Here is a 72,089-nt window from a genome sequence, read left to right as displayed (position 1 = left end):
TGTGATCTGCAACGTCGTTATGGAGTCACACGATGACGTCACAAAGTGCGGTCGTCAGTGACGTAGGCCAAGTGGGTTTTTGTACCGCTTCATTCGCCTGCCGTGTTTCACTCAAGACACCGCTCAACTAGAAACTTAAGGCTTTTGCGTTAATAACCTGACACTCCAGCTGTTCTCACAACGAACACCACCACCTGGTTGTTGTGGTGGTTGTTCAATTCTTCGATCAATTCCACACGATTGTGGCTTCAGAGATCCTGGCGCAAATGCCACTGCTCTTAAATGTGCTTGCGCGAAGACTGCTTTGCGGAGCACCCACCGATTGGAACGCTCTTTCCATACGCAATTACTCGATATTACTTCTTGATGCTTTCAGTAATTCAATGAGTTTTTTAGGCTCTCGTTTTTATTTATGAACACGGATATACTCTAGTCATAGCTATAAAACAAGCAGTGCAAACTAGGACGTACACAGACGAATGCAACGGGAGCTAAGACAGAACCCTTTTCCTATGTTCGCGCCTTTCATTTGATGCATCTGTGTTTCACCACGTAGCCCAAAAAAACTCCTAAGATGGCACTGCTAAACTTACAGCTTGCGTAATATATCGTGCTAGTGTACTCGTGTACCGCGTGTACCCGGCCCATAATTAGTACCCCTTTTGTTACGGGTGCTTACAATAACCAATTGAAAAGATCATTCTTTCTTTATAATCGCGCAGTTATCTATGCACATTACTGCTATGTTTTTGTACTTAGGTTTCTACCTTCTTTCATTTCTAAGTGGACACCATTACAAACGTCTTCATAATTATTGTGATTTTTTTACTTTCTTTGTTTTCTGTAGACTTTTGTTATGCAACTGAAGAGCATGCACGATTTTTGAACGGCATGAAACTTTACATTTGTTCTTTCTTTTTCTGTCATTGCAGGTGAGTACTTGTACCGGCTGCCGGGACGTCACCGTTCGGGCTCTTGACGCCAAAGCGCATGCGTGACTGCTGGGGATTCGCGTTACCTTGCGCTAAAGGTGAACTGATGTGAAGTCGTGTTTTAGATCTATCGAATCTTACGTAGTATATGCCTCAGCGCCCTGGGCGTTGAAGATGCGTCGAAAAATGACTGGTGAATAAGTTAAATAACTACACAAAAACAAACACCGCGTGAGTGCGTGCCCTCTTTTTTTACAACCTTGACTGCGGTTTATTTTAAGTGAAGTTATCTCTCTCTCTTGCTACAACTTTCAGCTCTAAAACAAGCCGTAAACCTAATTCATCAACGCTTCCCTACTCCAATACTCTCTCGTGCCATTAAACCCCATAAAAAAATAAAAACCCGTATAAAAAGGACGTTAATAGTTCAAGTTAAAGAGTTGTGAGGATACATATGATATCAGACTCAGAGCAAAAGTTTATTAAAGATAAGGGACAATTCACCGTCAGGATAATTATTGAAAAATAATTGAATGAGTTAATTGAAATAGCAAACTATCTTGTTTTTTTTTTGTTGTTGGTATGTGCCATCAAGATGGCACAGAGGAAGAATGCTCTGTAGTATGTATGTGCAATCAAGATATGGCACATACCCACTACAGAACAGTCTTATTTCACTCCATAGTCTGCCCAAGTGAACCAAAATTTCACCACACACCAAATAGAAAAGGCAGTTTAATGGAACATTAAGGATGCCTAACGCTTTTACAAACTTATTGATACGCTCGTTTCAAACTTTGGCACAGTGAGCGGTCCCTTGGACATCGCTTCACTTTCGTTTTCTGTTGTCTTCACTTATTCTTTTATATGCGCATGCCGCATGCGTAGAGCGACGGTGAAGAACTTTAGCGCTGAACTCTTTGTTACTTTTGCTTATGCGCTGGGCCCGACAAAAAGAGCACGTGAGGCAAGGAGGCTTTTGCTTGCTTGAGAGACGCTGTTGTTGCCGTGTGGGCGCGATTCTTTTTGTTCCGCTCCACTGGCGCGTGGACGGAATCGAAGCGACAGACTGGAAACGGCGAGACTCAGGCTTTCCATCATCCGAGACTTCAGTCAGAGACATTGTGTAAAGAAGGGCCTGTCTTTCAGGTGCCCTCTTAATTGGGCTACAGTAAAGGTTTGTCTCTTTTGCCACGCAATAGGCAGCTAAACAGACTCGGCTGCTGCCGTGGGTGCTGTGTTGAAGCCGTACGCTACGAGAAGGTGAATAAAGTCACACGGCCCCTTCTGCATTCGCCTAAGACGGCACGAATGCGAAAGCCTTCTTCTTTTCTTCTTGCTTATCCTCCTACTCAGTCGATTGTATTGATTCATCCCCCTACCCCGACAGCTTTCTGCGCCTAACGTGCCTTTGCACTGCCTCCAGGATCGGTGGCATCGCAGCTTTCTGCACCTCTCGTGGTATTACCGCGCTGCCTCCGAGATCGGCCCATGCTTGACCAAGCGACTGTATCATGTGTTTGTGTCATCGTGTGATGTCACAAATCTTGGCGATCTGTAACGTCGTGGAATGATAATGATTTGTTGCATCACTTCGTGTTGACGCAGCCGCCGCGGACGTTCAGTTTTTGTTTGATGAGGCGCCTAAGACTTTCGCCTTAATGAGATGGAAAACCATATGTAAGGAAAGCTGCACGATTCACCTCATTTGTCATGTTCACATCGTCATTAAGTTCATTTAATATTATATCGATTTGTTCTTTTGTCACTTACAAGACCATACGTGGGACATTACGTGGGTGGGGATGGCAGGATGCAAAGGACAAAACACAGTTTATCTTGGTCCTCGATCATCGCTTGAATTTCGTGTCAGGCATGTGGCGTCAACGCCGCAAGATGCACCAGCCATAAGTGCACGTGACAAAGTCACTATAGTGTCGTTTAATATTCAACACAGAAACTGTGGTGAATATAGGAGGCCAGAACTGGAGATAAGTGCGGGAATATGGGGGTAATAGGTATACGCATTAGAACCGCGATAGATTCGCCTCAGTCAAGTGGTCGCTGTAGCGATAGCGTTGGTGGTGCCAAGCTCTTAGCAGCTGTGTGCATTGTGACCTTTTAGCGCCTTTGGGAACAAGAGACGCGCACTGTTTTACTGTGAAGCTGTATGTACCTAGGTGAAAGCAAAATTCCTGTGTCCTATCTATATACGCGCAAACTCCTAGCGCTTGTGTGCCACAGAAATCGGGCAAGCCCCAGTATACTCGCCAATGGTCCACTAAGAATGAAGAAGCGAACACACGGGCGACAAACACCAATTAAGCCTATTCATGGCCGATCCCCAGGGGTGGGTTGCACCAAGTGTCTGAGGAACAACAAAGACAACAGCACCAATTAAGATTTCTGGACAGACGTAGCCAGTGACTGAGAATTGTTTTAATAAACTCTCGTAATTACCACAGTGATAAGCACCGGAACTGCACATTTGAACTTCGCTTGTTAGCCATATGTACGGTGTGTTTTGAATTAGTGAATGAATAAACTTTATTAAAAGTCCGGCAGTTTCCTTCGCGCGAGGCGGGGGAAGAGGGGATTAACCCCTGTCCCGTCCCACCCTCCGTCGATGGTGATGGCGTCAGGTGACGGCTTCAAGTCCTTAGACCCGGGCGGCATCTTCAGCTTGCCGACGAGTAATTTTTATCTTTCACATTCTTGAGCTAAGGGAGAAGGTGAGGAGGAGGGCGGGACAGCGACGACGACCCGTGTCACGCACCCCAAGTTGTACGCCGACACGACACGCTGGTCGGTGCCTTGTTGACAACGCGATGTCGTCGGAGACAAAGCGCACTCTGTGTCCTCCTCCCTCGCGTGTCTCTCTAATGACGGCGACGCGCTACCCGTCTCGATTCCCAAGCTGTCCTGTGTTTATTCGTTTTTACCTACTTGCTCTGTTTAAAACAATCTTTCATTTGTCTCGTCTTCCCCGGGAGCGGATGCCTTCGTCCTTGCATCGAGGCCTCGTGTTTCGCAAACAATGTCGTCGTCTTTGCCCATGGGCGTCCTTCGTCCCTCTGGCACCAGTATGCCATTTAGAAGAGAGAGGAAAGAGGAAGGGAGAGAGGGGTAAACGAATGAGCAATACAAGGATTGACGCGTTTCTTGTGAGACCGTGTTCTCCTGCTGCGTGCCAACCGAGCGTTTCACTGACGGGCCTTTGTGAACGGCTCGATTGTTTACCGCGTTCGTCTTCATTTTTCAGCCGTATTTCTAGCTCCATGTATCGCCTCGTTAATCTCATATCGGGATTCGAAGGTTCCTTCAAAATTTCTGCCTATCAAATTATTCTACAATTTGTCCCGACCCCCCCCCCTCCTCCCCCTCCCTCTCTCTCTCTCGCCTACGGTGACATGCGTCACGCACATCCTCGATCAACAAGCTGTTTCGACTTTTCAGTGGGCTCGACGAGAAGCAATCTCTTTTGAAAAAAAAAGGGGGGAGGGGGGCAAGTAGAGAACGAAGCACGTCGTGCCGTGGCAGGAGCCGTCGTCTCCTGTATCGTCGCATTCCTCCCTCCTCGCCTCCTTTCAGATTGGTAGAGTGAGGCGCGACGTGGCATTCCGTTCACTCCGGCCCCCATTAGGCGTAAGAGAGGCAGCACCCCTTTTGTGCTCTCCAATGCCGTCGTGACGCCGTCTCGTTCATCCACTCTCAACCCACCCTCTCTTCTAACCCGAATCGCGCTTCGTCACTTTTTGCTTGCTTAGTCGCTCAGTGTGCGCAATTCGTTCACCCCAGCCGCCCTATGTGCGTGCTTATCATATACTGCAGGCGCATCCTGCTCTTTGCACTGAGAAGTAGGAGGAGAGCAAAAGACACTACTTCTGCGGCCCTAGCTTGGAGCACGGCTCAGCGCCTGTACAGGAAAGGAGAGAGGGCAATAAAGATGAGAAGTTAGGAGGAGAAGAGAGTGGCGTCCTCGGATTGTCTCGCCAGAACAAGAGCGTCGCGCCCTCAGCCATCCTCTGTAGGCTTATATGCTACAACCTGGGAACATTCTGTATTAGGCACGTAACCAGAATTTTTTTTTTTCGGGGGGGGGGGGGGGGGCAAGGCCTAATTGTTCGAAAGAAAGTCTTTCAATGGCAAAAAGAAAAAAAAAACATGGCTGATCCCTCCGACATAGGAATCGGTATAACACGAAAGTGAAAGTGTCTTCACAGAAGTAGTGCTTATTGTGTAGTGATATATGAGAGCTCGTACAATGTCTATTCGTGTTTGGCAGCTATAGCACCGTTTGACGTGGATGCACCCATGTTGACAGCATGTCTCTATCGCGACGACTAACGCCAATGATCGTGATCAAACCGTTGTGGTAGCTGACGGTGTGAACATATATTTGGACACAGCGAATCGTGAATCCCGCGTAAGGATGATATCAACAAGCTCATAATCAACACTGGTACCCGGTATGCACTTCTTCAAAGCGTCGTCAATTAAGGAGAGAAACGGCATGGCGTGCACTTTCTAGTAATGGGTAGCCGACGCCTGTGCTCATGCATACATAACACACATTGCGCTTCAGCAACACGGGAGGTAGAGGTTCGTTGCCTGAGCCGCAAACGCGTGCGTCCCGCTGGCCTCTGTCTCGCAGGCGCTGCTCTCGCTCCACCAAGGCACGACATTCGCCCGTCGAAATCGCGTCCTTTCTGCGACGCATATTGCAGCAGTTTTGTTAGTCGGCGCTCTCGCAATTGAAGTGGTCGGCGGCGGAGAAATCCCGTTGGTGCACGTAGAAGCCGCACTACTCCGATGAGGCGACGCACTCTAACACGAAGCCAAAGGCAAAGAACGTAACGGCGTCAAGGGTAAAGTGAGCTAGAATTTATCAAGGGTGCCTCGGCGACGCCAGCGCGGCCAGTCTAGCTCTCTGGTATCGAGACGCTTTAACCACGAACTCCGATATCGCATGCAATCTCGGAGTAGGCGCTAGTAAGTGTCGATCGTGAAGCATTACTTCTTTTCACATCTCACAGACGGCGGCACCGTCCCGCTCCGCCCGCCGCGAAAGAGAATGTGTGAAAGATATAAGGCGCGTTCGCGCCGTGTCTACCAACTCCCGAGTTAGCTTAGTCGGTAGCGCGTCGGGCGCTTGCCGTCGTGGCCGCAACGTCGTGGGTTCGATTCCCAGCGATGGTATCTCTTTCTTGGTTTTTTCTTTCTCACCCGTTGGCGTCCATTTTATCCACGTCATATCCGTGACGGATGTACTTGGTGGACCCCGGCATAAAACACTTTCGTGTTAAACAGCATATCCACGGAGTGAATGATGATGAGTGGGCGAAGCTGCGGAGGTTCATCGGTAAACCGTGAATCTTCCGTGAATTCTGCCCAGTACATCATCACCGACGTGAGATCGGGCGCGTTTATACTAAAGGTTCGATGAGTTATGACGACTTGCAGCTCACTTTAATTTTACATGTACGCTGTGAATTTTCATTGTTTAGAAAACCATTGCTTTAGAAAACACCTTGCGTCTTTCGTTAAGCAGCTGGCGTCTTTTTCGTTTTGCTTTAGAAACATCTGGCGTTCTTTCGTTTTGTTTTTACAAAACATCTGGCGTCTTTCGTTGGTTTATTTCATCAATCAACGGCGTTTGAACAAAATTTTTATTGTTAATCACGCACAGGAGAAATCTCACCAGGCACTACCTTGGAGGTAAACAATGGCTGCTAATGGGAATGAGAGACAGAAGAAGTCGGCTTTTAGCTAACACTTACACTTCTACAGAGACAGAAGAATTCGGCTTTTAGTTAACGCGCACGCTGCGAATTTTTTATTTTTCAACAACGCACAGGAGAAATCTCCCACCGGCACCACCTTGGAGGTCAAAGGGTAAGACTTGTTACTCACTACTACGAGCACGACGAGGGACGAACGGGTGCCGCCTTAAGGAGCTTCGCCCCTAAAAGTTACGAATTTCGGGGGGGGGGGGGGGGCACCCACCCTCCCTTTGCCTACGTGCCTGTTCTGTATACATCATATACCGAGCTGCGCGTCGCGCTCGTATTGAGAGAAATGTGACTATAGATCCGCGCTTTCCGTACACTGCTGGGCGCGACGCCTTTGCTTCTCGAACAGTTCTGACGCCCAGATTCCCTTGCTTGGCTTTGCATGTCGCTTTTGTGGCCTATAGCGCCTCTTGTATATATGCGTTTGTCGGTCCGTTCGTATGACGCATGTGAACGTTGTAGCTGCGGCCTCCACCGTCGGCAGGTTGCTTTTACATCCGCTTCCATTTCCCTCTAGCTCATAATTATTACGTTTCAACTTGAAAAGAATTCTGGAGTCACGTCGGCGTTCGTGTGCCCTGGCGTATTCTTTGTGTTAACTTTCTGTTTCGCGCGCTGCCAAAGCGGATCTCAGAGGCTACGTACAAAGCAGCGCGTGATTGAGGTCTGCTCCGGCAGGTGCCGCAACCATCGTAGCTTCTCACGAGAAAAGCGTCTGCTGTTTCGTTGAACTCAGTCAATTAATTTTCATCAATTATCCCGACATTTAATTGGCCCTTAAATGAAGTTATGCTTCGATATCGTATGGATCCAATATAACTCTTATTTTGAACCAGAACGATCGATTTCTATTTTGAAAAACACTTAAATGTACTTATGTCTCTCTTACGTCGACCAAATCCGTCCTCTTAGTATTCTGTACAAGTTAGCTCCAAATAAAACAACAGTAAGTCAAGAGAAAGTGACGTAGACATTGCGTCGTCTACCTTAGCATGCAGTACGAGCATAGTCGTAGTTTCTCGCGACATCGACCGTCTCCAGTTCTCTGCCGGCGCTCCATTTCCGACCAGAAAAAACAACGACTTCTCTCTTCATTTTCCCTCTCACTCTTCCAATACGAAGTCATTATAAACACGCCCGCGCTTCCCATTTAACATTAGCCGGAAAGCCGCTTTCTTATTTCCAAGTTGCGTACACCCCAGGATTTTATTTCCGAGCGTTGGAAACCCCATAGAGCCCTACGCTGTCTCCATTTTTTTATCTTGCTGCCTTTTTCACCCGTGCTCCCAAATCCTTCCCTCACCGGTGCCTTGTTTCCGACGCGCTCGCGAAACAGCTTAACGAGGAGGATTCTTCCGGCGCCGTCTTAAGCTTGTGTATGAGAAAAGCCGGTGGCGGCTGCCTTGTGCTAGCACTTCGCTATCGCCAAGCACGTTCCTTTTAATGATTGATCGCCATCCTCTATTTCGCCCGAATCTTTGTGCAGAGTCATCCCTACAGCAGGGACTCTGGACTCGTCGACTCGGCACGAAATCGAGCTCTTTGGAAGAGCTTATCCCAGCGGTGCCTTTTTTTGTCGTGTTCCTTTGGCTCTTATTTCTTATCGGTCTTCGCGATATTACTCATGCATTGACTTGCCATTTCCGGTCCTCAGCTTCCCTCGGTGTCTCCGAGACTCTTTCTTTCAGCTTTGTTCTAACCAGTATTATTCCAAGTGCGCGTGACCGTCTTTGCGAAGACTGCTGAAAAATCAGCCGAGTCGATGGTATTATAGGAGGCCCCTGTTGTGAATGTTTATCGCTGAGGGACGATCCATTATCGCTACCCGAGAAGTCTTATTGTATTGAAGTTGTTTTCGGGCTCCACAGTATTGGGGCTCCGCAGTTTTAAAGATTTTCCTTCGGGGCCTCACTTACCGACCTATAACGGCCCGCAATGAACTCCCGCTTTAAACTAACCTGGGTCGAAACTTGCCTGGGCAAGCGGGCTCCGAAGCAGCGGGAAAGCGCGTGAAAGGCGGCATCTCGCGGCTTCAGCGTCTTAGAACAGCTGCATGCGTACCGTTGGTCGCGCTACAAATGGTGCCGTCCCGAATGGTGTTTTCCGCGTCCGTTTCACGCGCGTTGTTGTTACCAGAGTTTTCCTCCACACGTGCTTCTATGCTGATCAGCTCCAATGCACTGAATTTCTCTCAGCTTAGAGCACGCAGGCAGGGAAATAAAAAGAAGTCAGAAGAAGAAGGAGGCGAAGAAGAAAACTCAGCGACCTTATATGCAAGGAGAGCCGCGGGTTTGCTGAAAGTGGGAAGTCGGGAAGAAGCAAAGCAGGCAGGAGATTCGAATCCGAGAGAACGGCGTGTGTGTGTGCCTCGACTTGCTTGGCCGGCGTGCAGTCCGATGACGTCTGCTGCAAATCGATTGCGAGTGCGCGACAAGGGCGTTTCCTCATCTCCCTCGTGTTACCTACACGTTCCCGTTCGTCCCACGTCGAGGGAAGCAGCGGGGGAAGGAGGGAAACAGAAGGGGAGATGACCGTTTGCTCGGACCGGTGCGCCAGCTCGACTTGCTCGCTGGCTCAGGCGCTTACTTGCGTCGTCGCCGATGCCTGCCCTTCCCTACGCACCCTTCTTTGCCTCTCAACTCTCGCGTCTCTCGTTCCTTCCGCATGACGCTGCTGCTTCCCTTCTTCCCTAGCTATGCGCGGGTTCTCATCTCGATGCTGGCGGCGGAGACTCCGACGCGTATTTGCGTAGCGGTTTACACTCTCGAGAAGCGCCGTCTGCACTTCCCCAATTCCTTGACCCTTTCCTCTCCTCCTGCTCGCTTTCTTCAGTGCTGCTTATAACCGGCCCCTTTCCCTCGAGGCACCTGTAAAGTTAATAGAAAGTACCGCGCTTCTTCGCCTTGGGCTTTATTATTGTTTCCTCCGATCCAATCTCCTTCTGCTCCGGAATACGAGGGCGGTAGCATAGTGCGCCGCACAGTCGGGCTAAGATGGCGGCGACTGTCTCGCCGGAAAGCAGACAGCATAGACGGAGACAGCAGCACCAAATTACAACTTGTGTAATATTGTTAAACTGTTTCAGTGGTGGTGTATGCACTCTTTTTTAAATAATAATAATTCTTTATTAACATCTTGCAAAAGCATCAACACAAAATTGTCTTGCCAGAGCCGCATTAGGCTTGAAGGACAGAGCACGCAGGCACAGGAGTTTTTGCAGCTTCCACCACGGCTCCGACGGGTATTTGCGTAGCGGTGGACGCGATCGGCTTCCGTGTTTTTTTTTTTGCCAGTTCAACGCGACAGTCACACGAAAAAAGCGAACCGTCATCCTGCTAAGGTAAAGTGATAAGCTGGGCCAACACTGCAGTTCTTGATTCTGCGCGGAATGAAAGACAACAAGAAGAACGTTCTTTAATTTTCTGAACGTTAGAACTCGCAGAGAGACAGAAAGGAACAAGGAAACGCAGGGAAGCTAACTAGGCGCACATCCGGTTTGCTACCCTGCTCTGAGGAAACGGATGAAGGGGCGAAAAGAGAGGAGATTGGCAGAATCATGCGCACGCTTTTGGGATCGAAAGTCAGAGAAAAAGTTGTGTGTTCATGTATGTATGTATGTATGTATGTATGTATGTATGTATGTATGTATGTATGTATGTATGTATGTATGTATGTATGTATGTATGTATGTATGTATGTATGTATGTATGTGTGTGTGTGTGTATGTATGTATGTATGTATGTATGTATGTATGTATGTATGTATGTATGTATGTATGTATGTATGTATGTATGTATGTATGTATGTACACCCACCACGGTCGTCTTGTGGTTACGGCGCTTTGCCCACCCGAAGGTCGCGGCGACCGCATTTTCGATGGAGGCGAAAATTCTTGAGCCGCGTGTACTTAGATTTAGGCGCACGTTAAGAAACCCCACATGGTCGAAATTTTCGGAGCTCTCCATTACGGCGTCCCTCGTAATTATATCGTGGCTTTTGGACGTAAAACTCGATCAATTATTATTATGTATGCATGTATGTATGTACATGTATATATATGCATGTATGTATCAAATGCACTAGCGCTCATTGAGGAAGGGGCACGACTACCCACACTATGCATTTTCAGAACGTACGAATGAAATAAGCTTAATCGGTATTAACTTGCTTGGTGACGGGAATGCGCGCTATGAGCAAGCTATTTTTTTTTTTCGTTTGCGCTATTGCTGCCGGAAACAAAAAAATATAAAAGGTTTTTTATACAGCCTCGTAGAAGATTAGAGCGAGGTAGTGGGAATGACAGGCCAACCTCATTTCATTTTTTTAAAAGCTTTTTATGTTGTCGCTTTCTCTGTACTTCGTCGCACAGTACAACTGCGGCGCCTGCGCCGGTAATCGTACGCAGTATCGCACACGCAATACCAAAAGGAATACGAAGGAAAAGAATACCCACCGAAAGAAATTTCAGGCTTTGGCTTCAAAGGCCCTCAGCTCTGTATATACAGATTCCTGGTCGTCGACGACTGAGACGTTGGCGAAGGCAGCCAGAAAGAAGAAAAAAAAAGATAAGAGGAAGGGTTCCTCGTTTCGAATTCATCTCGGTCCATTGCGTCCATCTACCCGGCTCGTGTCTTGCGCTGGGTTGAGACTGGAAAGTATAGGAACGGAATCACTGAGAAGACCGAGCACGGGGTCGAGTTGAATGGCGGAAGGTTATCTTTTATTTCCGGGTCTCCTCGGAAAACTTTATCGCTCACTGCTTCCAATTTCTTTCCCTCTGTGAGATTATATCACATGACAGTAGTCTGCATTCGCTCATTTTTTCTCTCTCTTTTTCACTTATTATTCGCTTGAGCGCGTCCGCCACGGTGGAATAGTGGTTATTGCACTCGGCTGCTTGCGCATGTGTCAATAAAACTCCTTTTGACGTGATTCATGCAGCCAGTTAGGTTTGGTTAAGTAGTTGTTCCAATCAAACGCTACTACTCCGACAAAAAGTAACCAGACATCTATGCGGAGGAGCAGGCTGGATCGTACTATGTCGAGCTCTCTGTCGTCCCCTAACCAACTGTCTTTCTTTGTGCTGTCCCGAATGAGAATGACGAATACTTTGATAAAAAAGTGAAGAGGATCTTCGGTTAGGTTCAGACTAGTCGGTTCATTAGTCCGTAACGCAGTTGGCGTAATCCGCTGGCCGCGCTCTTTCGATTAGGACTCGGTACTTCTTGAGATCCAGATTAAAAAGTCGCGTGGTCTCTTATGCATTGGCCTAAGACGACTCGAAGGTGAAAACCACCTTCTTTTTCTTCTCAGTCGACTGTATGATATCCCCACCCCTGAAAACTTCGTGCACCCAACGTGGTTTTGCAGTGCCTCCAAGATCGGCACACTTTGGACCGTGCGTCATCATGTAATGCCAGATTCTGTGATGTCATGACGACGTCAAACACTTTGGCGACCTGTGACGCCTCATTACGCCATAGGGTGATATTGCTACATGTAGGCTGCCGGAATTCATATGGTCGACGCGCGTGTGCGCCCGACGAAGAGGACGAAGGTCGCTAGCTGCTCGAGCTCGGAGCCGGTCTGGTCAGCGCTGCAGCCGCTCTTGCAAATATATCGTGTGAATAACGACTTGTAAAAGCGACTCGTCACTCACGTAACATATTTGGTGGAGGTGGAACGTTCCCCGTCCTCACCACGCAGCTCCGCAGTGGCCGCGTCATTCAGCGTCTCGCCATGGCTTCCAATGACAACCCGTCCCCATCTCCATCTGCGGCTCCTACGACAACCTTTGTCACGGTCCCCACCCCCCGCGACCCCGGGACATTCTCCGCGCAACCTGGCCTCGACGTTGACTACTGGCTTCGCCTGTATGAACGGGTCAGTCAAACTCATCGGTGGGACCCTACCATGATGCTCGCTAATGTTCTCTTCTACTTGGACGGAACCCCCCGCATCTGGTACGAAACACATGAGACCGAGCTCACCAGCTGGGACGCATTCAAGGAGAAGCTACGTGACATCTTTGGGAACCCTACCGGTCGCCACGCAGCTGCACGACAAGAGCTCGCTACCCGTGTCCAGTCGCCTACTGAGTCGTATGTCTCCTACATACAAGAAGTGCTTGCTCTTTGCCGGAAAGTGGACGAGGCAATGCCCGAAGCTGACAAAGTGGGTCACGTTTTGAAAGGCATCGCGGACGACGCTTTTCATTTGCTGGTCTACACTAACGTCTCGACTATCGACCGCATCATTCAAGAATGCCGCCGTTTCGAAACGGCCAAAAGCCGTCGTGTGCACCCTCAATTTTCTCGGTTGCCAAACACGGCTGCCACGTCCACCTGCTCCGATTCCGCCGCTACACCGCCCTTTGAGCGGTGTGTAACGCGTATAGTTCGACGGGAACTTGAAGCGGCAAGTCCAGCGTCGTTCCAGCCCTCTCCTTTCGACCATGCCACTATACAACCAACCCCCGCGGTCTCCGTTATTCAGGCGGTCGTACGACAAGAATTCGCCAACCTCGGGTTCCCTGTCGCCTGCCCGGTCTCTCGCCCCTCGTCCCGACCAATGCCCATGAATGCATCTCGAAGTGACCCATTCGTTCCTCCACGATCTCGCAACCCAGCGGAATGGCGAACTCCCGACGACAGACCAATCTGCTTCCGGTGCCACCGCGTTGGTCATGTCTCCCGCTACTGCCGCGCCACTTGGACGCCGCCCTATAGGACCCCACTTTTCTCGCCTTCCCGCCCATATGAAGATCTTCGCCGGTATCCTCCCAGCCGTACGGACCCTACTTGTGACACACCTAACAGCCGCCCTCCTGCTCGTTCACCGTCCCCTCAACGCCGTCGTTCCCCGTCGCCCCAACCACGCCGCCACCCCTCGCCGCCCAACTTTGCATCGTACCCGACGGAAAACTAGATCGTGCAGCTCCTGGAGGTAGTGCTGCATCATCTCCTTCTGAACCAAATCCTCCGTTGACGCTTCCTACGAACAAGAACCTCATCGATGTGCATGTGGACGGTATTTCTTTGACGGCTCTAGTCGATACTGGAGCTCACGTGTCCATAATCAGTGCTCGCCTTTGTCGCCGACTGAAGAAAGTCCTCACGCCTGCTACTACAAAAGCTGTACGCGTCGCCGATGGCGGAACTGTTCCTGTCACTGGAATGTGTACAGCTCGCATAAGCATCGCTGACCGTTACGTTCCTGTCCTATTCACGGTGCTCCATAATTGTCCTCATGACCTCATCCTAGGGATGGACTTCCTATCGACCCATTCTGCCCTGATAGACTGTTCCGCTGGTACTCTTTGCTTGGACCTTCCTCTTCAGCCAGATATTCACCCCGACCTTCCACACAGCCTCTGCACCACGGATTTCATCCGCCTACCGCCTAAAGCCCTAACATTCGCCGAATTCACAACGACTTCATCCGTGTTGGATGGGCACTACGTCGTCACGCCGATTACTGATGTACTCCTGGCACGTGACATCACTGTGCCTCACTGCGTCATTACTGTAGCCGCTAACCGGGTACATCTCCCCGTCATAAATTTCGGCTTCACGAAGCAAGTCCTCCCTCAAGGCATCTTAATCGCCACGTTGCGGTCCTTAGCCGATGACTACGTCACCTCTTTTGCAGCAGACGTATGCTCCAATCTTCCTTGTCGCCCACCCGATGCCACAAGCCTCGACATGGCATTACGCCCCATGATTGCCCCAGACCTCCCCCCAGCGCAATCAGCTGCCCTCATCCGCCTTTTGGCTTCTTACCGCGAGATCTTCGACCTTGACAATCGACCACTCGGCCAAACTTCTCTTGTGCAGCACCGTATCAACACAGGTGATGCTGTTCCCATTCACCGTCGACCGTATCGGGTGTCCGTATCGGAGCGCCAGATTATTCAAGAAGAAGTAAACAAGATGTTAGCTAAAGGCATTATTGAGCCCTCATCAAGCCCTTGGGCGTCACCCGTCGTCCTGGTTAAAAAGAAAGACAACACGTGGCGTTTCTGCATCGATTACCGGCATCTAAATCGAATTACGAAAAAGGACGTGTATCCTTTGCCCCGCATTGATGACGCTCTCGATTGTCTCCATGGCGCACGCTACTTTTCATCCATAGACCTTCGCTCCGGTTATTGGCAGATTGCCGTGGACGAGAAAGACCAAGAAAAGACCGCCTTCGTCACTCCCGATGGCCTGTACCAATTCAAGGTTATGCCCTTCGGTCTATGCAACGCCCCAGCCACATTCGAGCGCATGATGGACTCTCTGCTACAAGGGTTCAAATGGTCAACATGCCTTTGTTACCTAGACGACGTCCTCGTATTTTCACCTACATTTGAGACCCACCTTGAGCGTCTGTCGGCTATTCTCGACGTCTTCCGCAATGCTGGCCTCCAGTTGAACTCGTCGAAGTGTCACTTCGGCCGCCAACAGATTACAGTGTTGGGCCACCTCGTTGATGCTTCTGGTGTGCGGCCGGACCCTGAGAAAATTCGTGCCGTCACCAGTTTCCCAGTACCCCAATCCGCCAAAGATGTTCGGAGTTTTGTGGGACTCTGTTCATATTTCCGGCGGTTTGTGAAGACTTTGCAGCAATCGCTCGACCACTTACTGATCTTCTGAAGAAAGACGTCCCATTTTCGTGGGGGTCCACTCAAGCTGCCGCCTTCTCTCACCTCATCACAATTTTGACGACGCCACCTGTATTGGCCCACTTTGACCCATCCGCCCCGACTGAGGTCCGAACTGATGCCAGTGGTCACGGGATCGGAGCCGTCCTCGCCCAACGTCAGCAGGGACACGACCGCGTTATCGCCTACGCTAGTCGCCTCCTTACACCTGCGGAGCGCAACTATTCGATCACCGAACGAGAATGCCTTGCTCTTGTGTGGGCGGTCTCCAAGTTCCGTCATCACATGACGACTTTCGCCTCACTCGTGTTGATGCAGACGGTCACTTTTCGCGTTTGATGAGGCATCTAAGGCTTTCGCCTTAAGGAGTGGCCTTCTCCCACCTTGTCTGGTTTAATATGGTAATGCTGCTATTTTGCTGGCGAGGCCGTGAAATATCGTGTAAGTCTACGTTATGTGACCGCAAACAAACTATCTCTAAACGTCCAACAGAGGCGAGCTGGGTGGCCTTGTGCGGGGCCACTGCATGATGATAAATGCATACGAAGAGTGCTTTGATCGCCGTGTATAAATTAAAGCCTATGTAGCAAAATACCCCGTAAATTTGGATGGCGTACCTAGATCGGTCTTAGCAGAAAAGTCTGTTGAGTAGTCGGCTAGCCATGAACACCAAAAGCTCCAGTCCGTTGTCTGCTTCTCTCTTTTGTGTTCGTCGTTTTTTTTTTTTTCGCTCTATACTCGTACTCGTTTACTGGATCGTTCTGTCAGATTGTCATCATGCTTTTTCCTTTCTTTTATTTTTTTTTTGTTTATTTATCACGTCGTCTCGAATATTCGCCTCACATTTTGTTTATGCTGCAGCCCTTCACTGTTGCATGAATATCGCGCCTTCCTTTACTGCAATTGAAAAAAGACAATTTTTCAGCAGCGTTGGTGGTGAGTGCGCGTTCTTCTTTTGCTTTATAACTTCCTGCATTCTTGCCTTCGTCCTTGCCCCCCCCCCCCTTCCTCTTTCTGAACTTCATCGCTCTTTTCTTTTGCATTTTCTTGTTTATCGCACGTGTGTTCTTCTCTGGCGGAACAGCTGCACTCAAGCGCATGTAATCCTCTACGGCCGATATATAATCCGGTGCCCGGTCTGTTTCTCGTCGACCTTTCCGGCTGTTTCGCACAGTCGCCTCCCGTTCCGGTATACGCTACTTCCTATTTATCGCCGGCTTCGTGAAGTTTTCTCTTTCTCTCTCTCTTTTTTTTCAGTCTCGCCAGCCTGAGATCCCGCCTCATAGACCCACATTTGCTGGCGCTCGTATTGATTCATTTCTGAGCCGTCTTTTCCTAAATTTCTTATTCTTTTGATCCTACTTTCCCGTAGCTATAGTTTTGACGCAGATATATCCTTATATTCTTCCTCTCTTTAACGGTCAGACGTGTTCTCGTAAAAGAGCAAACGGCAAGGAACGGCTTTCTGGCGCAGTAAACAAGGGCCGATGGTCATGCGCCGGACTGTTTAGACTGCTCTTCCCTAGCGAAAATTAGACAGAGTTCAACAGCTGCTTTTTACCTTCCCTCGCGCATTTCTTTTTTTCAAATTATAAGGTGTTTTTCAAACTATAACAAGTAGGTTTCTTGCAAGAACCGTGCTTACCTATGCTTGTAGGAGAGGCATGTCTACGAGGCCTGCAACGTTGTATGATAATGTTGGCCACTGCAGCACAACACACTGTTCGAGCCATAAAAAGTGACGCACGTCTTTCCTAATCCAAATATTTAATACACTAGAAGCCACCCAGACCTTCGTCTTGTTTGTCCAAAGCACTTCGCTGCGTTCTAGGTGGCGCACTGGCGGTGTCTTATAATGGGTGGCCCATAAAACCACAATGCCCCAGTACACGCATGTTTCCCTCGTGGGTGGAGCGCTTTGCACACTCCGTGAAGATAACTTCTTTTTTTTTTTCCTTCGCACTTTTGGCCGCCACACGCGGAGGCATTATGCCTTCATAGAAGTGCTTCTGTGAACGCGAGCACGTACTTCAAAATGCGAGCAGCCGAACAAAAACTCACAGGGTCCCTAATCCACTCATCTCAGATGACTGGAAGGCGAAAGCTATTTTCTTTTCTCAGTCGATGTACTGTTCCTGCCCCGTCGCCCTCCGAAAGCTTTCTGCACTTAACGTGTTTTAGCATTGCCTCCAGGATCTGAGGCACCTCACCTGGTTTCGCATCGCCTCCGTGATCGGCCCGCCATTGGCCAAGCTACGATGTCATGTGGTGACGTCATACATTACGGCGGTCTGTGACGTCATGATGTCGTATGGTGACGTCATCACGTGTGGATCTTTTTGCGTCACTCGTCTTGACGCCACCGACGCGGGACGCGTTGGCCAATTTAAGCGTTTGATGAGGCATCTAAGGCTTTCGCCTTGAAAAAAAAAATTACCAAGGGGCTAGGAAACTAGCACGACCTATTGGACCTCATAAAGTTATTTCATCCATCCAAGGGGATTGCTGCAGCGCCGCCTTCGTTGTCTTCGTGCCAAGACCCTGTCTTCTTCATTATTATTATTGATGGCACGAGCCCCGAGTTGCACTCTTTGCAATCTTCCAGACCACAGTACCGGTTCGAGTTGTGCGAAATCCATGGTAAAAATAAAAATACACTTTCTCCCGCTAAAGGGGACCATAAGTCGATGCGAAGCAGCGTTTCGGCATGTCGAGCCCGCGTTTCAGAGGGGGATCGAGTGGAGAGGGCTTGCGCATGCGCAGTAACGGTGGTCACGCCGCACACCACCGGATTGAACTCCGCCATAAGATGCTTCGCATCTAAAACATGTATAAAGAGGATGCAATGGGTTAAGCTAAGGGTTGTATATGATACAGTGGACGTGAAGGCATCTCACAAGGTAAAATTGGAGTGATAGAATCAGTAGAAATTGGTATAAACAGAAATTACATATCGGAAACAAATCGGATGGGGCTCGCTACGCTAAATTACCCAAGTTTACGAGGGAACCGGGGCGTGTGCAGTTCCGAGACTCCTAAGCCTTGCGATTGGATTGCTTTATTATTATTATTATTATTATTATTATTATTATTATTATTATTATTATTATTATTATTATTATTATTATTATTATTATTATTTGTTGCTGCTGTTTCGGGCTGCTTGCCTCATGAACGAAATACCACCTTGTCCAACAAAGCACTTCTATACCGACGGACATCATACCGCGTGCACACAGTTACGCACGCACAAACACATCTCCCACGCAAGATTCCGTGCAGCAGGTCACATTACAGTCGGCGGCGCTGCAAACCTTTGGCAGCCTCCCGTTCTCACGTAGCTCGCTTCATTCCGGGATCCTTCCTACGCTAACGGTAGCAACGTCATTTTGCCGGAAAAAGAAACCGACTCCCGCTGCCTTCTTCTGGCGTCGCTGGCTGCACTATCCTTATAACACAGTCTGCATAGATGCTGTGCCGGAGGAGGGCCTCTGTGTGCTGCGCTGTGTTGCGTGTTTGTGTATGTGGCACAGGCCGGTGCGTCTTATAAGGTAATGCGCGCCTGGCGTCGCACTCGCACTCTCGTTGCCGCAAGTTCGCGCGCGCTCGCATTCTCCAGATTTCGCGCGCGTGGTAATATCGCCGCCGCCTACTTTTCGGTGCGCTTCCTATTTCTTGTGCCTCCACTGCCTTATTCTAATGCTCTAGCAGAAAAAAAGAAACTGCGTATCTTTTCCTTGGTTCCCACACAAGAGGAAGTGATCGCCTTCCTTCCTTCCTTCCTGTCGTTCCTTGCTCCCCCACCTTTTTCTCGGTCGGCATACAGCTCGTGCTTCCCGTGTGCCGCTTCCATATACTGGGAAGATTCGACGGCCTTTCTTCCGCTGTGCTAAGAGAAGAAAATGTGGCAATGAATGGGCGAGGGGAAGGAAGAGGAGGAGGAGGAAAGCCACCAAGAGGATGCGCGAAGCAAATGCCTGAAGAGCGAACAGTGAGAATACACGTACATTGCAGGCTGTGTGGACAAGAACGGGAGGCCCAGAAATACGAGAAAGAAGCGAAGATACGGCCGTCCACATGTATGGCTGTTTAAGTTTGTGTAGGAGGCGCTGCCAGCGCATCCGCATGGGTGAATGTAGGCTGCCTGACTGTGTGCTGAAGTTGTTTTACTGACTTCGTCAGAAATCCCAGGAAAGAAAAAGGCTGAAGGTTGAAAGAGTGAAGCAAGCAGGACAGTGTACTAATATAATAATTGTGTGTTTTATGAAAAAATAATACGTAAATTGCTCGGACAAAACACAACGGGTACACGAACATGGAGCGACTAGAGGACACGTGTTTCGCCCTTAAAGCATTGGCCACGCGGGGTTCTTTAACGTACCCCTAAATCTAAGTGCACGGATTTGGAGCCCGGCGTGTATCGCGTATCGAAAATTCAGCCGGGCCCCGAAAGTAGTAAATCGCTGCAAAACCGCACTTTTATGAGCGTCGCTTCTCGAGGAGAAGATGAAAAACAGGATACTCGACAAACCTAAAAAAAAAAAGAGAAATAACAGTACCGGGGCGATGTTCTTGATGCTCTGAGGGCTGTTCTTCCGCCCGCTTGCCCGAAGATTGAACGCGTCTTCGATGATATGGCCCGTCTACACAGCTGCCGAGGCCTCTCCATAATAAAACACTTGAGAAGCGTTCAGAGGCGCCCCCTGTATGTGGTCGCCCGTATGTCTTTATGCGATGTATGCTGTTCACATTATGTGCGGCGGTTCTTTCGCGGCCTCAACGTTCTGCAGTACATTGCCCTTTTGCATGTACTACAGTATATCGTAAAGTACCGATGCATATTATGTAGAGGCCATCTATATTCTCACGCGAGCTGCCTGAGCGCTATGGCCTCCATTACCGTGTGTGTGCTCTTCTTTCGTGGTTCTTTTCTTGTTTGTTCTTTTATCATGGTGTTTATCTTCTTTACTTGGTATGCCGCATCAGCCTCGTTCGTGTGGTCATATGTGTACATTTCACCTCCGGGCGTGTCAAATCTATTGTTGGGTACAGATAGGCTGTACTTCGTCTCAGTGGATGTGTGGTTGCCTTTTGTTGAGATGGAGGTCCCGGGTTCGATTTCTGGCTATGTAATTCCTATGGGGGTTAAATTAAAAAAAAAATGCTCGCGCGCAACTCCCGCTACGGCGTCTCTCAAGACCACGGTGCAGTATTGAAGCGTTAAGCTGCAAATTCGAATTTGAATTTTGCTTTCGTGAAAAGCGGCATTATGCACAATTCGTAGTGGCTGAGTACAAGGTGGTCATGCGTAAATGTAAGAAAATCACCGCCTAGGCGCTCTGTAGAGATGTTTAAGCAGCGAAGCTGAAAAGTGTGGCGCCGGTGTTTATGACTGGGTTAATCCCGACGGTTCATTAAAGTGTTTCTCAATTATTGGTTACGCCTGTCCAGAAATCTTAATTGGTGTTTGCCGCCTGTGTGTGTTCCCTTCTTCATTTTTAATGTAACAGTGCTGCGTAGTGGGATTTGCCCAATTTGTTTTGTACGTACCCTGGCCCTTTAGTAGGGACCCTTTAACAAATTTGTTGGGTTCCAAAAGTGTGTTTTTGTAATCTTATACATGTCTTATGTTAAATAAACTTTCAGACTTACATACGCACCAGAAGTTCTTGCGTACGTAGGACGGACGAATATTGGTTTTGCTAAGGCGCATCCAGTTTCGCTGCAAAAGGTGAACGCGAAGTAGTGCAGCGACCTTCCTTCATCGTTCACTGGTGGTATTCCTCTATAGTGCAAGCACTGTCGTCGACCGTGGACTGCTGACCTAAAATAACAATGCTTTGTTTACCGATGCAGGACTGGGCACCTGTCACGGCACCGTGCTTTTGTTTCTGCTATTTCTCATTGTGCATTGCTTCTTCTAGCCTCGTATTAGGTAGGGAGGAAAGCGTGACGCGCTCGAAGCATACGCCTCCTAGACGCGTCGGTCAATTGCCGCCGACGCTGCCCCGCCTGGACTGTCCAGTCGTGGAAGCCCATATAGACGGCCGACAAGCACGCTTCGCTAGGCCGTTAATGACGCGTATACGCCTATAGGCTCGTTCGTTACTGGGACTGGGTGCGTTATTTGGAGAAACGTACGTGCATCCATGGGCACGCTACAGTCGGGACAGCTAAGTTAGCTTGAAGGACCCCACGCGCCGCACGATGCGTAATGGGTTCCCTGCTATGGGTTATTTGTCCCATTCGTGTCACTTAGTAATTTATTTTATTTTCCTGCTTGCAGCCACTACAGCAGCGAAAAAAAATATAGAACACGTTCTTCGTCGTTGTACTCGCTACAGCGCGCGCAGACTGCCGCTAGCGGCTGTGTTGACCCGCCGTGACGACAGGCACCTGTCGAAACAGGCAGTCTTGGAATGCCGACGTGAACTCTAGTCGCACCGGAAATCTATTGAAGCCTTATTGAACTGCTTGCGTGACAGTGGCCTATTGGACAGGCGAGAGTACTACCGCTCCTCGCCTTTCAATTTTTGTTTGTTTGTTTGTTTTAGCGCTCCAGCTGCTCTTCTCTCAGCTCCATCTTCAACATTATTTCACGTTTTCCACCTTTCTGGTAGACTTTCCTTCCTTTCCCTCATTTTTATCTCTCTAGCTCTCGACATATTTTATTTCCTAAAAAGTGGAAGGGACAACTCACACTTCATCTGTGGTTCGTGCTGATCTCTTCGATGGAAACGTAGTTTTTTTATATATCTTTTGTTAATGAAGTGGACATCGGCACTGCACTCTTTTCAGCTACAGGCGTATGTGCAGTGTTCGTGATGTCAGCTTAGGATGTTGTTGCGGCGTATACTTACTGCACTTTATATTTGCATATCACCGAAGAGGTGTATCTATTTTCTAAATAATGAGTCTATTAAGTACGTGTGACGTGAATATCTATAGCGGAACACATTGTTGTTCACGTTAAAAAGTCAAAATCAGATTTCACTTCTTTCGAGATGATTAGCGATGTTAGAATAACGTTGATGCCTATTCCACAGTAGAGGTACTATATATTACACTACGTTGAAAGCAAGACTGACGCGGGAACCACATCCAAGGAAAGGTTGAAACCCTAAACCTTAACCCAAAACTTCCTGTCTTAATTCTCAGGCGGGGTCGCAGAAAATCCGCCCAGATACATTCAGTAATTAGCTGGCCTTGTAGCGGTTGTTGTTTGCGGAAACGGTGCGGTGGTGTGCCGCGGCCGCACTTAGTTATCGCGAAGACACTTAACCGCGTTTACTCCGCACTGCGGTTACGGCAGGTCTAGTAATAGTATAAATGCAGTTGTCTTCTTTGTTTGTTTGTTTTTTCTTTCTCGGTATCCCGGGCTCATGCAGGACCCTAACCGCCTGCTTGCTACACCGTAAGAACGCTGTTAGCCTTCGCCACTTCGAGCGCTGCGCCGGAAGTCTCGGTGTGTGTCGGAAACAGATCTCACTATGCTTCATCTTGGAGCAAAAGCATGTAACCTCGTTAGCGTTGGCAGCACCTTTTGTGGCTATGCCTTCTTCGTTGTCGTGGTCTCGCTCGATGATGGCATGCATGCGCCACTTGTTCGTGTTGATCGTGTGTTTGTGTGTGCGTGTAAAATGTTTTTGCCCACACGGTATGTTTCTTCGCCTGCAGTGTTTGCACCCAGAACCCTTTTCCCCCTTTTCGAATATTTGGGACGTTTGCTTTGACAGAGTGTCTGGCGTTGAATGAGTGATTGAGTGAATGAATTTTATGAAAAAAAAAAAAATAACGGGGGGGGGGTCCCTTTCGCCCCCCCCCCCCGTTATTTTTCCGATCTTCCGATCTTTCCGATCTTAAATACCGATCTTCCCGCGCCCCCATCGGGGCGCGGGAAGATCGGTATTTACGAGATGTGAGGCGCACGCAGCATGCAAACACCGAAGTGGCCGTGCAGTGCAATTGAACCGAGATATTGGAAATATTTCTCTCGCCGTCAAAGATGAAATGCTGTCAATGGTGAAAATGAGAGAGAGAGAGAGAGAGAGAGAGAGAGAGAGAGAGAGAGAGAGAGAGAGAGAGAGAGAGGTAACGCTTGAGAAATGAAGAAGACGAATTATATTGAACCGAGTAAACTGTCAGCTGTAATATCGTCCTCTCGCGCCTCGCCCGTTCTGCGTCACTTAAGATTTCGCGCGTGACTCGACAACAGGTTGAGCGTATTTCGGAGCTTCTGCGGCACTCTTCTAAATTCTCAAGCTGCCGCCGAATATAAAAAGAAGAAATAATAATAAAGATAGCAGCTTGCACGAAATGGAAAGCCACTCAATCTCCTCCGTGTTTGCTTGTTTGTTGTATTCTGTGCGTCTTTCTGTACTGCTGTCTTTTTTTGTTTGTTTGAGCGCGTCGAATGCTTTTCAGAATGAAGAGCTGGAATATTTTTTTCTAAGGCGCACTTCGATTTGTTGCTTTCTCTTTTTTTTTTATCTCGTTCTGTTTGTTTTTTTTTTCGAGGATTTCGATCGTGATGCTGTCACCCTGGCGTCTCTCACATTCTTCGGCAAATGGAGATCGCAAACCGGAGACCGATTACTTTCCTCGAGTGGTCTACAAATTGCAGACACTTAGGCGAAAAAAGAAAAAAAATTAAAGTGGTTTAATGCAAGCGGAGAAAAACATTGAAGATGCCGCACCGATATAATATGCGAATGATAACGAAAGTCTATAAAAGCGAGAGACTCGATAATATAGCCGGTAAAGGATAAAGGAAGTACGGTTAACACAACCACAGGAAAGAATGAAAGAACTGTGACATAAACTGAGTAAATAGGAAGGGACAAAAACTCCCTCTCCAGCGAAGGATGCGGGATGCTTCGATAGCTTGAACTATCTTGATGCACGCCATGTTTATTCCTTTTTTTTTGTTTCTTTCTTTCGCGTCGTTTTATCCGGCCTTGCTCGATTGTTGCGGGTTGTTCCTGCGTCAGCATTGTGCGTCGTCTGTTTCGAATCTCGTCGTCTGCTCCCCATGGCGTCCTTCTGCAGCCTTATTCCGTATCCGCTGTTGTTATTGAACCGAGCAAGCACATACCGTTACGGCGGCCATGGCAGCGTCATCGCCATCGGCCTACGTACTCGGAAGTCCTCCGCACAAGGAGATGGGTTCCCGATTTGATTGGCCTCACTGCTTCTCCTTGGCTTCCCCAATAACAGAGCACGGTTCGGGCACCAAGCCAGCCCGAACAAATCCAGCCGGGAAGAAGACAGAGAGCAGCGAGGAATGGTTTAGGCGAGGCCTAGGCCGGCGAAGGAAGAGAAGGGAGGCTTTCGGAAGCGCGCTCGGCGATGTCCATCGTCCATTAGAGAATGATACCCTCCTCCTGCTAGCCTCGAAGATCCCCCGGAACCGTTACAGATAGAAATCCTTGACTTTTAGCATCTTATCTTTTGCCTGCGCCTTCTGCTCGTCTGCTTTTCCTCTTCGTCTGCTTCTTCGTTTTCATGTCTCTCCGTCTTTTTTTTTTTGTTTTGTCTGCCTGGCCGTTTACTCGGTACCCGACCACTGACACGATATAGCTGCCCACCGCCGTCGACTCTACCGTCATCCGAAGACGTTATTTGAACGCTGATAGACGGTGCTGGCGCAGTGCCGGTCATTACCGCCATTTTTCATTCCTTCTCTCGACGTCGTCGTCATCGTCATCTGCTACTGATTCTGCGCAAAGCCACGGTCTTCGTGTCCTCACCGCCGCATTTCACTCGGATGACTGCGTCGCTGAAGGTGCATCAGTAAAGAAAAAGGCAATCTCTCCCCTCTGTTGCTCGTACCGTCGTTTTCTGGCCCAATTTTGCCTGGCCTTGACGTCACGAGCCTTGATTTGTCGCCGACTCATTTCCGGTGATCTGTCTGGGAGATATGATCTGATCTTGTCTCTCGAACCTTTTCTCTTCCTGTACGTTTCTGGTTAATTATATATAGCACGACCTCCTGGCACAGCGTCTTAGTCATTTATTTATTCGGTGTAGCTTTAAGGGCTTAGGGAATTACAGAAGGGGCAGTAGTGCACACACATCAGTACGAACAGTCAAGTGCAAAAAGACGCATGTAAAGTGCTAGAAACGAAACATAACAGAATAAGCTAGCGAGGCTGAACATTTAAATTCCGAATGTGTAGAACGAATTTGTGTGCATGTAATATAGGGTGTTAAAGAAATCCCTATAAGCACATATACAAATCTGAGACACATATTGAAAGTCACTCAAACCCCAAGATGAAGTTTTAATTTTTGAGTAAATTCGTCATTGTTGGTTATACACGCAATATCTTGTGGTAGTTGATTCCAGTGATTAACAGCGAGTACTAAAGATTAACAGCAAGGACTTTAGTGAAGCTCACGCAGCTTCGTTTTCGCCAGCCGTAACACACTTGTGGACCTTGCAACAACGTTGCTTGGAAGAAGGAGGAACGCTTTTGCAAAACAACGCGTACCAATGGCGCGTTGTCTATAGGAATCTCAGGAGCCGTGCTTGAGAAGGTTATAGCAGGCTGGGCCAGTTGGTGTGGCACCATTACAATTAACAGCACAAATGGAGACGCAAACACCCGGAAGGTAAGACACGACCGCGGTGGACGAAAGTAGCGTTTCATCCAACATGGCGGTGTGTAATGACACGAACAAGTGACGTGCTTTAAGCGTAACTACAGCTACTTTCGCCGTCATGTCAACGCTGCCATTGCATCTCTACCTTTATAACGCCCTAACTAAACTGTGCCCGCACGTATACGTCCAATTTAGAAAGCTTGCTTCGTACTGTTTGTCTCCAATAGTGCAGTGCAAGCGAATTATTGTTGTGCTCTCCTCTACGACGCCAAGCTGCGTAATTCGCCGCTAAATCTGCGCACGCGCTACAAGACCAGGTCTAAAGAACGCGCTCGTTATCTCCGCCGAATGCTTCCAGTCGGGTTAATTTCCGGCGGAAGTCGTTTATCTAATGGCTGACGCTGTTTGTCGTGGTGTTACATTACCAGGCTATCGCGGCCAGCGTCGACGCTCATTGTCGGCGCCACTCATTCTAGCGACCGTAATGCCTGGTGCATTCATTAGTCCCCATGTACCGCAGCGAAAGCACTGTGACCAGAACAGCGGCAGTGAATGCCGCGCCGGAAGCAGCGCGCGCTTAAGAAGGCGCCATCAGCTGTCGGATTCGGCTATTAGGCGCGACTTTGTCTTCTATAGAATGTGTGCCACATTTCCGGTCCAGACGGCTAGTTTGTAGCTTAAAGTAGGTTTCACAGATATATTGATTACCAGGTCCACAAGAACCAGCGCGTAGATGAAGAGAAACATTTGTTTGTGTACTCTCTATTTTTTGTCGTCCCACTGGCGCGCAAGAAGTCCAGACTTCATGGAACGTTAGCAACTCGCTCAGACCATTACCTTAAATTAAATAGGTTTAGTTCAACGATCCCAGAGGATATACGCTTTTTCCAGGCTCGGTGCGCCAGAATTTATTAATGAGCCGGAAAGACATCATGACCTTTGTGTTTCGATCAATGATCCATATATGCCTTACATATTCTGTCAAATATGTAGCACGAGGCACCAGAGTTAACCAATGGTGTCATTATCGATGGCGCCATTATTATTTCTGTCCTTTATATCATACGTTTGTAAGTGAAGTCTAACCAAACAGCGAACATCAGATACAGTTCGTCTCACAATCTATCTGCCTGATTGTGAGTCTTAAACTCAATTTCGCAACGTAACAATGAGTCGATTACGAGCCATGCGAAGGTAATGACTGCATTTGTTCTCTGATAACGCCGATTCAGCCGGCGTTACAAATAAAGGTTGCAAACCAAATAGCGAAAGGTAAAAAAAAAAAAGAAACAGTCAGCGCACCCTTTGAGCCAGAGCTTACGGCTTGTTACGCTGCGAGTAATCCTGCGAAATCTGAGGCGCTTTGTTCGCGGGCATCCCCTTTCTGACACCATCCGCTGGACCTGACCGGACTGGTTGCACGTCATTGCCAAGGGAGTGTTAGACAATGGGTGCAATTGGACAGCTGAAGTAAGCCGGTAGACATCCGGCGTTTCCACGTCGGACGTTGGTGGAGTTTCTGCGAAGCGTAAACCAATGGTTCGTTATACAGTGTATTTTTTTTTTGTTGTTGTTGGCGCGCCTTCTTTGTGTACATGTTGGAAGCTAAACACTTTAGTCGCAGAAGCCGTTTTGGCGTGGTCGATGAAAGGCCTATAACAATGCTGTGTTAAACTGCCACACCCGTCAATTTGTGGCCTCCTTCTAAAGCTTCGATATAGCTTATCCGGGGGATACGTGTTGGGCTTAGCTTAAGCCTGCCACTGTGTTCCCGAGGATTTTCTCCGGAATTAAGTGCGGCCGAGTATGCTCGCCTAGAACCTGCCTTCTCGATCGATATGTTCTGGAAGACCAGCGTAAACAGGAACGACTGCTGGGAATGTCGCGGACGTGTCATTGAGGATCAAGTGCTTTTGCTGTATCAGAATGTATGCGACCAGGGAAATCACGTGGTTTCGGCAACTGTTGCATTGGTAGTTATTCGGAATGCTTAATTTTAAGAATGAAAAAAAAAGGCAAAACAAAAGATGATATCTTAGAGAACCTTGTGTATCGGGGACGATATTTTCAGTATGGGCTATTTATTCCTTTCCCTATTCACACACACCAATAGAAAAGAAATCGGAAAGCCGCAGAAAAAAGAATTATGAAGTGTCATGTTTGGTATTCTGCAAACGATCAACGAAAACAAAGTATGCAAGAAGGTTTGAAACAAACTGCGTGTCTCTGTGCATATATATGAAAGCAGACAACCTTCGATGTATTGCATATACGTATCGCTAAATAATATGAAAAACGTCTTTAATTAGAACATCGCCAGACAGAAAGCAGAATATAACTATACTACCAGTAATCTGCCATGAATGTATACGTCATAATGATGTGCTTACGGCGCCTCAGCGTAGGGAGCTTACAGAATTGGTATTTGGTGTTCTTGCGCGACCTAACGAATTTGAATATGCAGCGCTTTAACTATCTTTTCCACGGAAGTTCTGTACCTTGCAAGAACGTCTTGGTTCTATGAACGGCAGGCTTGAAGTATCTTTGAAAATGAAGAAAGTTATTCCGTTATTCAAATTGGGCCTACGACTCCGAAGGCAGATTATTCTTGCGGCTTATATTCGCAAAATAAGATCGACGGTGGCGTTCATGATGTTTTGGGTCTCAAATAACACCAGATAACGAAAAACGTCACGTCTCGTACGTTTTCATCCTGAACGCAGTGTAGACTGCGGGATAAAAAAAAAGGAAAACTGTTAACGACACAGAAAGGGGAAATATTACATTAATCTGCATTAGTTAGCTAAGCTGGCATAATATCGAAACGATCGTTCTTACGTTGGGCGAGGGGTTTCCATGTCAGATAAGTCAAATCAGAGAAAGTCAAATCAGGGAAAGAAGAAATAAAGAGAGAGAGAGAAAGAACTCTCAAAGCGTAAGGCGACACTGATTTCTTTGAAACTGCATGTCTGAACGGGTTCAATTAAATGTTTGTCACTGAAGGATAAAAATTATTAATACGTACGATAAAGTACAAATTGCTTTTGAATATAACCAAAATGTGCATTCAGAGTGTTGTTTTGATAAAGTAGAAGAGACTGCGTGAAATTAAAATGAAACCAAGTTTTTTTAAACAAATTACATGAAACCCGACTTACCATTATCCCGTCTCGTGTGAAATGAATATAAAACCATTGCTGCCGTTCTTTCATTCGCGCTCAATCAATCAATCAATCAATCAATCAATCAATCAATCAATCAATCAATCAATCAATCAATCAATCAATCAATCAATCAATCAATCAATCAATCAATCAATCAATCAATCAATCAATCAATCGTATAAGGTTGGTCTTGACTATTTCGGCAGCCTTGAATTGTGCAATGTAGTCTCTTAGACGGTACAATCGGCACAGAAAAACTAGTGCTTCCTCTGCAATACCGCTCAACGTTCCGGGCAGTTGGACGAGACGACGAGCGAATCAGGCAGCGCCTATATCATGAGAGTACGGCTCGGCAAGAAAAATTGAATAAGTCTGATTGCGGACGGCAGTAAAACGTGTCGCCTTGGTGGCATGGACCAGCATTGCTGCCACGGTCTTACGTGCTTGGAAATGACAATGACAAACATTCGCAGAGAGGAGGAGGGGAGAGGGGAAGTAAAGAAGTCTAGCAGGATGAGAGAGCGAGAGAGTGCACAACAGACGAGTACTTGTACTGTTGGGCCCAGGGTCCCATGCGTCATTAGGGTCGCATTGAAGAAATGTGGACCATCTGTTGTGTCCACTGGACGAAGAACCGGTGTCCGCAGACTGTGGGTCCGCTCTGGGGTTCGTCACGAAGCCGAACGAAGCCGCGACAAGAAGCTCCGGGCATCGTAGCTTTTTCGTTTGTACCAGTTGTGACAAGGGGCACAAGAACACACCGAAAGGAACAAAGAGTGTTCTTCAGCCGAGCAATGTGGCGTAAAAAACTGCGTGTGGTTGTCGCTGGAAAAGAAATGAAAAAACAGCGTATAAAAACAAGCTAAAGAAACAAAGATAAAAGCCGGCGGGTTAAGACACTTATACCAACTGTTATTTCTTGCGTGGCAAAGCGCCTGCGGCTGTACGAGCGTCATTCGTGGTGGTCGGGAAGTTTTTGTCTCCACGAGGGTGTCCGAACTTGTTTTGGAACCAAAACGTTAACAAGAACTTGTGTTATTGCCGACTTGCGAGGAGGCAACTCGTGAATCGGTGGTGCACGAACCGAAGTGACAAAGGACGCTTGATGATGACGCATTTGTTTTTTTTAGTGGATTCATTTGACAGTTGACTAATGGGATTTGGGTGGAGGTAGGTCGGTGTGTACGTGGTGTGTGCGTGACGAACCTTCACGAGTGACATGCCAGTTTCAGATGCATTTCTTTTTAATAAACACACTCATCTTTGGCCTTTACTACGCACCATGTCTACGACTGTGATATCATGTCTATGTCATGGTACACCGATCCATAATGGGCACTCCGAACTACGAATGACGTGCATGGAGGCACAGCGCTTTCTTCCGCGCATCCGAGGCATTTGTTCTAGAGCTAAGAGAGGGCCTAAAGGCTCTGTAGGAGGTTTTATACAAACAATGTTGCGCTGTGACTTGGCTGCCTAGAGTTCCGTATGGGCCGTGGTTGCCGCCAATTCCGGTACATGGAGCAGCCTCCGTCCCTTGTCCACGTTGTTCAAAGAGGACGACCTATTCAGAGACGGATGCGTAGAGGCGCCATTAGAGTCAGTGGCAACGTCCGGAACAGGCCGTGCTTCCGAAATGGTCCTCGTTGCGTGCGCCGAATGTGCCCGTATACCGTGGTACCCTTCTTCATTCACTTATTTTTTGTTTCGTCTTTTCACATGAGGGTCGTATTTTTTTCTACGACGCCCTCGGCAGATTTCATGGCGGCGCGAATGTGCTTGTTGCTGGCACTGATGTGCCCCGTTTCGCCTTTCAAAAAATAAAAAATAAAAATAAAATCAAAGAACCCCCTTCGCTTTCTTTGTAAGCACCGTACACAACCGAGGCGGCGGTCACGAAAAAGTCATCATTTGAAGGTCGTCGAACTTTGCGGCACCGTGCGATACCACTGCACGAACACCGAATTGCGTGCAATGCGGGCGAGGTGTGGGTAGAAGAACGAACGTTGTTAAAAGAGTACGAAGTTATGGCGTACAGTATTGAAAGATCCTGTACGTGGCCGCAGAGAATACAGGAAAAAGATGCGGGCCTTGCAGAGTGAAGGAGGGGATATTGTGAACAAGCGAAAGTATATTTGGAGAGTCTGAATAGCAGTGCTGTAGCAGAAGGAAGGATAGGTATCGCGTTAGTTCCGGACACGGTGCAGGTAGTTTTTAAGTATTGCAGTTGACAAAACGGAACACTTCATACCCAGAGGACGTTGAAGTTTGACTCAGACACATCGAATCGGAATGTGTATTTGAGCGCCTGGTACTGTGTTATTCGTATACAGCATCCTTAGCGGACAGCAGCAAGGACCTGGTGAAAAATAAATCTGCAAACTAATGTTTAAATGCAACTTTTAGTCCATGTAGCACCAATTAATAGTGCTCGAATTGGGTGCCTCGAATTCACCCTTGTCGGTGTGTAGAGCAGTGTTCTTGAACCAGTGTTGGACATTTATGCCGAGAACATCCAATGTCAACAATGAAAAATAATATAGGTATAAAATTATTGCGGATGGTAAAACGGTTGGGGCGAGCTAGCCTTTTCGGGGGTTCGAAAGGAGAACATTGATTTATTGATACGAGTGAGATGCTTCAAGGAGTCATAAAGAGTGTGCCATTTAGAAGCCATTTAAAAAAAAGCGCATGCAGACCAGCGGAGTAGCCGGTTACTTACTTTCAGAGTTTGTTGAGGTCATGGATGAGCACAATGCGGACACTCCTCACCGGAATGACAACCCCATCAGCTCGAAGTGCACGGCAAGACCTGGATACTGTGGAGCCAGTCCTTGCAAGCCTTCATAAAATCACCGATTGCAGCCTGCTTCATCTAAGACAGTCGAAGTCGAACCGTACTCTGCGACAGTTCGCAGTTTCAAACCTTGTGGGTATGCGCGGTGAACGCTGCTATGCATGCGGGCGTATTAGCTGCCCTCTCTTTCCGTCTTTTCTCGGTCCTTTTCCTCTCTTTCCCCCTCCCCTTCCCTTGTAGGGTAGCAAACCGAGTGTAACCTGGTTAACCACCCTGCCTTTCCTTTGCCTTTCTCTCTCTCTCTCTGTCGCTGAAACTTTTTGTAACTAGTGTCTCACTTTAAATATGATTGTTTAATTTGCGACGTTGTTGCTTATCTCAACATAGCAACATGCAAATGCGCCCCAACGTGCATATAAAACAGTCATCAAAGTGTGCTTTTCTGCAAGAATAACCTTGCTGTGGCAAAGCCAGCTTTTAAGGGCCTCCCGTTCTCCAGATAAGTACTCTGTGACTGTTTCTACAGGACGGTCACCAATACCCGTATGTCTTATCACCGGAACGATAACAGTAGTTGGTAGTGACCGCAGTATGTGAGTACACCGTAATGAGGGAGGAGGGGTCAGAATCATTGTACGTCACAGAATATTTAGTGTTCTTTAATCTACGTCAGTATCATCCATATAGATGGATAGATAAATTCTGCTAGTTAGGAAAGGGAGTACTTTTATTTATTCAGGAAATGGAGTACCGAAGGAGTTCCCTCCACACGGCCTGCAATGGTGAACCCGGCCTGCGCACGCCTATAGAAGGGGAGTTAGGCACAGACTAAATCACGCGCACTCAGCCGCTGGCAAGTCCAAAGTGGGCTAATGTAACTGGCTCGTCAGAGTGATCCAGTTTGTCCTTTCCTACAGCCTCCAGATTAGGACGTAAAAAAAAAAATGTTATGTTCTTTCGATGAGAAGGTAGAGCGTGTCGGGGTAAAATACAAGTTACGAAAAGCAAGAACATGCGGAATTCACCAATGATATTTAGCAACGGGGTCTCACGCCTTCTACGCAAATATGTACGTTACGCTAAACATGTCGACATTCGTTAGCTAGCAGTGAAAGAAAGTTGAACGGGTGGATGAATTGCCGGCTCAGATTGTCAGGGTTCGCCATGTTGTGGAAGAAACAGTGAAACCAACCGACCAACCGTTTCCAATGCCGCAACCTAATTATGAGGCCTTTTTTATATGCGACAGGAAGTGTAGCGTTTCGGCGTTAGAAAAATATCCACTGAGGCGAAATATCTTAAAACCCGTTCGGAGGCTGGGAACTATGTTCGTTTTCTTTCCTCCGAAAAATAATGGCAGCAAAACGACGACTCGAGTAAAAGGCCACGGCTGGGCGAACTTATCGCACTTGCGACGCACACTCGAGTCGAGTCCACTGCTTCCCTAACGACGTTCGCACAATGCCCTGACAGTCGCGCCAGCTCACGCAAATTGCCGACACCCCCCCCCCTCTCTCTCTGTTTCCCACTTCTCGATGTTGTTGCTACGGTGAAGACACTTTGGGATGCATGCAGAGCCGTGCACCGCTAGGGAGCAGCACATACCCTCTCCTTCTTTTTCGTTTCCTTCTCTCCTTCCGCTTCTCTTCTCCGCGCCATTACCCAACGGGGCCCCAGTCTGGTATGCCTTCTTTTTGCGGCGTTGCACCAAGAAAATGCGGCCACTTCTTCTGGAAACGAGAGACTGCGGCGACATTCCCACCGCGCATATTTAGTCCGAGTGCCGCAAAGTTTCGAGGCGCCTGTCGTTAGTCGGCGGCGCTCAAGTGGTTACCTGCTGGTCGGTGTGGCTACTTCGTTCTTTTTGTGCTGAGTGGTAATCTTGGCTAAGGGGCTCGAATGCGTTTACGCAGGATGCACATTTGTGAATACCGCACAGCATTTGTACATAGTTTAGCCACTGTTCGGTTTGCCTTTGGTGGCGGTGTGTTCCGCACAGTAATGTCAAGTTGCGCCCTCCAGGAGCCTCCACCATCACAACCGCTCTTTATGGCCACAACACGGCTTTTATTTTAAGCACCTACATTTGTTTTTACACGAGTGCGTGTGTTATAGGCCCTTCTCACTCTTTTTCAAGTTGGCTCATACCCGTATTTTCAAGCTGTCCCACTCGAAAGATTTCGATGTTGGATGAGCCTTGAAATGTTACATTTGTCCCCACCCAAGTTCCAGGTTGAACAACACCCCCCCCCCCTTTTTTTTTTCTCTCAATATAGCCTGCCTTTGTTACTGAGCCCTATTTATTCCGATGAAATACAAGGCAACAAGCGTTTTTCGCGTTACAGGCTCGGGTTTTGCTCTGACTGTCTCTCATTTTCGCGGTGTACTCGCCAAACAGCGCTTACGCAGTAAAAAGAAAGCGCTTCATCAGCGTCCGCAACAGCATGAAGAATTGACTCCTTGCAGAATAGTTACTGCGCATGCGCGAGCAAGTTTGTTCTCCACACCAACAGCCTTGACCACAGACCAGCGGGCAAACCATTTTTTCTTTTTTCCTGTCAACAATCGTTCCTGCTTTTACGTTTCTTGGTTACGGTTACATTACGGAGCTTACTGCGAAGAGTGACATTCTCCCATTCATTTCTGAAAAGTATTTCTGGTGCTCGCGCACCTCCGCTGTAATCTAGAGAGGTGAATGTGCTTACTGCGAGGAAAGTAGTCTGGGAACGAGACGTTTCGCGTGGAAAATATTCTTGCAGGAAAGCCAACTTACAGATGCTTGCAAAGTCTACGCTAGGGGGAGTTCACCATTTGGCATGGTGTCGGGTTGGCTTAGAACGCGTACTTATAAAGCGAGATTCAGTAGAGAGGAAGAACAATGTACATGCTGTGGGGAAGCCAAGGAAACGATGGAACATGTTCTGATTGAATGTGGTGATATCCACCCAGGTGTACGTTCGGGCACGAGCGTGTACATGAAGCCTTGGGTTTTATGGACAGCAATGGAAAGCTGAACACGTCCGCGATAGAAATAAGCAAGAGAAGGTTAGAGTGTTGGGGACAGACTACTAGATAGAAAGGACAAAAAGAAATAATGAAAAAAAAATAAGGACATTCTGCCGTAAGGGCAGAGAACTGGGATATGAATTTGTTATCTTTTTTTTTCTTCTATAGTAATATCTATTCACTCGAAGTACACAAAGCATTAGGCGAACATTAAAAAAAAATGTTTTTTCGAGCCTGGTGGCACACGAACATGTCAACGCCCATTTGTAATGGGGACGCTCATAGCATCCATCTATCCATCCATCCAGTGTCAGTTAGCGACGGCTGGGATGTCACGAAGGGTGGATACAGGAGCAAGCCCTTAACAAGGTGTCGCGGCCGTCGCGCCGAGCCCTCTTTGTTTTGTGAGATCACCGCCCGGCGGCGCATTATGTGTCATCAGGCAGGAGGCAGTGGTGCCGTTATTGTACCAGGTATTTCGCGTCCTACATGCCGGCATCGTCCGCAAAATGAACCCTGGCCGGGACACCGCCCCTTCATCGTTCATCGTTCATGCTAGGAAAGTGTTAGGAGCGTTGAGTATCGGCACCGCTCCGAAGAAACGCGACCCTTTTTCCACCATAAACGCGGGTCCCTGAATCCCGGAACCATAGGGCGCTCTCTACCTCTGAAAGGCAGCGTCTAACCTTTAAAAGAAGGAAAGCTTTCAGGTCACGATCGTCCATCTTATAATATCTGGGCTTTTACGGGCCAACACCACGATAAGGTTTTGAGACACGCCGTATAGTGGAGGGCTCCGGAAATTTGGAACATTTGGTATTCTTCAACGTGTACTGACATCGCACACTACACGGGCCTCTATCATTTCGTCCCCATCGAAATGCAACCGCCGCGGCCGGGATCGGACCCGCGAGCTGAGGGTCAGCATATCCTTCATCCTTCCGCAGTATATTTTCTTGAAGCAAACCTTTACTTGCAACTTTCCGACCAAGCCGGTAGCAGTGAGCTAACAAAAAAGGGTATAGCTGAACAACGGAAACGTAAGAAATATTTTTCGAGTGTATGGCATTCCGGTATCAGCAAAGGGGTTGACGGAATATCGGTCGAGCATACGATTGTATTCACCTCTTGTGACGCTTCGGACAACCACAATTATATAAACGTTCTTTTTTGTTTATTTTTGGCTGTTACGAAAATATGTTTAAGAGGGCAACGCATGCGAATTACTCCGCTGTAGAGAATTTACACCAGCAGAGAAGTAGAATACACTAAATTTCTGCAATAACAGTTCTCTGCTTGCCTGGTTCATCTTAGCGTCGGCGTCGCCAGATAAGCTGTCCGATCTCTGACGTTTACGGCTACGGTAGCGCGGTATTACGCTGACGCAAACAAGTCGGCGAACAAACTAAAATTTGTCCCCTTTTCGGGAGCTAATAGTACCTGCTATCCCTGGAAAGTGGAGAGAACTGCAAGCGCTGCGCCTTTCTTTCAACGACCTGCGTTAGCAAAGTGCACACGTATACACCTATCTCAGGAATGAGTCCATGTTTCCAAGTTTTTTGTTTTTTTTTTACCCGTTGCTTTAGAATTCGGTGCACGCGTGCTTATTTCCCAAGCGCTGGCCCGCGTTGAGCACCGTCGGTGACGCTTCTTTCGCATCTTCCCGTTTACGCCCGTCCGCATTATGCAGCTGGAGAGTTTAAGCGCAGCTGCTTCGGCGCATGCAAATCGACGCCGTCGGCTCATCTTACAAATAGCTCAGTGTGTGTGTACACAAAGCGCGGTAAGCCTTTCGCCTCATTGCCTTTGCCAAGCTCAAAACGTTTACTTTATTGTGCGTAGGTATAAATCTAGGTGTTTTCTTCACCGGCCTTATTCCCTCGAACTTTGTGAGGCCTTTTGCTGGCAGTGCTGTCAGTGGCCTTTTGCTGGCAGAGAACGGTGGATGCGACGTGGTTTTTCTCTTGACTTCCGCGTGTGCACTTCCGGTTCTGCATTAACTTCCGGTTTCGAGTTCACTTCCTGTTGCAGTCTAGGTAAGGAAGGCCAGCTATAAAAAAGAAAGTTCGGCAACAAAATTGTCTGTGACACCGTGGACATTTGACACCTTGGAATTACGTCACGTGGTGTGCATCGGAATGTTTGGCGTCGGATGAAGATTTGCTGAGGAGGTCGGCCATAGGTAGACTGCAACAGCGCGCGTTTCATCCGCTCCAATTGTTGATTTCTGCACAGGGAGTCGCAGCTTGTTTCTAAGCGCAAGGGTCGACGCGTAATGTATTTGTTCGAAGCAGGTCTGTGCATCTCAGAAATTGAATTTAGAGGCAGTCACTGATGAAGACTATTCCTGTCTTGCGTGCACATAACGCAACAGAGTTTGGAGCATGTTGCGTTACTGCGTCGCAGTGTATCAAATTGTAAATGAAAATGTCACTAACAAGGTGGTGGCGTTGTAAGGATTAAAAGAAAAAGAAGTAAAGCGAATCACCGTGCCGTGGAATGAATAAAACTTGATTTGGAGCGTTGCTGGAGGAGAACTTGTTTGAGGCACTGTCGGTGGTTGATAACGGCGCCTTTCTCTCTGGCACTCTCTCTAATGCGGCGACGGAGAGAGGCCCAGCACATAATGGCCACGAAACAAACGAGCCAGGAAGAACAAAACATGTACCGACACCACTTGCGCTAGTGGCGAGTCACGTCGAAAAGAAAAACGGGAAAGAAAAATGCTTGCGTTGTTCTCGGTAACCAGTCGCCACCCTCAACAGCACAGGGGCCATCACGACTGAGTGAACGACAACCAGGCAGTGGCCGAGCTTTTATGTGCACGCATTATAACGTACGAGCTTACTCGCTCGATGCGCCAGTTTCATCCCTGTACATTGCCGGGACTCCGCGCTTTGTGTGTCGAGCGAGCTGCTTAAAAGGAAGTGCCGCGTTCGAAAGTGCACTTCTATGCTTGCGCGCGTGCACTGAGCGCCTGGGAACTTTCTTTAACCCGTGCCACACGGCCACAAGAAATGACATTCAGTAGTTAAGGCATTAAGTTCCTGAATGACATATCTTTCGGCGTTGCTGCCACACGTCTACATTTAATGGCATTTGACGAGATGATGTCGATAACAGCGACTTTTGAAGTGAGCCATCTTAGCGCAATAATAAAATATGAACAAGCATTTTAGCAAATCTAATCAGCGTTCATGACTAATGGAGTGCCAAAGTAAGCGTACTATGGTGTGATTAGCTCCAGGTTGTTGCTGTTTTTTACAATATTGCGACATACCACAGCAGCTTCGGCCATTGCATGTTAAATCCGAAGCCTATAGAATCCGACATGACGCCTATGTCGAAGCCGTTGCCCTTCTGACGTGAATTTCTCTATAGTTCAACTAGGGAATAGCACGAGATTTGTTAAAAGACACGTATAATATATTTTCGACACGACAGACGATATTTCAAATGTTATGTGTGTACTGCAGTGAGCAGTATTTGGTGTCGAGAGTACATACTTATCAGTCAAATAAATGAGTTCTAGCGAAGGCATTAGACGACGAATGGCATTAAGTCGAATGCCATTTGATTTGTCCGTGTGGCACCGTAAAAATGGTATTAAATCTTAAGGGATTAGGAAGTTAACGCCATTTTCTGTGCCCGTATGGCACGGGTGTATAAGTATTTTTCTTGTGTTTCTTGCTTCTGCTGACATGCACTGGTTACCTGCGTGCGTGCGCTCTCCACTGTTAGTATTCTATATACCACCCAACTTTACGCAACAGGTGTCCAGTCGTTAGTGTATACGCGCATAGGCTTGCGCAGGGTTCCTCATCAGGGGGGCAAAGGTTCATCGCAGCGCCCCCCACCCTACTAAGTCAATGTATGGTGTAGATTGTGCCCCCCCCCCTTCTTAGGTGACTAGAAGGGTCAATGTACGGGGCAGATTTTGCGTCCCCCTCTTAGGTGATTAGGAAGGACGGCCGCCCCCCTGCCCCCCTGTGGGCACGTCTATGTATACGCGTACGACTCAGTTACTCGCTTTATACTTCCCATAAAAAAAAAGGGTCGCAGCCTTGTCGCTTTTGCGTGTCATGAGCGTCAGCCTGGACCCTCGCGCCACCAGAAAACGACGCCACTGGTTCCAGCCATCTCAAGCAGGAAGAGGTGCTGCACCGGAAACGCGGCTGTATCAATGCGCACGACGTCGCGACGCTTCTCTTTTGTTTTCTCTGTGATCGCTGACAGCCAGACAGATAGATAGGACATCCGTGGGAACGGTGGCCTTTCCGCTCACCTCGCACGCTACTGCCTCGTACGCTCTTCCTACGGTTACGTGTGCTCAGTGCTGGGCAGTATCGAAGATACATGTATCTTAGATACTATCTTAGATACTCTATGGGTATCTTGTATCTGCATCGCGATACGTCTCGAAAGACTAGTATCTGTATCTGTATTTCCGATACATTAGAAGATGTATCGTGTATCTTAAGATACAAGATACTTCTATCGCAACACAACCACGCGAAACAATAATCGCTGGCCAAGCTCCGATTCTCACGCTGGTACTGGTGCCACTAAGCCATCTGAATAAGTCTAAGGGCAGTGACGTTATCTTATTTTTACGCCAGAGTAATCCAGTGAGGGTCGAAGATCAGGAAGACAAGCATGCGGAGGTCTACGCCCAGCCCACGTACCTTTTGTTCTCTCGATTTCTTTTCTTTTTAGTTGCGCCAATACTGCGACACTTGCTCTTAGCCACTGTCTTGTACCACGTACTCCAGTGCGTGCGGCGTGTATCGCGCAAATTCTGATGTTGTTACAGTGTCGTTATTAGGGAGTTTTAGTGCCGCCGCCCCAAAGCGGCTTGGGTACGTAAGCCCTTGCGTTCCTTGTATTCTCCGTGGATGCAGCTGGGAGTACAAAGGAACGCAAGAGCGTGCGTAGGCGGGCCGCTTGTGGGCCCCGGCACTAAAACTCTCTAATGAAGATTCTCTTGCCTCTTGCTCCGTAATGAAATGTGATGCGTGCAAGAATGGGGTTGCTTTGCGTCGCGTGGATTTTACATATCAGCGATTTGAAGGACCTCGTGGATGTAAGTTTGACTTGCATGCAATGAATTAACTTATATGCAAATAAGATTCTAACAACTTCAGCACCACTGGTACTGATGCTAGATCTAATAGAGCAAGCATTTACCTAAGAGAAAATATCTTGACGTACCGTATTTTTCACTTTCATCTACATTTATTCAAAGAATTTATGAAATCATAATTTGATTATTAGCACAAGTGCTTTCTTAGCTGTCATTTTGCATCACATACATTACCTAGGTCGCTGCACTGTTTTTCCGGTCTGGTCACTGCAGTATGTCTTTTGTAACGCGCTCCCAAAATAAGATTTCTGCTTTATTCTTCTAACTATCTGCTTTATTTCTACTACTGTTTACAGATTTACACGTTGCCAAGGCGATTTTGAGAACAAATATATTATTATGTGGGCGTGCCTTGAATATACAGTACAAAATATTCTGCTTACCGCTTAAGAAAATAGCGAAATTGAGTTTTCATTATAATAACGGAAATCATTAGGAGCCATCTTAAAGTTGTTAGGAAGGGGATTTGAGAAAAGTTGTTTTACTGAATGCTCCGTTTTACTCATGAGCGTCCCAACGAGTCGTTTCAGGCAATTCTCCATAGGCACTGAATTTTCTATTGTCTCAACAGGTAAGTTGACGATACTTCATGCTGATAGCTAATAAGGGCGCCGTCTGTATTGTGTTTCTGTACTCATTCAATGTGAATGTTTGATACACAACCACCTCTCTATTTTACTTATATTTGTTTTCTTGTCTTAGGCCTCCTTAAATATTTTTCGTATTACTAATCGCCATGTAATGGAAGCTATAAGCGGCAATAGCGCGAATAGCGGCGGTGTCCTGCGACGTTTTGTGCTACTATACAATACGTCTGAGACATTTCGTGAATAAGCAATTGCAATTTATGGGGCATTTATGCGAAGTCTCTCTGGGCGGAGCTTACACTTTTTCTTAGGCTGTAACTGACTGTAGAAAAATCATCATTACTCAGCTTCGAAACAATTGCTTTGTCTCTCCATGATTTTTTCACTCGTTGAAGAAAAATTGCTAAAATATTCTACGTTAGTGAGTATATAAACAAAGAATCCCTTACGCTAAATAGAACATGGAAATTCATTGCAGTTTTACGTCATCTACGTATACACTAGGGGTCTCAAACTCAGCTTATGGTCGGCGGGCCGCAGTCGCGAAATTTAGCTCCAAGGGCCGGGACAGTGATGATGGTGGGGTCGGAGAGAGTTTGAACAAAATGACGTTGCCATTTGAAAGAAAGCCTTTCCAATATCTCATATATAGGTCATTTCTGAAGGGGATTTGGAGTCAGGATTCGAGAAACATCGATACCGATGTACACAACGAGTGAAATCTGGACGCGGATTGAAATGTAGTCTTTGTTCCACGATTATGTCTCAGCACATGGTGACCACATGTTCCTCACGAAAGAAATGCTTGAGACCAGTCATATGTCTGTGTAGCTCACGAACATACTTATTTAGAAAATAAAAACAAATGGGACGGAGACGGTCATGTGTGCCGGCCGGGCCGCTAGCGAACGCTCTCAAACCCCGTATACACCATGCGTCCCTCCCCCTCCCCCCCCCAAAAAAAAAAAAAGAGTCGCTACCAGCGTTGCTGCTGCTGTACACCTGTCCGGATATATGGTATTGTGCAAACTGTCTTTTACGGACAAGGTAAAAGTCCACACCGGCCGGTATTTGCGCCGCCGTGCGAAGGCTTCTTAGTGACGTTATTCTGATTATATGGCAACCCGCTATAGCTTGTGGCAAGCTGAGCAGCGACTCTCATCAACTGCAAAATTGACAAGCAAGAACCACTGTCAGCGAAGTGTATAAAGAGTTGTCCTGTGAAGAAGCTAAAACAAGCCCCAATAAGTTGTTTTGGAAGGAGACTAATGTACTTTGAGCAAGAAGGGCGAAACTTTTAAGACATTAACAGACATTTCATTCAAGTGAAACAATATAGGTCAGCCCGGTTAGGAAATTTTCAAGCATACATTCTCATGTAGAGGCATTTGCTGCTAGACTATATGGATGTATATTAACAAATTTGAGAATGTATCGAAGTATCTTAAGATACAATTGCCAAGTATCGTATCGGATACAATTATTGCGGCAGTATCTTGTATCTGTATCTCCAATACTTTTTGCCTCGGTATCTTGTATCGTATCGCGATACAATTTCAAAGTATCTTTGCCCAGCCCTGCGTGTGCTGTACGTATCCGCGAGACGTCGACGAGGAATACCATATATGATAAGTGGTGCGAGGCCCTTTTTCACGCGATATGTCTGCCATGGCTGTCGATTCATTCGAAAATGCTGACCATCCTCCTCCTTTCGGCTGCTTCTCAATCGTGCCAGGGTGCAGCCGTTAGTCATAGACTGATCGATGGCTGGGAAAGCGAACCCGGCGCCCAGTTATAAATCATAGGCTATGACTGGTGGCGTCAGTGATGAGAGACACTGTTGACGCATGGCCGCGTCCATTCTTCGCAGCGTAGGACCGATGGCGCCTCCGTGTATAATGCTACTTCTGTCTCCCATACCTCGACCGCGGCGCCATGTTCGTGCGAAAGAAAGGATTTCATGCTGTGGCTTATTGAATGATAGCGGACTGCAGGGCAACATGATCATTCGATCTTATCAAACCCAACTGTATGCAAGCCGTTTGCATCGAATTATCCGTTATATCGAACTGCTTCTGAATACCTTCGAGTTACAACGATACTGCGGAGAAAAAGAAAAGCCTGCACAACGAATAAACTTAGCAGCAACTCCCCATTTGTTAAACTTGGAAGCTCAAGCAGCGTAAATGAAGTGCAGTTGCCTTAAAGGGGTCATGAACCACTTTTCCAAGTAATGATCAAATGGCCTCAGTATCGGAGTGTACTGCCTCCCGAATCGATTGCCGCAAAAATTTCTCGAATCCGTCAAGAATCAGCGGAGTTACGGGGGTTTGGCGCACGCTCCCAGCGCTTTCTCTCTTTTCTCGTGCCGGCGAGCGCACTGGAAGCTAGACAGGGAGGGATGGCATGGGGGAAAGAAGTTACGCCAGCGCGCGTCATGAAACGCGATCGCTCTCCCGCTGTGATTCGCTTGCGCGAGTGCGGCTACCGTGTACTGAGGAGTGCGGCGCCGGCAAGTGGCGGCACCCCGCGGCAAGAAGCGCATCTGATCCGAACGCCGCTCTCGATTTACGTCGGCTATCGGCCAATAAGCATGCTATGTCTCTTGCGACGTACAGCGGACAGACGCCCCGCCCACCGACGAGAGTGAGAACCGGCCTCTGTTTGAAAAGAGGGTGCCTGGGGAAACGGCAACTTCGCGCTCCGCTTGTGGCCATTACGCGGCGCGCACGACTGTAATATTTGGCAGAGCAGTTCATAGCCGTGTCAGCTTTCCGCAGGATGTGTTTTTTCAATCAGCCCAAGGGGTGCTTCATGACCCCTTTAAAGGGGCCCTGCAACACTTTTTTAGCAGGGTCGAAAAGCGCTGCCAATCGGTAGTCGAGGCTCCCGAGAACACGCGAGCCAAACATTATAGCGAAGCGAGCGGCCTGGAATTTACAATAAATTCTCAAAGTCAGCTGAAAATCGCTCCCTCTTCTCTCGACAAATGACGTATCAGTCCGCAATATATGACGCGATTGTCGGCAGTTCCACCATTGGCTGATGTTATAATCACGATAACGCCCTCATTATTACCTTCGTTGCTAATTTTGAGTTCAATAAGTAGATAATATGTATGTTTATATTGTGGTATGCCGTTAAAACACCGAACAAACATTAATATTAGCACTTCCTGTCTCACCGACAGCTCGTCTGCTCGTAGTTGCGTGGTTGCGTTTTCTTCACCATGCGCAGTGCCGAAATCGTAAATATTTCTGTGCTTTTGACCATCGCCGGTTGCCGTTGAAAGTGGCAGCCATTCGAGTGTTGCCTCGTCAGCTGGAAACTGCATCGTCGGCATGTTCTCACGACCGACCGAGGCAGGGGCGCAGCATTTCTCAGATAACCATGCTAGCGCCGGCTAGCTTAGGATACCTGCGTTCGCTGTATGGCGAGAGTCCCGTTCGCTGTCTGTTCAGTATGTCATCGAGCCGAACCTCGGCGTATCCTCCCCGTAGTCTCAGGTTCCCGAGAAACCGCGACACAGCAACCAAGCAGACTGGCATTTTCAAGGTAGCTGCAGACAGCCGGAGGATGGGTCCGCGCCGGCCCGATGCCGCACGATCCTTTCTTCTAGTCTTTAGTTCTTTGTTGTCAGCCCGCACTCGCTGTGCGCCCGCATTCGAAGAGCAAATAGCATCGAAGTGCCCACCCACCGGCTTAAATGCTGTCAATCCAGTACCGCCACTGGGAGAAGGGTGCACACAGCTTTGCCGTGTTGAATACGATTCAAGCGCGAGCAGTGAGACGAGGCAGTGTATCGGAGTGTGGGTCGAAACCCATCTCAGCTGTCATTCGTTCCAAACCCGCACGCAGGCTTGCGTCCATGGTTGGCAGAGCGGTGAAAACACTACGCAGTTCGAGGTGCACACCAAACATTACCAAACCGACTCGCAGTTTTCAAGCACGCGCGATACACGGTGCGATGGGCTCCGCTCGACGAGGGCCACGCAAGCCGACCGGAAGTGGCGCCACAGACTACGTGGTTGCGCCCACACGCCAGAGAGAAAATAAAAATGAAGAAAAAAAATTCCGCCGGCGGCTGACGTAACTCTTGGGCACCTCCTCGCACTTCCCTTCACGCCCCGCGCAGCTTTCCGCGCGCTGGCGGCGTTGAGCAGAGGGAGAAAGCTGCGGAACGTGATTTCTATAATTTGGTAACACCACTTAGACTTGACGGATTCGAAAAATTTTTGCGGCATATGACTCGTGAAGAGTCATACGTCAATAATGAGACTATTCCAATATAACTGAGAAAGGTGTTGCAGGGCCCCTTTAAACCTCCTGCCACCTAATAGGAGATGAAACATGGGCTGTCTGAAAGACTGATGAAGTAATCATGTTGGGACTGTGGGTGTCGAACGGCGACCCCGCACCGAAATATGTGCTATAATACCGCTCAAACACGGAGTGTCGCTGGGAGTTGTTGAATTAGGGCACCCGGTTACAACACAAAGACGGGGGCAGGGCAGGGTAGGCAATTAATAGACCGTACTCGCACGCGCACGCACATACAGACATGTTTTCATTTATTTATTTATTATTATTTTATTATTTCTTCTCTTTGTGAGCACGCGTGCATGAAAGCGTCCTAGCGCTGAATGAGTCCGCCTAGCCCGTTGCACTCTCGAGGGTTCCTTTTGACGGGCTCAACGAGCCGAGGTCTGATGCCGTCTCTGCCACTCGTGTTTGTGTTAAATATGATGGTGAGGATAATGAATAAAGAAAGCAATCGGCTATGAGCAGGGACAATGCGCCTGATATTTGCCGCTCGAGGTGTCTCCCGCTGGTTTCCACCGTTGTGCCCCGCTATTCTGTATTTTCTCGAGGGGCGCCAGAGCTTTTCGCCTCTCCCACTTTCTCTCGCCTTTCCTTTCTACAGTTTAAGCTTTTAAAGCTAGCGGCGAAAGTTAATGGGCAAGAGAGGAGGTGACGAGTGGGAGAACGGCGCTCGTTAGAAAGGACGCTGTGGGGCTTCTTTATCTTATCTCTGTTTTTTGTTCCTTTCAGTTCGGCGCTCCCCTCAGTTCGCGCGATCCGATAAAAAGAGCATAAACTCATTTTGACTCGCCTTTCGAAAACCTTTGAATTTGCTTTTTTTTTATTTCAGTTCCCATTTTCCGTGAATAACATTTTCATTTTTTCTACTCACGAAGGCCTTTAGTTTTTTTTCCCTTTAGCGTTTGTTACTGTATGTTTTCATTTTGTCATTCTGTGGTCGCTCTTTTATTATTATTCCATATTTTTACCATCGCTATTTCCCTTGTCGGTCCCTAATATGCGCCGTCGTGCCCTGCGGCCGGGAGCTCGACAAAGTAATAATGGCGATGCTATTTATTTTTGCTTCTCATTTCAAAATGAGATGTCCACGGGCTACGACGTCGACGTCGCGTTAGTGGCTGCGGTGGTTCGCGCCGTCGTCCCCGCGGTTCACCAGCATAATGTTCTTTCCCCACTTCGACCTCTCCTCCTTCTGTGCTACGTCACGCGCCTTGCGTCGCATAATGTTTATTCTCTTTCGCCTGGTCGGACAATAAAGTTTAATTCTCTCTCTCTTATCATGCTCTCGTCGTTGTTTGCTCCCTATATTCGCCATTTCTTTCACGTTTTGCTCAGTTCTCCCTTACTAACTGAAGTTGTGCCAGCCTTCCCAGCCGTCAGATAGTTTGTCGTTTCAATCAGTCAATCGACCAATCAATTAGAGAGATTATTTATCAGAGCTTTCTTACTAAGTTTCAGATGAGTTAGAGTAAATGTTGCCATAAAGGGCCCTTTGAGTGCCCTTTATGGCGACATTTACAATTTCAATCTGGGCAGCGTGATTCACATGCTTTGTCGTTTCAGTTAGTCAGTCAGTCGGTCGGTCGGTCGATAAATAAATAAATAACTAAATAAATAAATAAATAAATAAATAAATAAATAAATCAGTCGGTCAATTGATTAATCAATCAATCAATTAGATACATTATTTTTCTTAGCTTTCACGCATAATTTCAGTGGAGTAGACTAAACGCCGCCATAAAGGGCGCCTTGATGCACTAGCTTTATAAACGTAAACTTAACATGGGCAGCGTGATTCCACGATCCATAATTAGGAACGAATAGGAACGAATTTCGACACATTGATCGATAGTGATGCATGACCGATAAATATTGATTCAGTTGAGTTCACCAACGATGCAGACATAATTATGCACTAGACATTTTAGGACCCCTATTCTCTTGTTATTTAAAATTCCAACAATAGTTATTGCAGTGTTTTCAGACGTGCAGGCAGATAGACGTAGTACGTTCCGAAAGAAGTCTAATGGCTAATTCCATTGGGGAGAACAGGAGCACTAAAAAGCACTTTGAAAGTGCTCCCTTCAGAGCCGGCGTGTTTCAGAGGTCGAACAGGAGTAGGAGCACTGTCATCCAGTGGTAGAGCGAGAGCGCTTCTGAGGCGCCGAGAACAACCAGGAGCAGTTTGTAGTGCTCTCGCCTGAAAATCGGGGTAGGCGCAGTACGACGAGAGTCACGTCACTTTTAAACGTCACATTCTCGGTATTTGTTTTAATTTTGCTTCAGCCGGCGAGCGCGGCGGCGATGGTAGCAACCACGTGTACGTTGACACCACTGACGTTGCATTCCAGATTGCATTTTGCGCGAAAAACACGAACACGAAGGGAAGGACTACGAGACGAGCGCAGACTAACAACTGAACGTTTATTTTCAGAAATCACAGATATAAAGAAAAAGAAAAAAGGAAAGACACGTGGTTAGGAATACAGGTCGGCGGTTAGATGGTCAATCTCGAGTTTATGCACGTTCACCGAAGGCTTAGCCACACATACGTCAGCTGATTTGTGAATGTAGAATGCCTCCACAATCTCTCGCGCGGTCCTATCCTTGAGCCTCGACAGCACCTTAGTTTCCTTTAGTAAAGGACGACATTCACTGACGTTGGCCGTACTGGCGCCGTTTGTGCGGGCAGTGACAGTGACGGCTGCAAGTATACGCAGCTACATTTGCTGGATGCGTTGTTGCGCAAACGTACCATGTAACTGCGAATTAGGATAATGGCGATCATGCGACCGACAGATTTCACGCGTATTTTGCTGCTGCCCCACAGAGCATGCCGGGGCTTCGAGTGCTTTAATCACGTGGTATATTCCTCGTCATGCCAGTTGTTATAGCGCGAGCTCAGGACGAGGACAAAAGGTGCACGAAGACGAGCGCTAACTTCCGACGTCGTCTTCGTGTACCTTTTGTCCTCGTCCTCAGTTCGCGCTATAACAATTGCCATGAGCTACCAAATAGCCCAAGCCGCCATCTTTCTAAATTCCTCCTCACTCGTCGCCCTCTCACCTGCTCTCACCTGCTCGCAGAGCACTGAGAGTGTCCCTGCTCTCAGTGCTCTGCCCCCCACTCCTCACTGCACGGCGCCCCTACTCCTCTTCTCTGAATTTAATTCGCCATACGTTTGCATGCGCAGAATATGATTGTCTTCAGACCAGTGGCTCTCTCGCGAGCCATCTCCCGTGTTCGCGATTTCTGCTAATCCCTCGAAAAGGTCCTTGCAGGCATGCGCGCTCACGGTGGAGTGAGAACCCCCCAGGAAGCATGCAGAGTTATTCCTTTTACTTTGGCCCGGCTGTTCTTGAGCAGGAGCTCTCCCTGTTCCTTTTGGTTTCTTCCGTAGCTCCTTTCACGTGGGTAAAGGGACGCCGGTTCTCGGTCTGGCTGGATGGTTCCTTGCATCCCAGATCACAGACATTGCTCTCTCCCCTTCAAACATTCTCTCACTTTTCCCATCTTTTCCATCCCCTTCCCCACAGACGCTGCTTTGTAAGAGAACGAAAGAAAGGGAATTGATCGTGGGCTCGTTTTATTTGTTAGATATACCCTAATGAAACCAACCGACAATGAAGCCAATGATAGGGTAGGGGATGTTATTTGTGGCGTTTTAACTGTCCTATTATAATTATGACATAAATGTGAACAAGTTAAACAGGACGAAAAGACAACTTGCCGCCGGCAGGGACCGAACCTGCAGCCTTCGGATGACGCGTCCGATGCTCTACCAATAGAGCTAAAGCGGCGGTCGTCCTTCCGTCCACTTTTTATCAGGTATTCCATATCTCCATTAAGTCAACCGGAGAGGAACCGGTCTCAAATATTTCTCAGCTGTGACCATAGGTCGGCAAAAAAACATGGAGCTCACTCAGGCTCACTCACGAAATGTATCTGGCCCTTAGGGCTCACTCGGACTCACTCACCAAACTTTCCCTCAACTGGACTCAACCGGACTCAGACTCACTATAATGTTTCTCAACCGGACTCACTGGGACTCAGACTCACAAAAATATAATTCACTCAGACTCACTCAGGCTCAGACTCACGTCTCGATCTGAGTGAGTCGACTCCTGAGTGAGTTTGCAGACCTGTAGCTGTGACTGTCTGTGTGTGCGCGGTGAACGCTGGCATGTGTGTCTGCGTATCACTTGTTCTCTCTTTCCTCCTTCATTTCTCTATTATATTCCTTTCCCCTCCCCCCGTGTAGGGTAGGAAACCGCGTACAACCTGGTTAACCTCCCTGCCTTTTCCTTACCTTTCTCTCTCTGTGTGAATGTAAACCTGAGAGCAATTACCTTTCTAAAGGAGCGCAAGAAGCTTTCTAAAGAGGTTGCGGAAGCACCATTTTTTTCCATCCCCCTACCACATTTCTCGCTCCTTGAGAAACTGTCCTTGCTGCTGTAGAAGCAGCCCTGTCCTCTCATCCTGGTTCAAGCCCTCGCGGCACTTTCTGGACTCCTTTCCTCGTTCGGCGCACGGTAGCCCTTCTTTTCGAGAGGGCGCAGCCATGGTCCTCAGACCGTGCGCTCTTAATTAAAACGGACGACGACGTTGGGGCTTGTCGCGGCGCTAATTATTCCTCTTTCCTTCTTCCGTTACCTCGATTGGTGCGAAGGGGCTGTTTAGGGACCGCACGGCCTCAATGGCTGGCATCCTCCCGCTTCGAAAACTTCTTCGTAGTGTACTTGATCGCGAAAGCAAAGAGGCAGAAAAAAGAGACAGTTTTACGAAAGGTTCAGAAAAGACGGAGGCAGAGAAAGGAGGCTTCGTTATTTGTTCCCTATCGTATATAGGTTAAAGCAAAGATATGCACATGTAACGGAAATGAACGGCTGCTTTAGCACAGCAGATGCTCAGAGAGAGAAAAGACAAATCTTGGTTTTGGCAAATGGTTGGGCGTGCTCGGTGAGCTAAATTCTCGACTCGTTGATTTAGCGTGCATCCTCAACTGTAGTTGTCCCCTCTTGCAACTGTGTACGTCACCATCATCATCATCCTGAACGGCGGTGATGGTCCGTGATCCTTGTACTGCAATGCCTATCCGAGCGTATTGCTCCGAAATTGTAGTTTGACCAACTTTCAGTGTGATCGCACGCCACGTCAACAAATTTTGCCGCGGTGACCCGTGAGTGCTCTCGGTATAAACCAGTAGATTTAAGTTTCTTTAAACTCATTCCGTTTTTCACATTTTTCCTGAGTCTATTGATTGCTAGGGGCATTCACATCTTCATGTTAGAGAAACTTCATTTGCGTTTACGTCTTGCACGTTACAGGCGGGTAACTGATTTTACCTGATTTGAATAGATAGCTATGTTGTTTAAAATTAATCGTTACCAATGAGGATGTACTGAGACGGCCGCTCCGTCGGTACAGACTGCCATTCCCTGCGCACACCGAACGTCAATCAAAAAAGGGGCTCCATCACCAGAGAACGACCGAGAGAGGGAGATTTCGTATACGTAAGCATGGCGGTAGTGTAGGTGCGGGAGGGCGCTACGATCTCTCCGACGGTGCTGCCCCCTACAAGCATCCGCAGAATCATCTTGCTCTCGGCTACACAGCTTCCGGCCCGGATGTCCATTCGAGCGGCTGCGATTAATTAAAGAGCGCGCGCCAGTGAGTCGACGAGGGAGTGTGAGCCTGTCGCGCTGCTAATCCAATTTGGCAGACTCGATCTCGCGTCCGCGCTATTGTGTGTGTGTGTTTGTGAGCTCGTTTGACGGGCATTCATGGATGCAGCGGACGGCGTCCAAGATCGCCACTCCTCCTTGCCACCCTCTCACTGCTCTGCTGAATACTTCTTCATCGAGCAGTGTTGACTACTTCTATTTATACATCCAATGTCCCTCTGTATGCACCGAGCTTGCCGCCGAATTCTCGCGTGTTTCCGGAAGGATGGCCAAGGGATGGCTGGACGATAGCCGCTTAATTATTCAGCCTCGGCACATTTGTAAGATATCTGAGATGTATCGATTAAGCCGAGTGCAGCGTGCATAGAAACGCTGCCTGCTTTGAGCTATGGTTGCTTAAAAAGATTTTAATTCGGACGAAAACTTCACGAGAAATGTACTTTGAGTATTTTTCAGGATGGCTTGCAATTTTCTCACGAATACTTTTGTTCTGATTACAGTATTTTAAAAGAATTATAGCGGACACATATAGCAGGGCTGCGCTAAAAAAAAAAAGAAAATGCACGGACGATGAAATGCAAGTAGTTTGCGCCCGCGTCCTTACCTTTTTTTGTCCGTGTTTCTTTTTTTTTTTTTTCCCGCGGCCCTGCTCTGTGTGTTGAAGAATGCACCAACTAGCTCAAACAAGAGCTTTACTGCAGTTATAGTGGAGTAATTAACACTAATAAATAATGTGATTAGCCCAAAAACAACTATTTCTAAATTGCTGCAAACGGTGGCAAAGCGCTCAGTTACCTCGGTTCTTTCGAATTACATTACACTTGCGTATTTTACGGAGGTGATATATTGTCACGTTATTACGAATAGCACTGAACCTATTTCTATCGCAACACCAGGACGTCGAGCTGAACCGATTACAGGAAGCACGACTTCCTCGTCTTTTTTTTTTTAGTGTTATTTTTACATACTGCAGCCTCAATGAGGCTATTGCGGGAGTGGGAAAAGAAAACAAAACAATAACAGCAAATTAACATTCATGAACATGCTTCCAGAAATTCTTTCAGTGGTAAGCAACGCACACTTCCGGGCAACAAATTCCAGGCTTCTATAGTAGCAGGGAGAAAGCTATATTTGAACATGTCAGTGCGGGTGAAAAAAGTTGTAATGTTAAGGGCGTGGTCGCTCCGCGTAGATAAAGGTCTGGAGAACTTAAGATAACTGTCTAGAGTGTCGAGGCGGGGAGAATTGATTAGACTGTACAGGAATTTCAGGCATTCAACGTGGCGACGCTTCGCAAGTGTAGTGAGACCTAGTTGAGGAAGAAAATTCGACGGAGAAAAATCCCTGTCATATCTTTCGCATACAAAACGCACAGCTCTTTATGTAAGCCTTTCACTTCCTTGTCCTTTTCCTCTGTTTCACAGTGGCACATACACACAGTGGAATGGCGCATTCTCATCCCACGCTCGTGGCAATATATACTATAAGATATAAGAGCGAACACTTTGAAAGGAACGAAAAAAGCCTCACTTCTGCACTGGCGGCACATTTGTCCGCGCTACTCGAGCACTACCGCCATCACAGGCCGCAGCAAAATTACACGAGTGGCCTAATTAGCTCGATTGATTAACTGTGAGCTGGTAATTAAGCGTTTTCAATTGCTCGTTGCAGGCACAATTTCGGAATAAAAAAAAAGCCTTGTTCAGCTACTGCAACAGTTTCCACCACTAGCTGCATTGAAAAGTTACACACATATATATATATATATATATATATATATATATATATATATATATATATATATATATATAGTAAAGAAAGATTTATGTGGTGGTAGGACAGCGTGCAGGCTTGTTATCGTGGCTGAGATGCTCGCCTGGTGATTAATTTTCTCACACGGCGCTCCTCCAGCTTTTGGCACCACGCGCGCCCTCTGGGAGCCAATCAGCGGCTTCGTGTGTTTTTTTACCACCAGCCGATGATTGCTGCCTGTTTGATCGTATTACCGCTGAATCGGGTTACATTATGTTCGCAGTGAAAACTTGTTATGTAACATACGCGGACACTTGCAGTGTCCGCGTATGTGCTTGCGTATTTTTAGAGCCGCGTACAATTTAAACAAAAGTATCGTGTAACGGCACGTTTAATGTTGCACTGCCAAGCCAGGTATTGAAAAGAGGGACGCTTTCTTTATTTCACGCAAACGAGGACTCCGGACACCCACAAAAGCTGTATTCGCCAATACATCGGACATTAAATGTTAGCCCGCATCATTGATAAATCCAACACTCTTATTGTATGTGTCTAGGGACCGAACATGCATATCGGTGATATCTTATTATTTCAGTAGATTCAAGCAATGCGCATACGAAAGTTAGTCCAGCTGGGTGAAAAAAAAATAGTAATGAAACGGAGAGAATAAAGTAAAGTAGCATATTAGGCTAGTTGGAACATACCCATGACGGCCAGCGCAAAACAATACACGAAACAGAATAATGCACCAAGTAGCCCAACTAGATCGAGTCGTCTACTTTCTTGTGTTTCGTGTCTTGTTTACGCTGGCCGTCATGGGAATGAATAAAAGGTAGCACATCTCGGCGGTAGCTTGGCGTGTTTAGGTTGTCGCACTGTTCACCTCGAGGACGCGGGTTCGACTCCTCGCCACGACGGCCTAATTTCTATGAAAGTGAAATTGCGAGCCACCGGCGTACTTAAATTTAGGTGCGCGTTAAAGAACCCCACTTGGACAGAAATAATTCCCGCTGTCGCCCACTTCGGCGTGTCTCACAATTTGGCGCGTACAACGCTGGAATCGAAGCGTCCCTTTCTTAACACTGCCGCCATCTTGCAGGATTCCGCAGAACTCATTTGCAACACTGAAATGTAGCCTTTTTTTTTTTTTGAAAGCCCAAATCGCCATGTAACGAAGATTTAACGAGTGCACTGGACGTCTCAGCATACACAATTATCGCGGGTAGTTCTCGCAGTCACTGAAGTAAATAAATACTAGGATTAGGGTGTGTGCGTGTGTGTGTATATGTGTGTGTATGTGTGTGAGAGAGAGAGAGAGAAAGAAAGAGAGAGCGAGAATAAGCTTTAACTGTTTGCAGTTTGCTTCTAACAAGTCAACGACTGGCAGGTAACCCCTGTTAGGCATATATTTTAATGTGATCCTCCTTTTCTTTCCCACTTTTTCCGCCTCCCTCACTAACCTACAAGCTATTTTTCTTTTTTTCTTTCCATTTTCTGTACAAACGAGCCGAAGCAAGCACGCTGTTAAGTTATGGTGGTAGCCCTCGCTTGTCCGCAGAATGACGAATAATGGCGTAGTGGGTGCTTCCCAACTTCACAAAAATTTTGATTTGTGCTGTAGTGGGTACGTTGCTAGCGTACTTGTATTAGTAGCCCCAACGAAGTTTACAACGGGATCTAGAAATGCCGCTCTTCCAGCTTTCGCTATGACTGTGCTGCGCTTTCCGCGCAGGCCTGGCGTTTTTTTTTTTGTTTATTTTTCGTCGCTTGTCCAACAGAGTAGCTCGTATGTATGCAAATAAGCTGCACACGCAAATCGACATTTTCCCTAGGCTCTCTTGCTCGGCTTAAAAGGAACCGTTTGTTTTACAAGCGCGGTCACTGCTGCTTATATTGTAGCTCTCGTGTTTACTTACGTAAGGAAACATTTCAAAACGAGTAAATAAGAAACAACCACGAAATAAACTATACGCAAACGACATTTAAGGGAACCGACAACTGGCCAGAGCTTGTAATTAGGTCCTGGTGGAAATTAAAAGACCGTGAATTATAGTGACAGATTCAAGGATCTTGTTCGCGAGCTGAGTAGGACTTTATATTTTGAAATCTCGTTTAAAACTCACGATATATATATATATATATATATATATATATATATATATATATATATATATATATAGTCAGATACTTATGCGCTCCATAATTATCACTCATAGTTAGAGTTTGTATACTATTATCCATCCCCGCTCAATTTTGTGCTATACACAAAAAAAAAAACAGTTGCACGCTCATGACTCGTGGCACATACCGAGCCACGGCGCATGCGCGCGGTGTGCACGGATGCGCAGCAAAGCACCGCGCACAAACACAAAGCGCTCTCGCGCTCACCTCCCACTGCCTGCAGCGTGTGTTGCATGCGTATATACGACTCCATAATCGCCGCAGATCGAAAATTTTATTATAAATTTCTGACGGCGTTTTCTGCGTTACGACTCCGTGATTAGACACTCTGACCGCTAAGCTTTCCGTTGCGCTAGAGAAAACGGGTACCATAAAAATTGGTTGTCGGTCCCTTTCTTCTAGCCGCGAAGTACCGCACCGCCATGTGTGGCCATGGTTAATCGCGTGTGCTAAAGGGAGATGGCCGAGAAAGCTACAGGCGCAGCTTGTGTGTTTCTGTTCGGAAAAAAAAGAAAAAAACAAAGAACTGTCCCCGTTGTGTAGCGCAGTCGTCGCTAGTCGCGCTCACAGAGCGCGTAATTGGATTGCTCGCTCGCCAACACTGCGTCCTGTGAAAGCATCGCCCTGTCCTGCACCAGCCGGGACTTGTGTAAATAAACACCCTGCGTTTGAGTCGCACTTCACAGTGCGCACTTCATAGTTGTGGGAAAGTGTGCTCGCCGATGGATGGCCGCTAGTGACGCTGGACCGAACTGTTTATGGCCGTGGGCGGTTATGGCGCCCAGTATATTTTGAGCGCTAAGGAGACATGTTTGCCAGCAGCTGACGTTAACCGCTCGCGTGCAACACAGTATAATAATAATAATAATAATAATAATAATAATAATAATAATAATAATAATAATAATAATAATAATAATAATAATAATAATAATAATAGTAATAATAATAATAATAATAATAATAATAATAATAATAATAATAATAATAATAATAATAATAATAATCAAACGTTTATTTAATGTGCCCAGGAACAACCGTAATGTCTTTGTACTGGCGCACGAAAAAAAAAGAAACTAAGGCAAACATTCATAATAAAATATCAGGGATAAAAAACGTTATAAAATTGTACATATACAACTATGCGCAGGCAGAAAAAAAATATCAACAGTGTACGAGGCTATGTAAGTACAGTGCAAAGCTCGGAGCAGAACAACGACTGGGAGCTGTGAAAAACATCGAGCTCCAAAAAGTAAGCATTGTAAAGACGTTGTATCCTGCCAATGGTCGAATGTTCACACAGGCAGGCGGTTACATGAAAAAATCTATTCACTCTGCTCAGCTTACGTGGAATTCGGAAATTAAGACAGTTGAGCAGTACAGGGCAGGATATGATACCATGCACAAGCTTGTAAAGAAATAACAGATCAGCGCGATTTCGTCGGCAGCAAAGTGATGGCAATGATAATAATCCAGCAGCGTTAGAACGAGATCCAGAGTCATTTCTAGCGAAACGATGGTTGTAAATGCTTAGGAATTTTTTCTGGACTCGCTCAATGGCGTTGCTGCTGGAATTAGGAATGCCATTCCAGATCACAGATGCATACTCTAGTTGAGGAAGACATAGCGCGGTGTACAATTTTCGGAAGGGCACAGGAGAACGGAATTCTCTAGACATTCTGCAAACACAGCCTAGGGTGCGAAGACCCCGCAAAGCAACACGCTTAGCGTGAGCAGAAAAGTGTAAGGTGCTATCAAAAAGAACACCTAGATCATTGATCTCACATACCTTACACAACGACACAGAATTTACAGAATATAAAAGTGGCACACTAGATGTTCTTCGAGTGAAACTCATTACCTTGGTTTTCGAAATATTTAGGGAGAGGTTATTGCTCCTGCACCATTCAGAACAAGAACAGAAATCAGATTGCAGCAAGCGACAATCGATAACTGAATGAATTTCCTTAAATATCTTTGTCATCGGCATACAAAAGGAAAGAAGAATTCCGAATGACAGAAGAAACATCATTAACATAAATTAAAAAGAGGAGTGGGCCCAGTACCGACCCTTGAGGAACTCCACTAGTAGCTTTATACAAAGGGGACGTTTGGCCATTAACGGCAACGTAACATAATCTATCAAGAAGATAGCTATGGAGGAGATTCACAATTGAAGAATCAACATCAAAGTGTGCAAGTTTATCCACAAGCAGCGAATGGCTGACAACATCAAAAGCTTTGCTAAGGTCACAGTAAATAGCGTCAACCTGTCCTCTCTGCGAAATTGGCGTGGAGACTTGCATCATGAAACTGGCAAGATTAGTGACAGTAGAGCGGCCAGCGAGAAACCCATGCTGATTCACAATCAATGAATTTTTTACATCAAAAAACAATATTTTGTGAAGAGCAAGCTCAAAGATTTTGGATGCGGCACAAAGAAGGCAAATAGGGCGGTAGTTCGAGGCGTCACTTTTACAGCCAGACTTAAACACTGGGAAAACACGAGCAGTTTTCCACATGCTAGGAAACGTTGAAGCATGCAGACACCTATTAAATATGGTAGTCAATGCTGGTACAAGTATACTGCCATAGGCTTTTAGTATGGCAGAGGGGATGGAATCTGGGCCAGCTGAAAAGGATGGTTTCAAGCGCTTGATGCATTCTGAAATTGAATCTTCATCTAGCGACACAGCATCAGCTGTGCCAACTGCCTTAACCTGTCGACCGTTACTAGCTACAGAGGCTGGAGACTTATAGACAGATGAAAAATGCATGGCAAAACAGTCAGCAACGGCTTGAACTTCTACTCCATTTGGGTCCAGTATCCTGAAGGACTCGCCATTTTTACTCGACCGTTTGCGCACATACTTCCAAAACTCAGCCGGCCTGTCAGACGCGCTTTTTTCTAAAAATGAAATATATAGACTGTGATCCCGTTTATAAAGGCGTTTACAAAGAGTACGAAAACGACAGAATTCTTCCTTCAAATGAGTTGATGCAGAACGTTTATACTTCCTGTGTGCACGATCTTTATGTTTCAGTGCACTTATAAGTTCTGATGAGAACCAGGAGGGATATTTACAATGATGAGGTGTATACTGGGGAATGAACTTGCGCATGCTGGCCAAGATAAGCTCCGTAAACTGATCGACTTGATCATCAGCATTGGGTTTGTCAGTTACCAGTGACCAGTCTGTGGTGGACAAGTCATGGTAGAAGCCAACGTAGTCACCTCGCTTAAAGGAAAATCTGGGCGTTTTGTCGATTTTTCTGGGAAAGCTTAGTTTTTCTGGTGAAATACAGAGTGTTAGTTTGAGTGGTGGGTGAAATTTGTCAGGACGAACAAGAGAGATGTGAGAGAGTGATACTTCGATAGGTTGATTATTAGAAATACACAGATCTAAGACGTTACCGCAGGAATTGGCAATACTATTGTGCTGCTGTAGGGAATTAAAAGCGAGAAAATCTAACAATACGCTGCATTTGTTCTTTAAGAAATGATGATAATGAGAAAAATTAAGTGTGGTCCAGTCAATTCCAGGTGTGTTAAAATCGCCAAGTACAAGAATTTTGTGCTTCTTATGTGAAATTATCACATATTCAATAGAAGAGACGATCTGATTAAAAGCAATTGGTGAAACGCTAGGCGATACATAGAAACATCCAATCAACAGTTTTTCACAGTGCGCAAGACTAATTTCGATCCAAATTGATTCAGAAATTGTTTCTATGTCCTTGCGTCTAACAGATCTTAGAGAACTGTCTATAGCCATCAATACACCGCCACCTTTTTGTTTAGTTGCACAGAAGTCCCGATCACTGCGGAAGGTGGTGTAGTTCGACGGAAGATAGTCACAGGAAGGAATTTCACTGCACAGCCACGTTTCAGAAATCGCAATAAGGTCAAAAGAAGACGAAACAACATTGGCAAAGAATTCGCGCGTCTTAGTGCGAAGACCACGAGCGTTCTGATAAAATATGTCCAAATTACACGGCACCGTTGCTTACGGGTGCGCACTCTGAGGGATGGAGCAATAATAATAATAATAATAATAATAATAATAATAATAATAATAATAATAATAATAATAATAATAATAATAATAATAATAATAATAACAGTAACAATAATAATAATAATGTCCGCGTCAATGTGCTTGCGCAGAGCACGACATCTCTATATTTCCGTCTCTTTTATTTAAGGGTATACTACCAACAATATTTAGGGTGATTCCCCTATCCACTCAATCATGTGTTCTCTTACTCCCTACTCCTTTCCCTGTGGCATTGTGTCGCCGGGCATCCTGTGGTACCTCTCACCGAGAGGTACCGCAGGATGTACCAAGTGCCCACATCACCGAGCCCCAGGCTGGGGTTGTGAGTACCAGGTCGGGTTGATGGAGAAGGCTTGTAACTGAAGCAACGAACAATGATAGATAATAAACGTCTTTATTTGAGAAGATGGCTGAGGTGAGGCGTCGTTAGTCTAGAGCACGTTGAGCTCGGGCTGCGTCCTGGGCCCTGGCAACCAGGCATTAGCTGACCGGCAAGGCTGAAGCTGGCCAAGGCTCTCTCCCAAAGCTCATTAGTGTGACAAAGCTTGGGGATTTTTTGTGGAATCAATGGGCGTTTGCCTAAGAATTAGCCTCGGGTATATACCGGCACCCACTTAGTCGAGCTTGCCTGTTTCCCCAAATAATGAAGTATCGCTTACGTTCTCAGCAACGCCGACTCCACCTGCTTCCTGCGCATTTGTTCTCAGCACTAAGATCAGATGCTTGCCACAGTCGTGTCTTACACTCTACGGCTAGCACCAACCCTATCGTGGTGCTAAAGGTTACAGCTCCTCCCTGCACCTTGTGGCTAGAAGAGAGCAGCGCGGTTCACAAGACAGTAGGAAAAGATCACCGGCTGGCGGTTCAGTATTGGAAAACCGGAATGCCAGAAAATTTGGAGAAAAAGAAACAAACACAGAAAAAGGACCAGATACCACGGCTGGAAGCATCACCCTTGCTTTCTTCTCAGTTCTTTCTCTCTCTCTCTCTCTAGCTCTTCCTGCTTGCACATGCTGGTCCTTGTTTCTTGCTGATGGCCTCCAAACCGTTTAGACGAAAGTGGTCACCTGGGGAAAACAAAAACAGAAGTAAAGGGAAGAGGGGGCAGGCAACCTTGGTTGTCCCATGGAAGAAGCATCCACTCCCCTACCTCCGCTTCGGCGCCGAATCAGGCCGCAACTCTCGGTGGCGTGAACCAAGCGACCAATCGCCATCGATTTCCCATTAGGGATAGAAAGAGTGCGGCTGCTTCGGTCGCTTCTTGCTCTTCGCACCGCTTGGCACATGCGCTGGCGTATGTCCTGTGGGGAAGGACGATGGGGGAAAACGGAGGGATGGGAGCATTGCATGGCCGGCATTCGAGCAATCTCCCCGCAGACTTTTCCCTCGGTTGCCTGCTTCCGCATCTTCCCCTTCTGCACCACGCACCTTACGGTCATCTCGCGTTGCAATGTCCGTGACGTTGGCATCTTCTTTCTCGGCATGCTCAGACGCTGGCCTCGTTGTCGTCTTCTAGTCAGATGCTTTTACCACTGCCTATGTTGGCATGTTGCAATGCAGGAGACGGGAGTGCGCAGTGATGCCTTTGTTAAGTCACACATCGCACGATCACACCATTGGCCCGGCGCCCCAAAGCCACGTACACTGCAATTTGCGTGTGCTTGGGGTCGTGGACCTCCAGTGGTTTCGCCTATTGGCCCATAATTCTTCTGTCGGTTTCTGCTGCTGGTGCGCTAAATAAATAAATAAATAAATAAATAAATAAATAAATAAATAAACTGGAGGATATTATAATACACGACTTAGGCGTCTGGTAGTGGCACTCGCACCTCGGTGTTCGTGTGCCCTTGTATTCCTTGGGCTAACTTGTGTCTTCGCACTGTCGAAGCGGATCTCAGAGGCCTCGCAGAAAAAAAACGCGTGGTTGAGATCTGTTCCGCCAGGTGCCGCAACGACACCAGCTGCTTACAAGAAAACCGTCTGCTCTTTCAATGAACTCATTCAATTCATTAATTATGCTGACATTTAATTGGTTTTTATGTTCAGTAATCTTATGCTCCGGTATCATGTTCATCCGATATAGTTCTTGAGGTAGAATAATGGATTTCGTACAGTTTTTAATTGTAGTGATTTATTTAGAAAAAAAAGTTTTCAATTTTGCACAGACCGGAAGTAAGGCGGTCGACCGGAAGTCACTGCTTACGAAATAAGAGTGTCACTCGCTGTTACAGCTACTAAAACTAAATAAATAAATGGTTCTAGCATTGTGCTTGATAAGAATTCTGCTGGCTTATCTTTGTCTGATACGCTTTACGCTGCCGTATCCCTGACCCCCTATATAAAAATAAAAGATAAGAAATAAACATAGTAGAAAAGTGTTATGAGAGGATGCGCTGTTTCTGAGCAGTAGTTAACCGTGGTACTTCCGAGTACAGTCGAGTGTCGCCTCGCCTGTCGTGTGCTGATGATGTTCCTTTCGCCGTGGTATCTCTGCCAAGGAAGCCTAAAGGGAGTTCAGAGAGTTGTCTCGCTTGTCAGCTGCATGCGGCACGCTCGTCAGGAAGAGTGTCGGGCAAACGCTTATTACGGTTGACAGTGTTTAGTGTTCTGGAAACTAGCATAGCTTAACTATTTCTTTCTGCCGTTGTAAGGATGAACGACAGTAGAAGACCCCGAGGAAAAGCAGCAGCTGCCGTTGATGTCGCTCGCTGATAATGTCCTGACTGTGCCGGATAGGCGAATAATCTGCCGGTCGAGCTAGATAATGCTAATGAAGGTGCAAAGAAAGTAAAACACACATGAAGAGGGAGGGCGAGAAAGAAAAGCATTGAAACAACGAGGAGATTATTCATAGGGCGTTTTAAGCGATGAACGCGCATTTAGAAATCGGTATACATGTTAAGTAATCCCTGATTGTTGAATGTAACCGAACACGTGTGCCTATATAGCTCCAACCTGTACTCTCCCCGCAAAAGAAATGCGTTTTAACAGTACACTTCTCGACGGATGTTTTACGGCGATGATGAGTACGGTATGAAGTCGACCACAACGGAACACCGGGCTTTCAAAACTGCGTTAGTGCAAGAAAAAGTGATCGACTCCAAAATCAACCAAGGGTGACTGATCAGCGAAGGGATGGTGAAGAAAAGGGAGTAGCATTATACGTGAGCTTCCGACTGGACGTGCACAAAGAATGGAAATGCCTCCGCTGTGGAGAGCGACGATCCTATCGCCAGCAGCAGCAGTAGTTCGATTGTCCGAGTCCTCTTCCTTTCGCTGCACCTCGCGACTGCTGTGCGAGTCAGGGGACTGCGCCACAATGGATGATGGGAACGCGGTGCCGTCCGTGCGGTGTCATTGTCTGCGGAGATAGAACAGTCCTGCTCCTCCTGCGCTGGTCAGACTATATTCGCGAGGCACGCGTTAACGGTGCGCTTGTTCTCGTTTTATGCAGATGAAAGTTTCCGTCTAGATAAAGGAATACGTTCATGAGCTCTTTGTGTCTGGGAACTGCGACTATCTGTGAACAGGGGACCATCGGAGAAGTAACATAAAAGAAAACATCTTGGAAAGACGAAGTGCGCTGTCAGGGAAAGAAAGAAAGAAAGAAAGAAAGAAAGAAAGAAAGAAAGAAAGAAAGAAAGAAAGAAAGAAAGAAAGATAACGATGAAGCTTTGATACGACATCCTTGTTCAGCATTCGAGCTGTCTCGCAGAACTACATGATGCCACCTCATTTCGTTTCATTTTTTTATTTGCAGTGCTTCAAAACGCCTTTCTATCAGAGAGGTAATATGTTGGCTTTCGGTCACTTGACGAAGTTGTGCAACAAACATTAGAAACTTGTTTGGTTGGAGGGGGCTACTCTCCGACCAAACCAAATTAAAGAACTCGTGGTAAACAGATCTCACGTCGTTCATATATATAATGTAACGGTCACTCAACACACACAAGAAATATACACTAAACGCTCCTTTAATCTAAAGGACATGGCCTCCAGCCTCGCCGTTCTACCCACTTCGTCTTTTTCGTTTACCCGCTCAGCAGCTGTCCCACTGGCATTCACTTTGCACCATAACATCTTTCCGCCGGGGTGGAGGTGTGTGTGTGTGTGTGGGGGGGGGGGGGGGGGAAGGTCTAACAATTCAGGAAGATCGAGTCGGGAATCTGGTTGCTCGCTTCTCTTGTGGCGTTCTTTCAGCTTGTTCACGCTCAATCCGGAATCAGTACAGTCATGGAGAGGTCGACACAATTCTACATATTTCTTCAACTAGCGTTTCAGACATGCCGGCCATTTACACATGATTTCCTTTCGGTGACGTAGCTCTCGTCGACGCTGGTTTTGCCGCGGCTTGTTTTCCGCAGCATTGGAGTTGATCGCTGTTGCAGTAAGCTTGCATATGGCGTGGGGTCTCGTATAGGTGACGATAAATCGACCTACCGAATAACAAAGTTGCGCTATTCACCGTGGATGTTGGAAAGGAACCAGCTTTTGCAGTGGTTCCGACCACTGCAAAAGCTGGTGTCTCATCTGTCAGCGTAAACACTTCCGTTCGATGGCGAGGAATCCACAAGCGAAGAAGAACAGAGACTTCATGAGTGACACGCAGTCCGCGTCGTGCCGTTGGGAACCGGCAACCACAGCGGATGGCCTTCTGCGGCCGTCGCTGATTCTTGTCGTTGACCGTTATAGCGCTGCTCAGGTCAATGGCACGCGTTGCATAAGTCGGAATGGCCACTGTACGTCCGCGCTTATCCGGTCTCCGTAGTTTGAATGTGCCGTCTGACTCTTTTGAAGCTTTAGGACGAGAAGGAACTCGTCGAACCCGACTAGAAAGTCTCCTTCCTTTGCAGTTTCCTTGCAGGTTTCCTTTGCGGATCATGCTCTTTTTCAAGCTTGAGTTGGTGGGGCATTCTTGTCCCACTTCTGTGCTTATGGAGTCTTGCTCAAAGGCATCGGAAACACTGCTTATGTCCATATTTTCACTGTACATTCCTTCTTGTCTCTTCTTGTTACGTTTCGTTCCTTTTCGTTTCTTTGGACGCTGAGCGCGATTGTCCGTGGAACATTTGTCCAAGTCGGAGATGTCGACGGAAGACCAGCATTCTTCTTTAACAAAGTCTGGCGTCTCTGAGGAAACAAGCCTAGCGTCCTGCTCTTCCTTATCAACGTCTGGCGTCTCCGTCGAAGCAAGTCCAACGTTTTCTGATGACACCACGCGTCTCTCAGAGACGCCCGGCATATGTGTCATTGCGGCGAGAGGACTAGGAGCAAACGTGGGATGTTGAGACGAGCTTTTCAAATTGAGGCACAGCTGTTCTATAAGCACTTTCCACTTCTGGTCGTACCTTGCCACAATCTCTTCAAGAGCGTCTCTCCCCAAGTCGTCCTTCGGGCGTTCCATATTGCCGAATCCCACCGCTGCCACCAAATGTAACGGTCACTCAACACACACAAGAAATATACACTAAACGCTCCTTTAATCTAAAGGACATGGCCTCCAGCCTCGCCGTTCTACCCACTTCGTCTTTTTCGTTTACCCGCTCAGCAGCTGTCCCACTGGCATTCACTTTGCACCGTAACATCTTTCCGCCGGGGTGGAGGTGTGTGTGTGTGGGGGGGGGGGGAGTTCTAACAATTCAGGAAGATCGAGTCGGGAATCTGATTGCTCGCTTCTCTTGTGGCGTTCTTTCAGCTTGTTCACGCTCAATCCGGAATCAGTACAGTCATGGCGAGGTCGACACAATTCTACATATTTCTTCAACAAGCGTTTCAGAATGTAGTGGATCATACCAACGAAGTGACTGGGTAGTGGATCATACCAACGAAGTGACTGGCGCGTGAAGGGGAGTCTAGTGAAAGAGAACAAAAAGGATGGAGTTGTGTTGGATCGTGTTTGTCTGAGTTGCTCTCGTACGTTACATTTGGTGGCAGCGGTGACAACGGTAACCCATGCTTACACGGAGCAAGGCTTCTGCGGCGACAGCAATAGTCGGTGGTTCAGCGATGAACCCTATGGAGGACGATACGTCGTCGCCTGCTGTCCCGACTACGGAGGGAAGCTTGGCAGAGGCCGCGGGAGCCCCAGTCTCATCAAACATCCCGCCACCCGCACCCCGTCAGCCTCTTCCGTCGGAGTTTGATGTCCAGGGCGCACCAACTGACCCTCCACAGTCAAGCACCGGGCCCAGTCTACCTATGGCAGATTGCTTACAAACCCTGGCTTCACAAGGTGAGGCCGACAGAAGAGCCCTCATGCAAGATTTCGAGACTCGCTTTGCTACTCGCCTGCTATCTCTTGAGACCGCGCTTGCCCAGCGTACCTCCACGGCAGATGACGTCGTCGCAGACCTGGCTGCACGGGTCTCTGTCATCGAGGCACAGTCTAACCGTCAGCAACACGTGTCTACATCGGTCGAACAAAACAACATCGGTCGAGCTCAGTCTCGGTTTTTTGGAGCACACCTTCCACCACCTACCTTTGATGGTACCACATCGTGGGCAGCATTTCTGGTGCAGTTCGAGTCTGTTGCTACCCTAAACGGCTGGACAGTTCAAGACAAAGCCCAGGTGCTCGTTCTGCAACTCCGTGACGCCGCGGCTGAACACCTCGAGTACATCCCCCAAGGCATCCGCTCGAACTATGAAGCACTGGTGTCGGCGATCGAAAGCCGATTTGGTGACCGTCATCTTCTTGAGCTCTACCTCACACAACTGAAACACGTCCGGCAGGGTCGGCGAGACCTTCAAGAACTCAATAAGAACTTGTTGTTGGGCGAGTTGGTGAGTACTTAACATCGTGGTTTAGCGCTAAAGAAAGACAGACACATGTGAGAGACAGGACAGGCGCTGTCTCTCACATGTGTCTGTCTTTCTTTAGCGCTAAACCACGATGTTAAGTTCAAGAACTCGCTGCTCACGTCGATAGCTTGTCCCGGAAGGCCTTGTCGGGTTGCCCTACCACAACCATGGACCTTATTGCTGCTAATGCCTTTGTTGACGCCATCAATAACAGAAACGTCCAGCGCTTCGTCCGCCTCGCTCGTCCGATCGACGTACCATCCGCTCTAGCCGTCGCTCTTGAGGCAGAGATACAAGAACGCTCGCAAGCAGCTGAAGGTCCGTACCGGAGGCCAACCTACATGGACGTGCCCTCCGGGGCCCGAAATTCTCCTGCTCAGCTACACGAGCCTACAGCGATGTTTCGCTGCTACCACTGCAACGACGTTGGGCATTTTGCTCGTAACTGCCCTGGAAGGTCCGAGTCGCTGCCAAACCCCGTTGCTCGTGCAAAGTTTCCCGTGGGAAACTACAATGCGGGCCGCCGAGGGCAGGACCCCGCATGATGACTGAAGCCCCTCTCCTTTCACTTGGCCCCTTCACCGAGATGCCAACTCTGCCGGTGAAGCTAGGTGATCCGCCGCAGCGTGTTGAAGCACTTGTGGACACAGGGGCTGCCTTCAGTTTTCTTACGTCGAGTTTCTTGTTTGGAAGATTTTCTGTGAACCCTGCACAGGTCGATCGACCCCATCTCGTCCTGGCTGACGGAGCTGCTCTACCTAGCCTACGCGAAGTCTGCTTGAATGCGTGTGCGCTTGGGAAGAAAGCGAGACATCGGTTCCTTGTCGTCCCAAACCTGTGTGTGCCAGTGATCTTAGGCTGTGATTGGTGTGCAGCGTTTGGCGTTCGTTTGCAGTTTAGCGGCACTGATTGCACCATTGACCTGATATCTACCACGTCGACACCACTGCCAGCAACTCTTGAAGCCTCCAATAAAGCTTGTCCTTGGCAGTCGTATTTCCCGTTACATCAAGTCATTTACAGTACTGTTCACAAAGTCTGTTCCGTGCTCGCTGCCAACTACCACATGATGAAAAGTCTGGTTACTAAATTTTCTTCGCAATTCGGCATTCCAAACACGAGGACTTGCATGGCCGTTGGTGCAAACAGAAGTGAACGACACGAAGTTGGAAAATCATCACCTCTTTTGCATCCTGTGATTACGGCAACTTCAGTTACCATACCCTTGTCGTCTGCTGCGTGGGTGCCCGTTTACAGCCACGCGAAGTCTTTTGCCGACACGGACATTCTTGTAGAAAGCACCATTTGCTCCCGGCCTGGAGGTGAATTCGCAATGCCGCGGGCCCTTCATCACTGTTCCGGCAATACCTTTGCAGTGCTTGTCTTCAATCTGTCCGACAGTAACCTGCGCGTGCCGTCAGACACCGTTCTCGGTACCTGTACCTACCTTGAAGCCCCGTCTGTCGTGGCAGTAGTGCAGCCCGGAGCACCTTCCCCACCAGCTACTTCGCCCTTAGACTGGAATGAATTCAACTTTGGTCCCAACTTAACTCCGTCACAGAAATCAGAGATTCAAGCACTTCTACGAAAATTCCGTAACTGCGTGGCCATGTCACCCAGTGAGCTCGGCCACACTCCCTTGGTGCAGCACAGAATCGATACCGGCTCTGAAATTCCTATTCGACGTCACCCGCGGCGAGTCTCTGCGTCTGAACGCGCAGAAATCGCTAAGCAAGTGGATGACATGCTTAAACAGGGTATCATATCGCGCTCGTCCAGTCCCTGGTCGTCCCCCGTAGTACTCGTCAGAAAGAAAGACGGCACGATTCGTTTCTGTGTGGATTATCGACGACTAAACAGTGTCACCAAACCGGACGTGTATCCACTGCCTCGTCTTGATGATGCCCTTGACCGCCTGCATGGTGCCAGTGTTTTCACTACGCTGGATCTTTCTGGCTATTGGAAGTGGAACTAGACCCAAATGACGCTGAGAAGACCGCCTTTACAACTCCCGACGGACTATACCAGTTTAACCGCCTGCCATTTGGCCTCTCCAACGCTCCCGCTACATTTCAGCGATTAATGGACCGGGTTCTTGGGCATCTGAAGTGGTCGATGGCTTTGGTTTACTTAGACGACATCATCGTTTATGCTCCTACGTTTCCCGAACACCTCAGGCGCTTAGAAATGGTCCTGCGTGCTCTACAAGACGCTCGTCTTTGCATTAAGCCTTCAAAGTGCTTCTTCGGCTTCTCGGAAGTTACTTACTTGGGACACGTAGTCAGCGCCAACGGCATCAGCCCTGATCCGACCAAGCTCCAAGCCATCGCCTGTATTCCGCCTCCCACCACGGCTAAGCAGCTTAAAAGTTTCCTAGGCTTTGCTTCATATTTCCGGCGCTTTGTCCCTGACTTCGCTTCCCGCGCAGCACCTCTCAACGAATTGTTGAAGAAAGAAGTTCGCTGGAAATGGGGTCCCGATCAAGAAGCTGCCTTCCACGACCTCCAGACTGCCCTTCAGGCACCACCGACACTCGCGCACAATGATGAGAATGCGCCGACTATTCTACACACGGACGCCAGCGGGCTTGGCCTCGGAGCTGTTCTCTTGCAACTTAACGAGGACGGCCAGGAGAGGCCGGTCGCTTATGCTAGCCGCCGGCTCAGTGAACCAGAGAGCCGATACCACGCCTCCGAACTTGAGTGCCTGGCGGTAGTTTGGGCAGTCGAAAAATTTCGCCCGTACGTTTATGGTAAAACCTTCACGGTCGTTACCGACAACGTCGCCCTTCGCTGGCTTCAAACAAAAAAAGACCTCAACGCCAAGTTAGCTAGGTGGGCTCTAAAGCTGCAAGATTATACCTTTTCCGTTGTCCATCGGAGTGGCGCTCGACATCAGGATGCTGCTGGTTTGAACACAACGGCGCACCACCGTCCGGACGACACCAGTACTGCGGAGCTCCTTCGGAAGGCTCGCTTTAGAGCGCACCTGGCCATAGCGCATCACCAGGCGAAATTCCGCTCGCCTTCCCTTGAGAATTACACCCCTTTCAAACCGGGAGACCTAGTGCTGGTTAGACGCACCCAGCGTGCTCGACAGCGCTGCCAGAAGTTTATTCCCCGGTTTTCGGGTCCATTTCGGGTGGTGAAAGCCCTAGGCCCTGTTACGTTCCGCTTGGAAGTTATTCCAGAACTGGGCACCAAAAGACGAAACCGTGTTTTTCCCGCCCATGCAAGACAGTTGAAACTTTATGTGCCGCGTGATTTTTGTATTCCCGCCTCTTCGTCTTCAAGCTCCGACTCTGGGGGAGAGGGGGTGGCGAATGTAGTGGATCATACCAACGAAGTGACTGGGTAGTGGATCATACCAACGAAGTGACTGGCGCGTGAAGGGGAGTCTAGTGAAAGAGAACAAAAAGGATGGAGTTGTGTTGGATCGTGTTTGTCTGAGTTGCTCTCGTACGTTACAATACAGTCACGTGTCACCATTTGTCCGCAGCGATTTTATGGACCTCAAGAACAGCAACAACAACAACCATTCACGCAAACCTCCTAGCTGTATCGTCTAGCAATATTGAGATCCAGTAAATGAAGTAGAGCGGCTGCGCACAGTGACGGACGCTAGCTGAGGAAACCAAGGTTGACACGTGTCTACAACGTGGGGCTCCGCTTCACCGAACGAGCCACCTGATGCTCCCGCGACTTAGGCTCTAAGGTCGTGCAGCTTAGGCGTCGAGAGAATAAAGCACTTGCAAAAAAGCACAGAGTGTGGGTGGCTGTTCGGGGACGCACCGCCATGGAACTGGCCTTGCGGGCCGCTCTAACGCCTTAAATCTGCTGCAACTCCTCGGGGGTTCGGACAAAATAAAAAAAGGACAAAGAAAGAAGAAAAAAAACAGGCAGCAACAAGAGCCACGCGTGCGTGCCGGAAATGGCCGCCGCCTCCGTGACGGGATAAAATAAAGAGGGAAGCGACAGGGGATGTAGGGATGGAGGGAATGTGGCAGTAGTGTGGAAGCAAGACAAGAAAAAGAAAAGACGGCGAAGAAGGTCAAGTCTCGACACGGAAGCGAGGAAAGGAGTGGCGGCCATTTTGTCCGCCGATGCGTGCCGTTCAGCTCTCGCTTCTATCCGCCTTTTCTCTACACACCTTTCCCTCTCGGCGTTCCCTAAATTATTCGGGACGTGAGGAGCAGTCACGTCCTTCGGCGTGAGGGAATCGTCTCGCTGATCGGCGCCGAAAATGTCCACTCTCCTCCTACTCCTCCTTTGTTTTGCACGCCCTCTTGGTGCTTTATACCGCTGGGATGTCAGTGGGAGAGCGATGGTTGCCGTGCTTATAAAAGACTGTATAGCTTTCCCCCTTTTCCTCGCCTTCCTCTCTGTTCCAAATTGCGTCATTTCCGGCGGGGCTTCTGTAATTTTTTTCATAACGGTGATCGTCCCGAAACGAAGTCCAGTGAGTTTTCTTTTTTTTTTCCTACTCTTTTTTTTTTCCTTCGTCACCTTTCTATGCCCTCTTATCCCTTTCCCGGTGCCGAGTAGCAAACCGAAAAACAGTCTTCTGGTTTACCTCCGTGCCTTTCTCTTAACCTTCCTTTCTCTCTTAGTTTGCCCGGCCACGGTGTGGTCTAGTGGTTATGGCGCTCGACTGCTGACCCGAAAGTCGCGGGATCGAATCCCGGCCGCGGCGGCTGCATTTTCGGTGGAGGCCAAAATGTCTGAGGCCCGTGTAGTTAGATTTAGGTGCACGTTAAAGAACCCCAGGTGATCGAAATTTCTGGAGCCCTCCACTACGGCGTCTCTCATAATCATATCGTGGTTTTGGGACGTTAAACCCCAGATATTATTATTATTATTATTATTTAAAGTCTTTGTAAGGAATTCTATGATTTAGTTTAATGGTGTGTTGCTTTGCAACAAGTGCGAGTGGTGTCCTCGGTGACTTCATGCACGGCACTCTAACATGGCTTTGCTTTTCTGTGCTTCTCTAGTGTTTCATTGTTCGAGACCTAGCGCTGAGTGAAAATGCTAACCCTTCGTTCTCTTCTTTCTTCGCAGGTGAGTACACTCTCCCAGTGACTATGGGCTGGCCTGGCTGGCCTCGCGCAATACGCCCTTGGCTTTCACCTTCCATAGGGAGACAAAAATGTGAGGTGGTCGTTTCTTATCTTTTATCGTGCGTATCCTTCATGCACCGTAAATGAATACGTCACTGGAATCCGATGTTGTCATCCACTTTAACTGCATCGGCGAAGAGATGTCGTATGGCTCTTTTTCACGGATGGTCAGACCTCTTTCTAGTGGTGTGCTTCGGTCTTACATCATACAACGCTTCATTTGTAGAGAGTTGCCGTTCGAGTACCCGTGTCTCTTAATCGGCGTTATAGTTTATTCTGTGATCGAACTCAGAAATAATTTTGTTCGTAGGCGTATTATTTGTCTGCGGCCGCCGTCCTTTGCTAATAGTGCGTCGCCAACGTGATGTAAGCACGGAGTCATAAGCAGATTGCGTGACTGATGCAGAGCACACACGCTATAGACGCACGCCAACACTCAGCGAACTGTGGTAAGTGACATCAGTGTGGTGTATTAGGAAGTTATTCTGGACTTCTTTAGGTGCACTGGTTATTCCGAAGAGAAAGAGGGAGGCTCGACGCGAATGCAGCATCGTCTTGACACTCCATACGTCAAAGTGTTAGCTATGCAAGAAAATCGCAGTCACGGCGAAGACAACATGGAGAGGTCCACAAAAAAGAAATAAAATAACTTTGCTTTCATGACTATTTGTTATAGCTCGTGCCAGCAGTTGCAATGGGTTCCAGAAGAAAGCCACGAATACGATGAGAAATGTTTACTCGTGGGGCGAGAAAACACTTCCTGGTGGTGTCTGCAGCGGCAACGCCGATGAAACGTCGCGCCGAGGAATGAATTCTGCGGTTGACGGTGACAGCCGGGCCTACGGGAAAAGAAATCTGGTCGCAATGCAGAGGATTTGAAAGGCGGAGCAGATGCCTTTCGAAGGGGAAGGCAAACAAATAACACCGTAACAAAATGTCGCATACTTATGCGTTCCTTGAGAAATAGCGTAGGAAGAACACCGTTTACAGGGCCGTGCGCTTCGCTTTACAATATCCGTGCAGTGCAGTTAAAGCTGGCGTACGCGTCAGCGAATCCGAGTAACAATAAACGAATTGCCTGTTACCCAGGAATTAGACGGACTTGGCCGCTGTTTCCCGCTAGCAATTTTGTTAGTGTCACGTTTAGTCGTGGGTTAAAGAATTAGCCGTGGTTTAACGTGGTTAAACCAAGTTTGTCGGGCGATATAGCCCGATTTCGTTAGCTCTGGGAAATTGGTCTGCCGAGATTTAACTTTATTGCATGTCTTGGTTTAGGCAAGAACTACGGGAAATCTACAAGCTTCGACTACACGCCGCGACAAGCAAGCCAACGCGTTGCAGCACAACTCAGCACAAAGACGCTGCTCGGCACCGTCGGTACTCTAGGCGTGAACGCGTAGTGAACTTGGATGCATCTAGCGCATCGGGTGGTGGCGCCACGAAACACTCACATTGAACTGCTGTTTGTAAAGGTTTGTAAAGGTGCCCATCAATGGTC

This window comes from Rhipicephalus sanguineus, chromosome 10 (genome assembly GCF_013339695.2).
Source record: "Rhipicephalus sanguineus isolate Rsan-2018 chromosome 10, BIME_Rsan_1.4, whole genome shotgun sequence".
NCBI classification, from domain to species: domain Eukaryota; kingdom Metazoa; phylum Arthropoda; class Arachnida; order Ixodida; family Ixodidae; genus Rhipicephalus; species Rhipicephalus sanguineus.
Note: the sequence above shows the minus strand (reverse complement) of the source record.